We start from the raw sequence: 56,354 nt of genomic DNA, 5'->3' as shown, positions 1-56,354 counted from the left end.
ACATATACCGGTACATATTTTTTAAAAAGTAAATGTTATTCAGCTTAACTTTTCTTATAATTTGAAGACATGTTAATGTAGAGGCAAATGATAAAATGATCACATGTGTTACATTGTATGTTGTTTTTTAAGTATCAGTCATAACAAGTTTGATACCCGAAAACCAGAAAAAGCAGTGTTTTTACCCAAACTTCTTGGGTGTAACCATGTATTGTTTTTATATTCAATCTAAATTTTGTAAGGTATTTTTTATATATTTAGGGTATTTCATTTGTCCCTGTATTTATTGTATTTTAATATACAAAAATATCATATTATTGATTGTGGGATAATGAAAAAGCTGGATTGATAGATTTTTTTTAATTTAAATTGATTACCGGTAAAAAAATCAAATTTCCAAAAAGTCTTCAAATTATTCTTTTCACGTACCACACCCTTAATGTGTATTTATTTTGCAATCAGAATGATTTTAATAATTCATTATTATATCTTGTATACCTTTGCTGCCATACAGAGATTATGTAGTTCACTTGGAAATTATGAAGATTCAACATGAGATAAATTTCTGCTCTTTACTGAATCAAATTGAATGTGAAAAAAATAAATGCAAAGATACAGGAAACCCCCTCACCTTCTTTTCATTGTGGACAATGTTGACATTGGCAAATGTGTGGTACTCCCCTTTTATATTGAATTTTATGGAATGCTTGAGTAAAAACTTAAAATTTTAACAGAAGATCAATGTGACAAAAATTGAATAAGGTGACTGTGACTTCCAGATCGAACTCTTAGAGTCTGAGACAGTAGATAAAATATGACATAAAGAATATTTGGTAGCTTCCAAGTTATCATGGTATTTGATGTTCAAGATACACGTATCAAAGTCATTGACACTTTTCAAATAATCAAATATTACATGTATAATATTTAAGCAAAATGAAATTTTACCATAAACAGACATGAAACTAGTGCTAATTGTAACGGGGACCGTTACAGATGTTCCCCAAACGCTCCCCAACTCCCTTTTGGTGCCATATTCCCTGTAAGCTTCATTTAAGAAGACAAACTCTGCATTTGAGACTTTAACAACTTTTACCCAGAAGTGTACCAAGTTCAATCAAATTTTAGCATTGCACGCGTGCGCATGTGAATGCATGTGCGTAATGATCATATCATCTAGTCTACACAATCTATATATTTCAATATACTAAATATTAAAGTATTTAATGAAACAAGTATTAAAAATACGCTCATTCAAGTGTATTTTTGAATGTACTCATTTCACGTGCATGTACGGGCATACATGAGCATGGTGACCATACCTTATTGTAGAAGTTCATTACATCTATCTATGTTCTAAATCCCACCCCGTTTGGTTGAAAACCAAGGAAGTTATAGCTGTTTTAAGTTTCAGCCAATCAAATTGCAGTCCAAGTACACGCACGTGTATGCATGTGCATGGTGACCATACCTTCTTGTAGAAGTCTATTATATCTATCTATGTTCCAAATCCCATCCTGTTTGGTTGAAAACCAAGGGAGTTATAGCTATTTAAAGTTTGAGCCAATCAGATTGCAGCACACGTGCATGCACGTGTTTTTATGAAAATTGCTATATATCATGTAGAATATCCTAATGTATGGCTATGTTCAAAATTTCAAAGGATTTCGTCAAAAAACAAGAAAGATATTCAGACTTTAGTTTCAGCCAATCAGAGCGAAGCGCACGTGCATGCGCATGAGATCTTGCTATTTTGACCATGTCATATTGTCTGTGCTACTAATATATCCTAATGTTATGAGTTTCAAAGCATTTCATCAAAAATGTAAAAAGTTACGCTTACATTCATTATATTGATCATTTCTCGTGTTGCACGTGCGCGCTCTTGCAAGCACGTGCGCGCAAAATGACCTTTGTTCCACAAATCTACATAACATGTCTACTGGCCCTAAAAACATTTCACCTTAGTCGGATGTGTTAGTTTACGAGATCATTCGCGGACAAAAAAGTGCCCAGGAAGAAGAAAAATAATAATAACTAGATGAGATCTCGTTGCGAGCAACGAGTGGGTCTTCCGTCCAATTCTTGATGAGATGAGATAAGATTTTGATTGCAATTTTTATTCTAAAATAATCATTTACCACAATCTGTAAAAAGACATTGAACAATTGAGACTTTTAAAATTCGGTATTTTGCCCCTAACAGCCCCTAATTTTAGGAATCCGCCCTCTTTATTCATATCATCTTAGAAATCTTAAGACTTTGAACATTTTTTGTTCAACAACTGTTCAGAAATTCTTTTTCGTTTTTGAGCTATAAGCAAAAGATATAATTAGGGGCCAACCTTTCAACTCCTTAACGGGGACGTTAAGCAAAAAAAGAAAGGTTGCATATTGTTAAAAACATTATTTTGAACAACTTTTGTTCAATATTTCTTATCAAAAGATTTCTCCCTTTCGAGATATAAAGCATCAAAGATTTAGCATTCTGGCCCCTTGTGGCCCCTAATCATGTACCATACGACATAAAAACTACAATATATAGTTGTAGATGGTTGAGATAAAGATCTTTGCTTCAGTAATGTATTACAAAATATTAACTGATAAAAAGATATCGATTGAAGACTTTTGGCCCCTCTTGGCCCCTAATTCGAGTGCGCAGCCCTTTTTTCGGGATCTCATCTTAAAGATCTTAAGATTTTGAACATTTTGTGTTCAACAACTGTTTAGAAAATCTTATTCGTTTTTGAGCTATAAGCAAAAGATATAATTAGGGGCCAACCCTTCAACTCCTTAATGGGGCCGTTAAGCAAAAAATGAAAGGTTGCATATTGTTCAGAACATTATTTTGAACATCTTTTGTTCAATATTGCTTATCAAAATATTTCTCCATTTCGAGATGTAAAGCATCAAAGATTTAGCATTCTGGCCCCTTGTGGCCCCTAATTATGAACTATACGACATAAAAATCATAATATTTAGATGTAGATGGTTGAGATGAACATCTTTGCTTCAGTAATGTATAACAAAATATTAACTGATAAAGACTTATCGATTGAAGACTTGTGGCCCCTCTTGGCCCCTAATTTGAGTGCCCAGCCCCTTTTTCAGGATCTGATCTTAAAGCTCTTAAGATTTTGAACATTTTGTGTTCAACAACTGTTTAGAAATTCCTTTTCGTTTTTGAGCTATTAGCAAAAGAAATATTTAGGGGCCAACCCTTCAACTCCTTAATGGGGCCGTTAAGCAAAAAATGAAAGGTTGCATATTGTTCAGAACATTATTTTGAACATCTTTTGTTCAATATTGCTTATCAAAATATTTCTCCATTTCGAGATATAAAGCATCAAAGATTTAGCATTCTGGCCCCTTGTGGCCCCTAAATATGTACCATACGACATAAAATCATAATATTTAGATGTGGATGGTTGAGATAAACATTTTTGCTTCAGTAATGTATTACAAAATATTAACTGATAAAGACTTATCGATTGAAGACTTGTGGCCCCTCTTGGCCCCTAATTTGAGTGCCCAGCCCCTTTTTCAGGATCTCATCTTAAAGATCTTGAGATTTTGAACATTTTGTGTTCAACAACTGTTTAGAAATTCCTTTTCGTTTTTGAGCTATTAGCAAAAGAAATATTTAGGGGCCAACCCTTCAACTCCTTAATGGGGCTGTTTAGCAGAAAATGAAAGGTTGCATATTGCTCAGAACATTATTTTGAACATCTTTTGTTCAATATTGCTTATCAAAATATTTCTCTATTTCGAGATATAAAGCATCAAAGATTTAGCATTCTGGCCCCTTGTGGCCCCTAATTATGTACCATATGACATAAAAATTATTATGTAAAGTTGTAAATGATTGAGATTAACATTTTTGCTTCAGTAATGTATAACAAAATATTGACTTTAAAAGAGTTATTGAATAAAAACTGTTGGCCCCTTTCAGCCCTTAATTTGATGAGTCAGCACATTTTTCTTGATATCATATTAAAGATCTTGATATTTTGCACAAATGTTGTTCAGTATGTTTTTACAAAATATTCATATTTTAAATGATATGATACAAAATGTCTCAAAAAACCACTCATAAAACGTGTCCTAAATTTTGACCCCTACCGAGCTTCCATACTAGGCACTTCCGGAAAATATCCTAACCCAGGTGCAATATGGGAACATGTCCTCTATCATCACTAAAAATTTCAGCTTTCTAGCTTGAGCCGTTTTTGAGTTCCATCACAGACAAGGAGGTCCTCCAAATTTTGATCAAAGGGCGATAACTCCCGACCGGAAGTGAATTTCCAAAAAATAATTTGCCGGAATTAACTTCAGATGATAACGCATCTACCGTGAAAATTTGAAGCAAATCGAACGAGCCATCTCCGAGAAATCTTCTGCACAAATTTTGTAAGAAGAAAAAAGAATAAAAATAATAATAATAATAATAATAACTAGAGCAAAGCTCGTTGCAAAGCAACGAGTAGGTTTCCGTCCTGTTTGACCGGAAGAAGCTTTCATTTTAAATAGATATGTGAAATAACGCCCAAAAATGGTTTGAATCCTCTAAATCCATATTAAAAAATGCAAAAATAAGCCATTTTCTGCTACTTCCGGTTTGACCGGAAGTGACGACGACGGACGGAAAATTAATTTAAATGCTCCCAGAGACATATGTTACCAAAAAACCTGTCAAGAACGGCAAAAATACGCGTTTTCCGATTACTTCCGGTTTTGCCGGAAGTGACGACGTCGGACGTATTTTGACGACTCCAATAGATTAAGCTTGACATTTTGAACAACTTTGCTTTTTTGACGTATCACAAATTCTCAATACTTTTTGAGATAGAAAGGAAAAACTTTCGGTCCCTCCTGGCCCCTTTTTTAAAGGGCCAGCCCTTTTTTTGAGATGTCATTTGAAAGATCTTTAAATTCTACACCTTATTTGTTCTACATGCTTTAACAAAATATTTTCAGGTAAAAAGTTATTGTAGAAAAGGTGCTAAAAATTTTGAAATTCTTGATAGGACTATTTTCGGGCCATAGCGAGCGTCGGCGCTTCGTACTTCCGGTAGTTGTGATATACTTAGTGCACTTCTCCAAAGGTTGCTCTAGCATCACCGAAAATTTCATGCTTCTGTGTTAAGTGCTTTTTAAGAAAACTGCCGGACAAAGTGACCCTCTAAAAATCACTAAATCGCAGAAATCTCCGGACCGGAAGTGACGTCATCAAAATAAAAAAATATATGTCTAGATTTTTTGATGTTCTATCAGACCTGAAAGTTTCATGAAAATCGATCGAGCCGTTCTCGAGAAATCGCGCGCACAAAATCGGTAAGAAAAAAAAACAATAATAAAAATAGTGGAAAAGAAACCTAAGAAAAACAATAAGGTCTTCCGCTGAAGACGGAAGACCTTAATAAAGGTAAAAAAGAAACCGAAGAATAATAGAAGGGTCTTCCGCTGAAGACGGAAGACCCTAATAAGAAACAGAGTAAAAACAATATGTTCCCCAACTTTGTTTGGGGAACATAACTAAAGATTTATAGTACTTTGGTGATGCTGTGAAAATGTTTGATTGAAATATGAAGACTTTGTGTTTATACACATCAAGCTACAGTATGTTGATTTTAAGGAAGTATACTAATATGTACAGCTAAACTCAGTTATAATGAAGTCACTGGGACCTTTGAGATTACTTTGCTATATCCGTATTTCATTATGTCCTAAATTATAGGAATTTCATTAAATTTATATAGCTGGAGATCCAAGATGATTTTGCTCTATCCATGAATTCGCAAAATCATTGTTCGTACGAAACAAGATTGATTATAGTACTTTTAATATCACATGAATGAGGATCACCAATCATGACCATGTGTGTTATCTTTTATACCCTGCACAGAAATGCTTGGACAAATCCTTCCCAGTATCCAACCACAGTGTAGACTTGTATAAGGACAACTTTAACTTTATTATCTGTCAGTAAGACCTTCAGGAACTCCCCGTCAGGACTCAGTAGATGGATCTGTTTGTTGCTAGGGTCAGTTACAAGGATGTACTACATCAGTTGGATAAACATAGTATGTAAATGATATAGAAATATAAATTCACAGTTATTAAATCTTTGAATATTATACAATTATGGACTCCTTTGTGTGTTGAATATGGTTTGTTATTCGCCAGAAAAATATCAGAATTGACCGAGGTGAAGCAATTATACGTCATATTGATAAATTTGATGATATTTATGCACTTCATAAATTTTGCCATTTGTACTGAAAGATTTTAACAAGTCCTTCCCAGTACCCCACCCACAATGTAGACTTGTACAGGGACAGTGAGTATGGATAGTTCACTTCTTTCTCTGTCAGTAAGAACTTCAGGAACTCCCCATCAGGACTCAGCAGATGAATCTGTTTGTTATGAAAGTCAGTAACAAGAATGTTACAGTGAGAGTCACACACTACTTCAATTGGTTTAAACTCCTCTGTTGGGTTTTGTCCATGGTAGACAGACTTCATACGACCAGAGGGAGACATAATCACTAGTTCACCTGTAGAGAGACTTGTTCGGTTCACAACACAGATATCACTGTTTCTGTTCTGTGTGACTCTGACTGGCAATGTAAACAGTCTGGTGTGACCGTCCTCCTGGTACTCATACTCATGGATGACGTCACCTGTCACTGTGATGTGTCTCATCAGACATCTGATGTGTGACTTTAACTTGTAAAGATCTGATTCCTTGTCTCTCAAGGTGACCAGTAGTCCACCGTCCCCTGACTGACAGATTCCTATTGGTACCAGTGGATTTGTACTGATGACTATAGACAAAGTTCCTGATGGCATGAGACAGTGGATGGTGTTGCTGATGGACTTGTTACCACCATCAGCGAAATAAACATCACTGTTTTCAGTCACACACAGGTCATATAGACTGATACTAAGTTTCTGTTCTTTTGTTCCCTCCTTGTTAACTTTTTCTGTATATTCAGATTCAATATCTGCTATGTAACATTTTTCTTCATTAATTGCCTCCAGCACATCAATTGTTTTATCTTCATACTGAAATGAGTTTATTTGAGTTAAGCTAATATTATCTAAATCAATAATTTTTCCAATCATAGACTCAAGTAAATCATCTTTGATTTCACCTCTAGTGAACCTCATTGAATGTACACAGTTTGTCGTATGAATCTCCAATTCTAGATCTGTCAGCATTTTCCTCAGTTCTCTGTGGTTGTCAATCAAGCTGTAATCTGACATGGTGCTGTTGTTCTCCTCCATGAATTCTACTGTGTCAACAATTCTTCTCCTTTTCTTCTCTAATTCAGATTTCTCATGGTTCGGTTGATCATTCTTTTTAACTAAATCGCCTCTCAGTGTTTGTTCATGTTGTTTTCTGATTTCTGTCAGTTTGGCCATAATCTCATCACAATGCTTCTGAAGCTTTTTAATCTCAGAGTCACACTGTTCTTCATTTTTTGTGATCTGTTTGGACACCTTCTCCATCTTCTCATCAATCCCAGACAGATCTTCTTCCTTGATCTTCTTCAGAAATTTAAAGAGACCCCTCCTCATTTGAATGGCTGCGGTGGTTAGGGTTTTCCAGTTATGATCTCTATGATCTGATTTTGCACAATCGCCACAAATAAATTCATCACAGTCCTCACATATAACATCAATAGGTGAATCGTGGGTTTCACACATTACAATGTGCTCTTGAGGAGAGCCCAGTGGAGGTTTTTTTGTAGTTCTGGCAGCCATGTTTGTCAGGTGTTGCCTACCTGAATGACTTAGTTTTTACTCTGCATATTAGATAACCACAAAGATTGAATGTGTAGTTGGACTTTAAATTTATTCGATATGACACTAAGGTGTGCAATGAATTATATTTACATTCAGTGTAATTTTCCTAATGAAATCAATTAAAAATCCATGACATTCAAATTTCTATAACACACGCGAAACCTTGTCACCGCGCGTTAGAATGCACAGTAGGAACTATATGCATTTTCAATACTCTAGGAATACCAGAATGTAAAATGTTTTATTTCAATTTACTGAAAAACTATAACCCTTGAGGAGAGCCCAGTGGATGTTTTTTTGTAGTTCTGGCAGCCATGTTTGTCAGGTGTTGCCTACCTGAATGACCTAGTTTTTACTCTGCATATTAGATAACCACAAAGATTGACTGTGTAGTTGGACTTTAAATTTATTCGATATAACAGCAAGATGTGCAATGAATTATATTTACATTCAGTGTAATTAGGGCCCCGCAAGGATTTGCGGGTGCCCTATAGTAATCACTCTGTCTGTCCGTCTGTCTGTCATTCTTCCGTCCACAAATTATCTGTTTTTTTCTAATAACTTTTTTTATGGTTGTCCAATTAAGTTCAAATTAGGTATGGTCGTTTAGTAGGTGGAAAGACATATTTTGATGCTTAGTTTGGTTCTCTGTGTTTTCTGGTTTGGAGCTGGGTTGGTGGGGTAGATTGTTAAATATGCATAAGAATGAATGGGCAAAGAGAGATAACTGCTGAGAATGTTCCTATTTCAAACTATGAAAGCTTGTGCAAGAATCCCTTGGGATATATTAACCTTCCACTTGAAGAAAATCCTAAGCATTATCTTTATTTGTCACATTGAGATCAATCAGTGTACCACCTCTGTTTGAAGTTCAGGTCAATTTGGAATCAATGTGGATTTAAATATTGTTCATACTTTATTTTGGTAAAATACCACACACAAAGAGTTATGATTTTATTTGAATTCTAAAAACAAGATATATATACGAAGGGTGTTAGAAAAGTTCGCGGACAAGTTCTATTGTGAGCGCGCTATTTCCAAGAAACCGGTCAAATTTTTTAGATAAAATCTTAACCTATTTTCCAATAAATATACAAAAATTTGGTGCCCTCCAGTGCTTATTGAAAAATATACAGCTGTTTTATTTTGATAAATCTTGCTTCACGGAGCATGCTCCATTTTGGCACGTTTACATCACATAGACTCTTAATCAAAATTAAAAATTGCACAATTGTAGCGCAAAGAGATTTGTGATATTTTACCTGTCGCTAAAGTATTCATGAAACAACACTGGGAGAAATTTTGAATCACATTGGAGGTTATATGACTGTTTTATAGCCATTTATAAATGATCAACGCGTAAAAACACAGCCGAAAATTGGAACGTCATTGAGTGTCATGGAGCACTGCACAACGTAAAATTATGTATGCAGACAGGAAAATGTCTAATAAGAAATTAAAATGTGCAAGATGCTGCCGGGAATTTCCTACACATACAAAGGACAAAAGTTTTCAAATGGTTGTAGCTTTATAATAATGGAAGGTTTAACATTTTGAATGATGAACTTAATCGATACTTCAATACCCTCTTATCGCATGGATGTTGTGCCTGTATGGTTTTGCATAGTTTCCATACATAATCGATTAACTGTATTGACTATTTTTTCAAAATATCTCATTAGTATCTAAATCAGTACAAAAGACATTATAGTAGAAAAGTAACATGTCTTGATATAGATATTCAATTTTAGAGTAGAAAATAGATAAGAAAAATATGAAAAAAGATTTTGTGAACTGCGACGAAGCTTAATGGGTTGAAATCTGGCTGTTACGTCGACGTCAAGTGATTGCTGCGTGAATCCCATGACCTCATAGTAAAAATCGCTGTAAATGTTCAAGATTGTAGTAAATGGACCTGATTTTTTACATACAAATATATAGACAAATATAATGTAGGGATTTATTCGGACATTGGTCATACTTAACAGTACACAATAGATTTTCCGTAAATCAATGTGTCCGCGAACTTTTCTAACAACCCTCGTATATTAAGATATCCTTTATTATAATTATTAATTTTTTAATTATTTATTTAATTTTTTGCTTCCTTAATGCTGTGAATTTTAACAGGTAATCAGATAATAACCATATTCTGTCTATTGCTGAAAAAAAGTTCTTATTGTAAGTTTAAAAGAAAAGGATAAAAGAGCAGTACAATTAATCCCCTGGGATAAATTATCTTGCTTGCTGCAGAAAATTTAGAGGCTTATCTTTATCTGCCACATGGAAATTAATGAACACCTTTGTTTGCAACTGATGTTTGTTTTGAAGTTGAGGTCAACCCTGAGTGATATTTGCATTCACTGAAAGCTTGCATTTTTTAAAACACCTGCATACTAAATCTTTTTTAAATACCAGGGTACACATTTAATTGAGTTATTATAAGACATGAAATTTTTCCTGTTTTATGTAAATACAAGGTCACTACAGGTTTTTGGACATTCAGGAATTATCATGAAATTTAAAAAATACAGTTGTTGCTTTATTTCGTAAGCTGCACCCTTATATTTCTACCCCTTAGCGGGGCCCTTGCTGACTGGTCAGTTTTCTAGTTTTCCTAATGAAATCAATTAAAAATCCATGACATTCAATTGTCACTGCGCGTTAGAATACACAGTAGGAACTATAAGCATTTTCAATACTCTAGGAACACCAAAAGGTAAAATGTTTTATTTCAATTTACTGAAAAACTATAACCCTGAAAAATTAACGTAAAAAATAACGTAATGTGTGTTAAGAATAAATTTGTCTTTTTTTCCCTCTCTTACATCTATTAACCACTGCAGTTTTCAAGGGTGCTAAATTCACATTAAAGATTAACGAAATAAGCAATTATGAAAAAGGAAAATTAGAGAATGTAAATATAAGCATTGAATTCATATTTTTGGATGTCTTTGTTCCTATAACACACCTGGCGGTGCCTACAAATTATCATACCACGCTAACGCGCGGTATTCAATTTGTTGGCACGGCCAGGTGTGTTATAGGACCGAAGACATCCAAAAATATGAATTCAATGCTTATAAGTAAACACACAGAGAATACTGAACCATTAGCAAGAGATATGCATTGAAACTAGAAGTTTTTAGGTTTTGACAAGGATTGAGAATTTCATGTTTATTTTTGAAATAAAAATTCATGGAAGCCATTCCTAAATCAAATATGCTAAGTCTTAGTGGCACTATTAACCTTTTTTAAAAGGATTATAAATGTGAAATGATTGGTGAGACACCGATACTTGCCTTTTTTTCCTAATAGATTCATGCAAGGTACAAGTAAGTTGTTTATAATGTTTATGTGAAGCATATAAAGAACAAGAAATTTATTAGGGATGCTTACTGAGTGGTCAATTAAGTCTTTCAGTTAATTACAATTTTTATTTTTGCATAATAAATGTACATGCTACTATGTTAAATTTTAAAACAATTTCTCTGTGTAAATTAAGGAATGTTTCAGCTGAGGGAATTTAGATACATTTATGTGCAAGTCAAATAGGTAGTATAAAATGACATATTTTAATTTGATAATAATTTTGTACAGATCACAAAGTGTGGATCTAAACTACCAGAGGGGTGTGCTGAGATAATATGTAAGGGGATGTTTAAGGAGGTACAGGTCCAATCCTTATCACAGACAGACAGATGTACAGTGTACAACATCTACACAGTACTACTGGATAAGAAACTTGCTGGTAAGTAGTGATATTACTTGTATTTCATAGACAGTTTGACATACACTTCTCAATTTGCAAATTGTAAAATATATAATTATGGTTTTTATAGTATTACTAAGTAATACATTCAAATTTATGTGATATAAAACATTAGTTAATCATTTTAAAGTATTTCGTGCAAATATTCAATTATAACTTAAATTGCACATGTATTTTTTTTATATTAATATAATTTTAGAAGTAAAACGTCATTTGATAGGGTAAAAGATTTAATCCATTTTGTATAACATAACTTGCCTACGTTACATTGAGATACTAATAAATTATAACTATAAGGAATGAAGCTTATTTCAACTTATGTGATACGATGCAACGTAATTTGCACTTTATGCTGTTTTATAAACCGCTTTGCAGTTTATACAAGAATAGATATGGGTTACCCCATATCCAAAGATATTCAACTTTTAGATTTAATGTGTTTAACAGTGTTTTATGACTTTACTGTACTGTCTATTTATGGAACTGGTGTAAATTTCGTAAAATCCATAGCATTACGGTCACCCAGCCTCCTAACAAAAAGTACACATTGAAAAAACGTTTTGTTTTGCCAAGAAGTTACGATGGCAGACAGCAAAACTTTTTTTCTTAATTAGATCATATGAATACGAATTCTGATTAATAAAAATTATACAATCCCTGCTGAACTACATTTTGTTTTAACATTTTTTTAACATTTGCATCTGCAAGAAAGTGTGTTTAAAATGGGTAAGGAAAATCAGGGCAGGGCCGGGAAATTCTAAACTGTTTTTTTTTTTTTGTAAATCACTGAAATATACTAATGTATTCATCATGGAACTTACTTATATAATTCAAATTCTATATAAATTAATATGTTGAACTTCAACATGAACCCGGTTTTCAATTTAGAAATCTCCAATCCGGTTCGGGTTTTGCTACACATTTTACACTCCCTGCAGTTACACAGTTGACACACCAGCAGAATCGGGCCAGAGATTGAAAATTCCATCATTTAATAATGCACACACACACACAGAATGATTAATTTTTTTTCTTTAAGAGGAAATTGAATGATAATTAACGGACAATAAACATTGTTGATAGAGTATAATCAATTCATCGGTGAAAAGATGTGAATTGAAGAATGACCTAAATATTCTTTGTTATCAAACATGTTAAAAAAGAAGACTGAGGAGGGAGTGGGCATTTGATTATTGATATTTTTTATTGGCATTATGGGGGGAAAGTAATTTTCTAAAAATATTTTGACATTATTTTTGGTTTCTTTAATGTATGACATACACAACATATTTCTTATTATGAACAATAATGTTGTAGCAGTATCTGCTTATCATGATGGATATATTTTTGTCTGAACAATTTGTGTGACTCGACCCGGACTACATTTATATATCTTGAATAGATAATAAGCACTGATCAAATATATTAAAAACGTTAACTGCTGCAAGTTATGTTATACTGTATAACAAAAGTTAAAATAAGCTTCATTCCTTAAATAGAGATAATATACTTGTAATATTTATTATGTAATTATAAGCTATTGTTTTACAGAGCTACAGGGAATGGGAAATGATTTTGTGTTTGGGTTTATTCAGTCCATGGATACAGAAAAAGACCCTCGGAATCTTCTACTGGCCTTCCACTGTGCTCGGACAATCATTCTTAATTTCTCTCTAGGTAAATATGTTACAGATATCTACCTTAAATATTACCCAAATTGATGTCTGACCGTAAAGTAACATAATTACACTTCATTTTGTAAAAGGAAAAAGAAAAACAACAACATGCAAACTTATTTTTATTTTTAGACTCCAAGGTCAACATAAATTGTTACAATTTGAAGATGACCTTAAGATTACTAGAAAAATTTGAATATAGACATAATAGAGAAAAGAAGAAAAATGGCATCAATTTATGAACACTATGTTAATATAACATATTTCTGATATTGACTGCCAATTCAGATGTTAGTCCTGAGTATATAAGCACAAAAATATGTATATCCGTGTAATTTTTTGTGCAAAGCCATAAAGTAGCACATCATGTGTCTGCACTATGTATTGCATTTAGAAATGATTAATTAATGGTGTTCATGATATAGCTTGTGGTTACAGCCAGAGTCGCTAAAATATTAAGCCCACATTTTAAGTACATGCAGGTACAAAATGAATGGTTAAACATGTCATATCGGTGATGTAACATTGCATAATGTTTTTTCTCTAGTCTCTACCCAAATCCTGGTAACTATTTTGTCACACGTTTAATACTGATCTAGGTATGAGGACACTTTCACTGTATTGCTGTCAAACTCCCCCACATACAGATTGTTCTCTTCATCCATTCCCAGACCACAGGGACTGTTAAGTCCGTGATTCTGATTTATAAGAAGAGACAGGAAATGACCGTCCTGATCTAGGAGATGGACAGAGTTACCGTTTTCATCGCACACCAAAATGTGACTAAAGGCATCGGTACAGATTCCTCTAGGGCTGAATGAGGATTCAGACTGCTGACCTGTGTAGGAGAATCGATGTTTTCCTGATTTATCGACCACCACTACAGCCTCCTTTTCAATGTCTGATGTACAGATATCTCCATTGTTATTCTCAGTTAGGTAGGCTGGGAATTCGTAGAGGGTCTTTATCCAGTGTTTCTTCCGTATGTCCTGAAGTTTGACCCCGGCCTTGCTGTACCTCGTTACCCTGGCCTCTCTGTCTTTATCTTTACTCTTTCCCATCAAGATGTCCCCGTTAATGCGAGAGGAGTAAATCCCAAGGGGTTCCCAATCTTCAGTGGTGAACAATTCAGTGACCATCTTGTCTGGAGTCACTCTGTTGATGCACTTGTTCTTTCTGTCCGCAAACAACAGGTCCCCTTCCTTTGTCACTGTGTGACAACCGACTCTCATGATCCCACCAGTGATCTGAAGTTTGTGCAGCAGGTTCCCCTGAAGATCGGTCTGGACAAGGTATTCATCAAAACTGCTGACCCAAAACCTCTTGGAGGTCTCCAAGGAAATGTGGAAAAGAAAACTTATACGAGGGACCATGATCTCCTTAATCATAGAGACGGAGAAGGTCACCTGCTTATCAGGTCTCGGGTTTACTTTTCCTTTCTGCTGTTCTTTGCCATCTTCATGTAAGAACACATCAACTTCTTCACTTCTGCTTTCAACTCTAACATGTCTTCTTGCTTTTGTAACTTTTGGAAAGCTGATTTTACCAAGAAACTTCTTTATATCATCTTCAGTAAACTGACCTCCAGTAAATATGGGAAGAACGGGTTTAAATGTTTCTGGGATGGGGTCTATTTCTTCAGCTTTGTCTTCCCTTTGTTTTGAAATTAAATCTTCCAGGTTTTTCTTTGCCAGTTTTGATTGGTATTTTCTCAGAAGCTCTTGTAAATATGAAATATAGTTAGTAAAAGTCTTGTCTTGGGCAGTCAAATCATGCAGAATTCTTTCTTCTATGCTGTCTAATTCAGAAAAGTTCTCAGATAATACTCTGTCCACCAGACTTTTGAGGGCATTAGCTTCAGTTGTCATGGTCTCCCGAATCAAAGCAACCATTTTCTTTACTTTTGGAACATCCTCTTTGATTTCATTCAAAACCTCATGACAAGCTGGCAGGAAATGGTCTTGGATCCTTGACAACTCATTCTCGTACATTTCAAAATTTTTTATGGAAATTTCTTCAAGATCAATAAAATGGTGGCCTGAGTGTGCCTCAGTCATCGAACATTTGTAACAGAGAGCCACCTGGCATTCCTCACATAGCATGTCTAGATCTTTGGTTGGATGGTGGGGACATTTCTCCTCTCCGAGACTCTTTTGTCGGAGCTGGTACAGTATGAGGTCATGGGTTTTGGTGTCTTCATTTGTGTGGTGTTCTGTATGACATTTGTCACACAACCTTTTATTACATGAGTTGCAGTAGTACACACAGTTTTCTTCACAAATGTCACACATCAGCCAGTGCTGGGGAGTGCCCAAGACTTCCATGGTTGACCCTGTGTATTAAGTAATATTATATCATTCTATCATTGAAATCCAGACTGGTTCAAGAATAGGGCTATTACAGGGTAGTCAATTTTTTTAATGGAATGTATAGAAAGAAATCTAAGAAATCAATGTTCATTTTAAGTAAAGTAGGGTCACAATACAATTCTTCATTTTAGTATGTAAGCCTCACATGGAATAAATTTTAATATGTACTCAATAACATTGCAAAATAGAAATGATTATTCAATTCGTGAACCTAAAGGCTAGGATTGAGCCACAATAAAGAGTCAAATTTATATTATCAAGTTTCCTGTTTACGAAAAATAATTCATAAGAGTTTTCATTATCTTTTATGTGTATTCTTTCTTCATAAAGCAAATGCTAACTCAGGTGACCATTGAGGCCCATGGGCCTCTTGTTTTGGTTTGAGCAAAAAAAAAAAAAAAAAAAAAAATTCAGATAAATGTACAATATAAAAACATCTTCATTTAGTATGAACTAGATTCTCAGAGTGCCATAAATAAAGAGGCCATTTAAGGTGGAGTTGATTATTTCCTTGTAAGAGCATCTTTTTAAATTTTTCAAAGTGAGGGGTGCTGGTGGATGGGGATTCAATATTGCCCCTGATTAACAATAAACAAAGTTTTTTTTTCCATTGATAAAGTACAATGTAGCTTACAGAACTTACCTGTGTGTGCAAGGTTTAAGTGATCCTGTGCATATTATCAGTGTATAAATCTTGAAATCAGTCTTCCGTAAATTTTTACCAGTTTTACTTCCTTCTTTTTCGCTGACTTCTTATGTGAATAAAAATAGATTTAAATGTCTGTATCATCTAACACAGTGACTGTGTATTGTACAATAGATATAACAATAGGGGGCTGGTCAGGAAATTATTATATGCAGTGAAGGAAATGTTTCAATAGAAACATGCAACAACTGAACAGAATATTATTTTGTCTAAAGGGTACATGTATTTAAGTTCTAGACTAGTTGATTTTTGTGAATTTTCATTTCTATATCATGTTTTCGTATAATGGGCTCTTTATAAAATTTAATTTTTATGCCCCGCCATGAATATGGCTTGGGCATATAGTGTTTGTCATGTCTGTCCCTCCTAAAATTCTGTCCTTCCATCACACTTTGCATTAAGCTCAGTTCAAAGCTCAGTTTCAAAGAAACTATCCAAGATATTTTCATCAAACTTCATAGGTTGATAGATATTGATAGGGGCTATGCAAGAGCCTCATCATTTTTTTAACTTTGACCTTTCCTTTGACCTTGACCTCACTTTTCTTAAATGGGTGTTTAGCTCTGTTTAAAGATACCATTCAAGATAGTGTTATAAAACTTCATATGATGATACTTACTGATGAGAGCTATTCAACTGCACCAACATTTTTTTACCTTGACCTTTCCTTTGACTTTTGACCTCACTTTTCTTAAATGAGTGTTAAAGACGTACAACACACTGGGGGAGATAACCCTTGCGATTTCAATTGAACGTTTGACGTGACGTCAAGTTTAACGTAAAAAATAAAGCGTCAAAACGACGAGTAAAACGATCCCGATGTATATCAATCATGAAAGAAAATTGGGACATGGGGCTTGGCTGTGATTGTGCGTGCCATACTCAATCAATAAGTATTTTTTTTTAATTAACCCGATTAAACTCCATAAAAAGCAAGACATAAATTACCATCTCTTAATGTTTATTTCATTTCATTTCATATATATGTACAATAAATTGTATTTTTGATCAAAGCGCAGCATTTTTTTTATTCTGAAAATTTTATTTTACATTGCCGAAATTCCCATTATGTACAATTGGCTATATAACATTCCGATTAATGGTCTTCATTACAATTTGTGCATACACGATATAAATATTGTTTTTCTTCTTTAATAAAATAAAACAACAATAAATAAACAATAAACTTTCTACAATGTAAAATCGATGTTGTTCTCAGACCCTTACTGATCAAAGAGGAACAACTCTGAAAATGTAGGAGATGTTTATTTTCCTCCCTTTATTCACGGTTTTCCACAGAATCAGATACATTTACAGCAAGACCTGGTAAATCCGAGAATTGAATACTATAGACCTCATATACACAATGTAAGTATAGAATTGAAAAGAATTGTTCACTTGTACTGGAATTATCTGCATTTATGAATATCCTATTGCAGCAAATCGTAACTTTGACTTTCTGTCAACAATGTCGTTTCGTATTTCCTCGAATCAAAACGAAACGTAGCCTATAAGATTTTAAAAAATATCAATGTGGGATTTGATATAAATTGAAATAGATGAAGAGTTTAATGTTTGATATTTTGAAGTTAATGTGGATGAATACGGAATTTTCATTTTAACTTTAGAAGTGACGACATTGAAAGAAATGCATACAATATCATGAGGGGTGTATGTACATCTAATGCAAATGTCGGTGTATCCCCACGGCCACATACTGTCTCGTTTGAAATAATGACATGAAAGAAATTACAATTATTCCATTTATATCACAGAAGAGTTGAATGTACACCATTTTTATAATGAATAAAATTAAAGAAATAAAATTAAAAATCAACATATTCAAGTTCAACAAAACTTGAATTCGTATCCAGGTTTCATGTGATATGGAATGCATAATGCATACGTATATGGACTAAACACTAAAATCTTTCAGTAATTTTTTCCTGATACATATAAAAAGAGTCGTCATTATTTATTCTGCATTCATGAATTTAAAAACTAATGCATACCTCCGGAATTCTTGACGAAATACCAGTATATTTGCACTGTAAACGATGTTTCGTCAAAAGCTAATGGTCTGCGACGCAAAAAAGGAAGGGGTGGGGGGTGATAGGGGTATTCAAAAATTGCCTAAAAATCTACATTTAAATACACTTTACATATGAGAACTTTTAAATTTGTAAGTTAATATATTTTTGAAGCAAAAGCAATATTGCAATTTAATTTTTTTTAATGTGTATTTGTAGATTCATATTATACATATATCACATGGCTTCGAGGGTGACATACCAGAATATTTGCCCCGAGGTGACTGGAAAGCCCTGGAGTGTTATGTCAACCGATGCCGAAGGCAGAGGGTGACATAACACTCCAGGGCTTTCCTGTCACCGAGGGGCAAATATTCTGGTATAGCCGCCCGAGAAGCCATGTGGTATATGTTATATGACATTTTTAAAATTAAAAGTAAATTTAAAATCATTCAAAATCGTTAAAATGTACACAAATAATCCAAAAATGTCTGCTTGACGTTAAGAAATACGCTGTGTTGTTTACTTTTGCTTAGCAACCGACGTCATAAAATCTCGAACCCGAACTAAAATGCATAACGTAAAAACACGTGAACGTGATCGAAAGGATGACATAACTGTTTCCGTCGGGGATGACATAACTGTTTCCGTCGGGGATGACATAACTGTTTCCGGCGTGACATAACATTCCGGTGTGACTCAGCATTTTTCAGGGTTTATAGCGAAACTTATTACATTTGTGATATAATAAGAAAACTTATTCTAAAATGTTATATAACAAAGTGATCGACCCGGGCCGTCTGAAAGACGCACGGGAACGTGACTTATTGAGAAAGGGGGAGGGGGTAATTTTCCGCTGTTAAATCAAAACTGGTCGTACAAAAATTATACAAAAAATTATAAAGATTATTTATACTATCACCTACCTAAACAAAGTTTGTTACCAAAATTAAACGACAGGTTTTTTCACAAAAAAATTTGAATTTGAAAAATGCGCAATTTTCAAGGCTTAGAAAATTCATAGTTTTTCAGTTTAAGGTCTTTAAAAATTGTTTTGATGATATGTATATCAAAAAGATGACTATGTTTTTGTGTTTAATGGTTAAGGGAATAAGCCAATGAAATTTGACATTTATATCTAACCTGGTTTTATTGAAAATGTAGGTTTAAGTAGTTCATTGATTAAAAATTTTCTCTCCTTGTAAACAACTAAAGGGGGGTAACTTTCAGAAGTTCCTGTCCAAAAACCACTCAAACGATTTTGTCCAAAATATGCATACATGCAGTAGATATAGTCATGTACTAAATATACAAAAATAGCGAAAATTAAACGACAGGAAATTTTTGGGGTAAGTGTGTTGTACATACTTAAGCTCAGTTTTAAAGATACCATTCAAGATAGTGTTATCAAACTTCATAGGCAGATACATACTGATGAGAGCTATTCAACTGCATCAAAATATTTGACCATGACCTTTCCTTTGACCTTGACCTCACTTTTCTTAAATTAGTGTTAAACTTCATATGCTGATTCATACTGAAGTAAGCAATTCAACTGCATTACTCTTTAAGATATTCTAAAATTTTCATACTCAAATTTGAATTTTTATGTTTTTTAAATATGTTATTCCAAAGATAGACATTGCTACTGTGAAACTTAAAATGATTATTTAATTATCTTTGTCAAAAGAGCTAGGGGTCATTGGGGTTAGTTGTTAATGGTAATTAACCTGCAAATTCATCGTTAAAAAAGACTCTTAAAACATTGTAAAAAAGGAGATGTAACGATTCCTTGAAGTTTATTAATTAAATTTGATTTGGAAAGATCAAAGCTTGAACTACTCCACTTTTGATAAGATCTGTCCTGAACTGTGACTGTAAATATTGTTTTGCTTTCCCCCCTCCCCCCCCCCCCCCCCAAAAAAAAAAAAGAAGAAGAATCTCCCAAGATATCCAGATGACTAGTAATATTTCTTGTCCATTTTGTAGGACCTTTTGTGGAGGAAATGTTTGAAGTCACATCATGTTACTTTCCCATTGATTTTACTCCAGTAAGTACAGCCTATTTTAATCAGTTTATATTTTAGAAGTTTAAAACCAACTTTTTATAACAATAAACCAGAACTCCAGACAGAATCTGATCCTGGCATTATGTGGGTGTTTGATTCATTTATGTTTGTTTATGTTACAGCCCCCCAATGATGAGTATGGAATCTCCAGACAGGATCTGATCCTGGCCCTACGTGGATGTTTGACTGCCTGTACAGAGTTTGGACCTCTATGTGTTCCGTTACTTCTGGACAAACTACAATCAGACATAGAGAGTGCCGTACTAGACTCACTGTTAACACTGGTAAATCAAAAAGGGATACAATAAATGCCTTACATAAAAAATACTATCACCAAATACAGTATATCGCGTGTGACGATTTTCGTATTTACTTATCACTTACTGTAAACCAACTTTTATTCACGACTTTATTTCATGATTTATTGGTGTTGTATCAATTTCAACAATCTTAATCTCTTGGATGGTGCATCCTTTGGGTAATTCTGTTGTTTCTGTTGAGATGTTAAGGACCTCTCCAAAATGCTCTTTCCATCTCTCCAGTATTTTTCCATCCTCAATGATTAGTTCACCATTCTTGGACCTTATGCCACTTGTCTTGTTTCTTTTTTCCCCACAAATCTGTTTAGTCAGTTGGTAAACTTAGCTCAGACGGTTTGTATTTGCTGCATTCAGGTGTATTGATAACAAAATGAGAGTTTTATTGAACTGGATTGGTTTAAAATGTAGGTGGTAATGGAGAATTAGCCTTCGTAGTTCTTTAGCAGTATGTCTCAGATAATATCAATATGTGTTTATTCCAGTCAGTTGGTGCTATAGTTTATGGTGCTAAGTGTATCAAGGAATTCCAGGGACCTCTATACAGGTGTATTAAACAAGAGGTAAGTGATAAAATGATGAATACTCTATATTTAAACTCAGAATCATTTAACTTACATCATCTTTATAGTCTATACTTTGTGAATTAAAATACTGGCCAAACAAGCAGGGATCAATTATACCCATATAAGGACCAAATGATATACAACATATACCAGCCCATTTTCCATATGAAATCTGAAATTACATGTAGCACCACTTTGGTGAAACTGATTTTTGCAACAATAGATTTAATAGACCATTCTTGTATAAATTTAGAGTATAACATGTAAAGCAATGCATGTAGCATATTGATAAGTGATTTTTTTTAGGAAGAACTGGTTTAAAAAAGGTCTGGAAAAATGTTTTCATTTCCCTCCAACCTTATTCTTTCTTGCAGATAACTACCCCCAAAACTCCGGAAATTGAGAAAGCTGCTGAATCAGCTCTGACAGCATTATCCACAGCTCTCTCTCCTCAGGTAAAATCATACAATACATAACACACTGTGCATAGAGATTACTGCTGAATCAGGATTGATATCAACAATTCTCTCTCCTCAGGTAAAGGGATGCAAAGTAAAGTATACAAATGTATACAGAAAATCCTAGCATGCACTTCAGTATCTCAGTAGAGTGGCCAGATATAGAATTAGCTCATATGTGACAAAATCATTAAATTTAACTGATGATAATCTAGTGTTTACTTATTAATTGTAGGTGGGACTCTCAACAGAAAGCTCAGATGTTGATGACTTTATTAAAGAAGTCATGCAAGGTATTTTGTTTTAATTCTCAAAATAAGCGTCATAAAGTCCACTTATAATATTTTCTGAATTTTTCAGCCTTTTTTTTAACATCTTGATTTTTTAGCTCACCTCAACGAAGTTGGGGGAGCTTATGTCATACCCTCGGCGTCGGCGTCCCAGGTTAAGTTTTTTGGAGCAGTTTTCTTTTTAAGTACTTCTGTGTCCTATATTGATTAGACATGCATGGAAGATGCTTCTAGTGTGTTTCATTGTTCCAGTCAAAGTTTCAGATGCTGCAATTTCAGCAAAGGAATGACCAGGTTAATGTTTTTGGAGCAGGTTAACATTTTTGGTGCAGTTTGTGGTGAAGGTTTCATTTCCAAGTAACTATAAGCCCTATGTTGACCAAACTTGCATGGATGATACATCTAAGGATGCATACTACTGGGCTTGCTTCGGATGCTGAATCTGACCTACATTTTCCGCTTGAGTGAACAGGTTAAAGTTTTTGGTGCAGGTTTTATTTCCAAGTAACTATAAGCCCTATGTTGACCAAACTTGCATGGATGATACATCTAAGGATGCATACTATCAGGTTTGCTTCGGATGCTGAATCTGACCTACATTTTCCGGTTGAATGAACAAGTTAAAAGTTTTTGGTGCATGATTCATTTCCAAGTAACTATGACTTCTTTAATGTCCAAATTTGCATGGATGATACATCTAAGGATGCATACTAAGGGCTTGCTTCAGATGCTGAATCTGACCTACATTTTCCGGTTGAGTGAACAGGTTAAAGTTTTTGGTTCAGGTTTCATTTCCAAGTAACTATAAGGCCTAGAAAAAAAATATGTTTGTTTCCGCTTTCAGGCTGAAAAAATATAGGGTAGGTAGGTAGGCAATTTTTTTTTTTTGAAATTTTTTTTTGCTTGTTTAATCAAAACGTGTATAGAAATAACATTAATGACAAAAGAAATAGTGGTTTCAAGCATTTCTGTGACTTAAACTTATAAAAGAAAGGTGACCCAAACTTCTTTCGGTCTTGAAAAGCTTGCAAAGTTGGAGACTCTAATTCCCTGGGTGAAATCTTGCACTTCATGGGAACAAAAGCATTAAAAAAATGTTTAGGATCGGCACTATAAATTAGGGTCGGTCGGGAAAGCGGAAACACACATATTTTTTTTCTAGGCCTAAGCCCTATGTTGACCAAAATTGCATGGATGATACATCTAAGGATGCTTACTACCAGGCTTGCTTCGGATGCTGAGTCTGACCTACATTTTCGGGTTGAATGAACAGGTTAAAAGTTTTTGGTTCAGGTTTCATTTCCAAGTAACTATGACTTCTTTAATGACCAAACTTGCATGGATGATACATCTAAGGATGCATACTACAGGGCTTGCTTCGGATGCTGAATCTGACCTACATTTTGTGGATGAGTGAAAATATTAGTTTTTGATGCATGTTTCATTTCCAATTAACAATGAGCCCTATAATGAGCAAACTTGCATGGATGATACATCTTAGGAAGCACAGCTTCAGATGCTGAATTTGACGTACATTTTTCAGATATTTAAATAGACCAGGTAAAAGTTATGGGTACAGGTCAATTACCAAATAAAAACTTAAAGGCTTATATAACTTTGTATAAACCAAACCAAACTTGCACAAATGTTGCATCAGGAGATGATAACTCTCAAATTTGCTTCAGATGCTTAATTTTAATTACATTTTCATGAAGAACTAGTTAAAATTTTTATGTAGGTATATTTCAATGTACCAGATCAAACATGTCAAAAATGTACACTTTTTGTTGGTTAATTGCGTGACTTTGCCTTACTTAAAGACAACATTCGTTGAGGTGAGCTCTGTAATCTCTGATTACCTATGTTTTAAAACTATAACTCAGTTATTAACTGCAAAAAAGCATATTGCTTTTTAATAATTTATATATAATCATGCTATTAATTGAACTTGTTTCTAAATTGTTTTGATTATTAAAAAAAATCCAAATTTAGACTATATAACTGTAACATAATTATTTTGGTTTTTCAGACTGTAAGCGTCACTTTTCGGATGAGGACCTGCGACTGTTTAAACCTTCCTGTAAGGTGTTTCTTGCCATTGCTAAAGGTTCTGACCATGCGTGCTGTGTGGTTTTACAACAAATGGTACCCGTACTGGAAGATATGTACAACAAATTTACAGGGGTAAGAATCTAAACATCTTACTATTACATCACATATTCTGAGGTAAGATTCTAAGCATCCAACCTATTCATGCAGGATGGAGGAATATGCATCTTTTCATTTTTTAAAGATACTCAATAGTTTACTATAAAGTATATTTGAGATGTTCATATTTATGTATTTTATACAGTAATTGACAAGGTGTATTAAAGTATTTTTTAATTTATTTAATTTTGAAATTAAATATTTCACTATTAAACTCAATTTTATTTTTTCCCCTTTATACAGGTAAATCAGAGGAAACAAATAATAGAGATGCTAGTCAAGTTTTTACGTTCTTCAAAAAATTTTTTTGGAGGAAAAGGTATGTACAAGTACATGTACTTGTTCTGAAATTTCAACTGGTTTAGTCAACCTTCATTATTAGTGTCCTACTGGTGAAACCGGGGGGGGTGGGGGGGGGCTATAGTTTAGGTTTCCTCTGCATCCGTCCGTCCGTCCATCCGTCTAGCTGTCTGTCTGTCCCCGTCAGTTTGTCCCACTTGGTTTTCCGCACTTTTTTTCTAAACACTTGCAGATAATGAGCTGAAGTTTGGTATGTGAGTGTATCTTAATGAGTTACAGATCAAGTTCAAATATCGCTTCGCTTCATTGATTTTTGACAGAATTATGGCATTTTGAATATTTTTCATAATCGCTTAATTATAATAAGATCGGGTTCGAACTGCGCTAACTTCCAATTGTCGACAAAAATATGAAGCGAGGAAAAGACGGTGATCGGGTGGAGAAATGAGTTGAATTTTCGTCTTAATGTGGATTATTTTATTAGTTTCAAGGCATTTACAACTTGAAAATCTTTCAGTTTCACCTTGGACATGACTTTTGCATATTATAAAATGACATCCTGAAGAAAAAGGGGAACCCGGTAGGGGACATGTATTGCTTATGCAATACTCTCAGAATGCTTGTTTCTAAAGAAACAGAATTTATTTTTAAAAAGGACTGAGTTTTAAAATTTTTTAGAGAATTTAACATATGATGAACACCAATAACATATTTTCTTTTTATCTTACAGCCCACAAAGTTGTGTCAGAGTTGATATCTTCCTCCCTGAAAATTCTTTTGTCAGCGCCCTCTCAGTCCAATGTGACCTTGACCTCAACAGCTGTTCAAGGTCTGGGTGAACTCATGACCTTGCCTGATGTTCTAAAATCAGAGGATATGAAAACAGTGTGTGGGTGTATATTGGACCAGGTGTTGAATTCTAATGATAAAGGTGTAAGGTGAATACTGGTAACATGTTGTAGTAAAAAGATAGGACACCGGTGGAATTCTTGAAAGTATACTGGTATAGTACTCAAAAAAAAAAAAAACGAAGAAAAAAACAGCTTTAAAATACATGTATGTCAAAGTAGTAAATCCAATACTTTAACTTTTCAGAAGTGTTCAATATTTAGCATGAAGTTTATGATTGTGTCATGATAATTAACTATCATTAACATACTAGGCAAACAATTTCAATTTTTTAGGAATTCCTGTAAGGATCCTTGCAAGAACATGATGAAAGTTTGTTCTGAAATATCATCAGAAATTTTACCTAAGCTGTTGGATAAGATTGATCCAGGTCTTTTCCTTGAAATTATTTTAAATCAAACTGCATTTGTTTTAATCGATCATAAACATGTTTCACAACTACATATACTGACTTGCACAGATAAAATGCTCATTTTAATCAATACATTGTAACATAAAAGACGTGAAATATGTTTGTGACTAATTTTAACAAGTACCTGATGAGATCTCATAAGAGTTTTATTTTTACAGTTGAAGGTGAGGACATTCTTGGTTTTGTGGCAATATTTGCTGCAGACAAAGGTGTCATATCCAGTACAACACAAAAGCTTCTCTCAAAACTACAGCAAGAATCTCTAGGTGAATAATTGTTATATATAAAAGTATTGGGCACTATGTCAATACTGCAGCAATTCAAATTATGTGCATGTAATTTGAAAAAAAAAATGAAAAGCAAGATAAAGGAATTACACATATTTCATGAAAATTAAATAAAAAATTTAATTTGGGATGAAAAAGACATCACTATAAACTCTCTTTGTATTATTTTCAGCCATGTCCGAATCAGCCTCAGAGATGTGCCTATGGATTGTGTCGTGTTTAATTGACATTTCTGTGTATGTCAGAGGAAATTCAGACTGTGTGTCTATTTTGTCTACAGAGACTATTCCTAGTGTCTACAGATTGGTTGTATCTAACTCTGTGTCTGATAATTACAGTGAAGTATTGTCTAGTCCACAGATTTTACAGTCACTCGCTACCTTTATAAGAAATACTGTGATTTTATTAGACAATGGGTAAGTATAGTGAATTCAGTTTATGTCAAGTATTGTTTTGTTAATCAACAGACAAAATCTAAATTGAAGAAGTTTCAAAATATAGACTGGAAATTTGTTTTTTGATGTGTTCATACAATAATTATAAGTGATCATTCTTGCTTTTGCAGGTTGTACTCCAAACTATACAACTTTATAACGAATCTCTATTTTGATGCTGATAAAAGCGATCTAGGATTAAAGAAACCATTTTCACCTCTTGAGGTATGGCAATTTAGATAATTTCATGCTTTAAATGTCTCCATTTCTTTTAACCTATCCTGTTTGGATATGTCACATATTAAATACTTGCAGTTGACTAGACTTTGGAACTGTCCATGTGTTGGTCAAAATTTTGCTGTTTCACCTAAAGCAGGTGAAATTTCTGTACTACAAATGTAGGAGTGAAAAATTTTAATGTGGGATTTTAATCAATACTGTGAACATGATAAATAACAAAGTATGTAATTAACAGAGTTTATCAATTTCAAGTACTTTTTAGGTCACCTGAGTAAACTCAGCTGACCTATTGCTATCTGTTTTCGTCCGTCGTCTTTCGTTGTGCGTTAACATTTGAACATTTTTAGTTTCTCCTCTGAAACCACTGAACTAATTTCAACCAAATTTGGCATATAGCATCTATGGGTGACGGGAAACAAAAATTGTGAATTTCATGGTCCCTACCCCCCTGGGGCCTGGGGGGTGGGGCAAAAACCACTTAAATCAGTGCAATCTTTAAAAATCTTCTTTACTCCTGGACATCAAGCAGTCAAACTGTTTGTATGATTGTAATCAGCATTGAGTCCTCTACCAAAATTGTGAAATTCATGGCCCCAGGGTCAGGGGTTTTAGTGCTAGGGCGGGGATAAAAAGGTTATATAGTGAAAATGCATTATTTCTTTAAAATTTTTCTTTTCTGCTCCTGGGCATTAAATAAACTAACCAAGTGCATAGGTAAGTTGAAAATGACCGCCTTTTCCAAAATTTTGAAATTTATGGCCCCAGGGTCAGAGGTTCTAGTGCTAGGGCGGGGCTATATAGATTATATAGTGAAAATGCATAAATTCTTTGAAATTCTTCTTCTCTGTTTGTGGGCATTAAATAAACTAACCAAGTGCATAGTTATGTTGAATAAGACTGTCTCTTCTCAAATTGTGAATTTAATCCCCCCAGGATCAGGGGTTCTAGTGGTAGGGTGGGGCTATATAGATTATATAGTGAAATGTAAAAATTCTTTGAAATTCTTTTTCTCTGCTCATGGGCATTAAATAAACTAACCAAGTGCATAGCTATGTTGAATAAGACTGCCTCTTCCAAAATTGTGAATTTCATGACCCCAGGGACAGGGGTTCTAGTGTTAGGGTGGGGCTATATAGATTATTTAGTAAAAAATGAATTATTTCTTTGAAAATCTTCTTCTTTGCTCCTGAGTATTAAATAAACTAACCAAGTACATAGTTATGTTGAATAAGGCTACCTCTTCCAAAATTGTGAATTTCATGGCCCCTGGGTTGGGGGTTCTGGTGTTAGGGCAGGGCTTTATTGATTATACAGTGAAAATGTATAAATTCTTTAAAACTCTTCTTTTCTACACCTGAGTATTTAACCAATGAACTATGCACATAGTTATGAGGAGGAAGGATGCCTCTTTGAGATTTTTGAATTTCAGGGTCCCTGGGTTAGGGCTTCTTGTGTTAGGGCGAGGCTCTAATGTTTATATAGTGAAAATGCATGAATCCTTTGAAAATCTTTTCCTTTGTTGTTGGGTATAATGCCAAATGATCTTAGTATATATTTATAACAAAAAACCTGCTTCTTCCAAAAATGGTTAATTTCCTGGCCCCTGGGACAGAGGTACTTTGAGGGGGGGGGGGGGTACATAGTCTGAAATAATTTAATGCTTTGAAATCTGCACTTTGGTATTAATCAACAGCATTGTGAAATTAAATTTAAAAAATTTTCTAAAATTTTGAAAGATATGGCCCCAGGGTCAATGGTTCCTGTGGGATGGGGAGCTAAACTTTTGACCAACCTTACACAAGTAGCTCTGACCCAGGGGCCCTGAAATTCACTAAAAGTGGAAGTGCATTTTCTCTGTGTTACTCTGATCTACCTCTAGGTATTAAGTAACCAAAATAAGCATGCTGATTGCATAATTATGATAAGCAATGGTGCCTCTTTCAAAATTGTGAATTACATGGCCTCTAGTTTAAAACATGAATCACATTCAATTGTTGGAAAGTTGTCGCATAATACTCAGGTGACCTATAAGGCCCATGGGCCTCTTGTTTTTAAGAGTGGACCATTCTAATCTGTAACGCTGTTTTTGTTGCAGTCCACTTCTCCTTCAGAGCAGACATCACTTGTCACCCTGTTGACTCCTGTAATATGTTCATGTCCTAGACAAGTAAGTTTACAATGAATTAAAGAAGGCCCTACTCTCTATAAATTTACAACAAAATAAAATAGCATGCAATATAATTTTTTTATATGTTGAATTGTAGGTTATGGTAAATGTAGATATCTGTGACAATAATGCTGAAATCTTTATGCCTATTCATGCATATGTGTTTATACATCGGAAGATATGTATTAAATTCATGAAATGTAAAATAAAAGACTGAGTGGTCAATACAGGATTGCAATAATGTTCCTATAATTTATAATACAATATGGTATTGATATAATGTGACCGTAATTTCTTTCAGTATACTCTGCCTGATGTAAATAAGTATAGGGACAGACTCTGTGACTTGTCACTAAAAAGTAACCATGACTACACAAAATCCGAGGCAGCTAAATGTTTGTCTGGAATTTTAAACAAAGCATCAGATGGTAAATGTGTTTTTGAGGGTTTCTTCTTCAAAAAGATAATTTCTTGTAAGAATTTTTAAAAAAAATTCTGCCTATAATAATATAATAATTATCTTGCTCCTATTTTTCAAATGTTTAATCCTAATTATAAATGGAATCAAATTCTTTTCTCTTTAAAACAGATAAGGATCTGACAACATTCTTACAAAGTAGATGTGAATTTTATGATCAAACTTTGACCTTGAACTCTGACAGCAGAAAATCTTCCTGTCTACAGCAGTGTATCTGGGTCACTAAGGCTCTTGTCATGAGGGGACACGAAGAAGCCAACAAGTTTGTAAAAATTGTAAGTTGTTAGAAACCTAAAAAAACAAATTAAAGATAACAAAAAATAAATCTGTTGGTAGATTTATTCTGGTAAAGCTTTAATATTTTTTAATTCTTGACTCTTTCTTTACTACACTAGCTTCTGAGGTTGCTAGGCAGTGAGACACTAGGTGATCAGGCCGCCGAGGGATTTGGAATCATTCATACTGAGTATGAAGACGTCCTCAATCCCGCCATGCATGCTAACATCCGCTTCCTGTACAAACAGCGATTCTTTACCGAAAACTCCACCCACCTGACTGATGGCTTTCAGAATGCTTCATCTGGTAACTAATAATATTTATCTAGGATTGTATTTTTCAGCTATTGAGTAAGATTTTGCAAACAAAAGAGGTTTTCTTAACTTGCATTCTATGAACATGTTTTGCTTATATTTAACAATGATAGCTTAAACGTTAAGTTATTACCTTTTTCTAGAGACAAAGAAGAATTACCTGATAGCTCTCTCTCACTGTTTGAAATCTCTTCCAAAGTCTGTTCTTGTCAGAGAACTACCTCAGGTAAGGCTATTTATACAACATACAAGGTAGTAGACCACAAAAAAATGAAGAAAGCGTTATGCTTGCAAATTCAAATAATAGACTATGTTGGAGGTACTCAAAGGGGAACTGCATTTTAATCAACTACATGTATACTGTCTCAGATTTATCAAATTTTTATTGTCTAGTCATTCCCTATTTTAGTCAGTCCTTTATAACTTGTGCCTAATTAGTCAGATTTTTCATTGTCTAGTTATCCCCTAATTTGGTCTAGGGTATTGATTAGTCACGTTTTCATTGTCGAGTTATTCCCTATTTTTGCCCAGTACTTGAATAGTCATATTTTCATTGTCTAATTATTCCTGATGTTGACACAGGTCTTGAATAAACTCATTTTCATTGTCTTTTTCTTCCCCCTATTGTTCAGGTCTTTATAACTTGTGCCTAATTAGTCGGATTTTTCATTGTTTAGTTATTCCCTATGTTGGCCCAGTACTTGATTAGTCACATTTTCATTGTCTAGTTATTCCCTATGTTGGCCCAGTGCTTGATTAGTCATTTTCATTGTCTAGTTATTCCCTATATTCCTACAGTACTTAACTAGTCACATTTTCATTGTCTAGTTATTCCCTATGTTGGTCAGTCCTTTATAACTTGTGTCTAATTAGTCACATTTACATTGTCTAGTTATTCTCTATGTTGATCCAGTATTTAATTAGTCACATTTTCATTGTCTAGTTATTCCCTATGTTAGTCCAGTCCCTGCTGTGTGAGAATGTCCAGCTACAACAGTCCACTATGGAAACACTGTGTACAATGATCACTGATGCCCCAAACATCATTGTCAAACATGTGGATACAGTAATTCCCCAGCTTCTTAAATTGACATCATACAAACCATCAATGGTAGGTGAAGAAAACTGACAACTTATAAAACCATATTAACAAAGCTGTAAAAAATGCAAGCTTGTTTTAATCTTGACTCTCAGGTAGATTTTTGTAACGATGGGATACCAAAACACCGTTTAAAAAAAATCTTTCCATGGAACAAAGCCATGTTTAGTTCAGGTTAGGATGGGACCCCATTGAGTTTGATAATAGAGACAATATAGTGCATTAACAAGGCCAAAGTTATTCAGGTTAGTGTTGTGGTCCATCGTCCTATAATTTTCCAGGTTTTTAGTTTACTTTTAAAAATAATATAAATTCAAAATCAACAGATATATATATATATTTTTAACATTACAGAAAGTAAGAGGTGCGTCTTTGAGGTGTTTACATGAGTTGGTGTGTCTTCCCTCCCCTGTGATCTTGCCCTACAGACCCAGCGTGATAAAGATCCTGGAGGGAGTCCTGGACGACAAGAAGAGACTTGTGAGATTAGAAGCTGTAAAAGCCAGGAATGAATGGTGTGTATAGTCTTGTTATAACTCAGAGTGAGACTAGAGACTGTAAAGGCTAGGAGTGAATGGTGTGTAGTCTTGTTATAACTCAGAGTGAGACTAGAGGCTGTAAAGGCCAGGAATGAATGGTGTGTATAGTCTTGTTATAATTTATAGAAAATAGTGGACATTGATGAACTATAGATGAAGCAGTTAGTCAGATATGGAGTAAGTGTAAAACCAGGAAGTTTAGTTAGCCTGGTAGGGCTGAGGGTTTTAGAAAATTGAAAATCTTTCACATTTCATTAACCATTTCATGCTTTTGCAATCATACTTTTCCACTAGTCTCGAAATATTATGTCCTTAGCTAAACACCATTGCAATGATTTCGATTATTGATGTCAATTACATTTTATAATTTAATCTGATGACTTAATTCCTTTGTCGTTTTTGCTCTGAAAAATAACAAAACAATTTTACAAAGCATTTTCTTCTTTTTCAGGTGTTTGTTGGGACAACCTGGAAGCAGGACTTGATATGGGATTATAGAAATGATGTGTAAATAAATATATTAATAAAGATAGGAGAAATGTCTTAGTTATTATTATTCTTATGAAAACCAGAAAAAATAAATGGAAACTGATGTGTATACCAGACATGAAAAGTGCCTAGGAAAATCTAAGAAAGTGACATATTCACTCCTCCATGGCATATGATTCCACCTCTGATGATTTAGAGGTCCGTGTTTGCTCTGCCCCTTATATTGTTTTATGGGATTTTGTTTTTGAATACTGTTTGTTATCTCCATATGTTTCATTCAGCTAAAGGTACTTATTAAGGAAAAGGAGTCGTGACTTACATCTCATATCTCATATCATATCATGGTATTTTTTATGTTTGTAGTATCAAAGTTAGCTGCATGAAGGATATGGAGATAACGAAAAGTATTCAATATCAAAGTCCCTAAAACAAAACAAATCTGACTGGACGGTTCACTTCATTGTCTGTCAGTAAGAGCTTCAGGAACTCCCTGTCAGAACTCAGCAGATGGATCTGTTTGTTGTTTTTGTCAGTAACAAGGATGTTACAGAGGGAGTCACATACTACATCAGTTGCTTTATAAAGTCCTCTGTCAGATTTTGTCCATGATAGACTGATTTCAGATAGCGACAGAATGACTATTTGACCTGTAGTGAAACTTGTACGGTTCACAACACAGATATCACGGTTACTGTTCTGTGTGACTGTGCCTGGCAATGTAAACAGTCTGGAGTGACCGTCCTCCTGGTACTCATACTCATGGATAATATCACCTGTCACTGTGATGTGTCTCAACAGACGTCTGCTGTGTGAGTCTAAATTGAAAGAGATTCATTGTCTCTCAGAGTGACCAGTAGTCCTCAGTCCACTGACTTACAAATTCCTCCCGGTGCCAGTGGATCTGTACTAATGACCGAAGTGACAGATCCTAGCTGATGGTGACAGACAGCGGATGGACTTGTCACTATTATTCGTGAAATAACTGTCATCGTTATCAGTCATGCACTGTTAATCTTTCAGGAGAGTACGTACTAAATATCTTTTTCTTTTGTTCCTTGCTTGTTGATTTCATCTGTGTATTCTGATTCATTTTCTCTTATGAAACATTGATCCTCAATGAATCCTTTCAACAAATTTATAAAATCTTTTCCATATTGAAATGAGTATAATTGAGTCACACTGATGTCACATAAATCCAAAGTTTTTCCAATTGTAGACTGGAGGATGTCATTGTTAATTTCCCCTCTACTGAACCTGACTGAATGTTCACAGTTTATATTAACCTCCACTTTAGACAGCATCATTGTCAGTTCCATGTGGTTTTCAATGAAGCTGCATGTAATCTGACATCTAACTTTTGTTCTCCTCCTTCAATTCCAATGTGTCAAGAATTATTGCGTGGACCCTGCGGTCCACGCAGTAAATATATAAGCGAAGTTAAACCGGATGCCCTGGGCAAACGACAGGCTACGCATGCGCGCGAATGCTAGAGAGTTCGCACCTTAGGTAACTTGCCCGTAGAATAATTCGCCCTATTCGAATTAAAATATGCCATTCATTGGCAAATCGCGCTTTTTAATCTGCATATCGCATTTACATATTCATTGGCAGATCCGATTTCCTCTCTTTTACATATACTTTTATACTAAACATTGATTCTATGGTACAAACATTTTAAGAAGTTACAGTATATAGATAACTTGAATGGGAAACGTCACTCAACGAACAGAGATACATGTAGCTTTTAAAAGATAGAGCAAGTTTTCACCGGCATAAGTTTTGTGCATCAAAGCTCGCAAAATAATTTAATATTTCAGCAATCTAAATATTGTTTGATAAAGGTCTGTAGCAACGGCTTTTAATGTGTGTGTGTGTGTTGGGGGGGGGGGGGGGACTCCGACAAACAAAAACAAATCTGCGTACTACAGAACTATGCTACTCGTGAATCATCACATCTCCATTTTTCCCATGATAAATTTCTTCCGTATAAATCCAGAACAGGTGTCAAGTCCCAGCCAATATGAGTTACACGTGTCAAAATAAACCGATTTTTTAGGTAATAGTTAGATCATATTAAGTAAAATTTTAATGGTTAAGAAGGGGCGGAGGGAGCGAAGCGACCGAGCCACTTCTGAACCACTAAAATTTTACTTAATATGATCTAACTTACTTAGAACCTAATTGCGCTTTTTCATTGGCGCGGAGTTACTGCATAGACATAAAATCTTGACAATTAAGTGATCAGCTTAATAGAAAATTTAGCAGCTGCTGATTGGAGGAAAAAGAGGGTTATGTTCTAAAACATGTTAAAACTGACAAAACTAAAGGTCGCTAATCGGAGATAAAATTTCACAATTGTGCTTTGAGACTACAATCAGTTATAAGTGGCAGATAATTTTAGAATAAGTGAACAAACCTTACATGAATATTCCCTACACCTAGAAGTTTTTTTAATTGAATTTCAGTTAGAAAAAAACACGCATATGGTCCACGTATTGCAGTCCTTTTTTAAAGGACAGCAACTTGTTCTCTTATTCTTGTCTTACCCAGATCTCATATGGCTGAGTTGATCATTCGTTTTCTTCAGATTGTCTCTTAATAATTTTTTATGACGTTTTTTGATTTCTTTCAATTTGTCAGAATATTATTACAGTGTATAATGCTTCTGTAACTTTTTAATCTCGGAGTCGCGCAGTTCTTTATTTTCTGTGATCTGTTTTGACACATTCATTGTCAGAAATGAAAGTCAAACCCTCCTCCTTTCGTTTAATTAAGCTGCCGACTGGGTATATAGTTTTCCAATCATGATTGCTATGATTTGTTTTGGCACATTTGCCACAAATAAATTCAATACAATCTTCACACAATATATAAATAGGTAAGTCATGGATTTCACACTTTTTAAATTATGTGCACTACTGGAGAATCCCATGGCAATGAATATTCTTTTGAGTTACTTTCGGCCATGTTTGTCAGAAGGTCACGTACCAGTGACATTGTTTTAGTGTGCATGTTAGATAACCACAAACATTGTAAAGTCGCGCTTTAAATTTTTTAAATAGGACACCTACCAGTACAATGAAATGTGTACATACTGGTACATACTAATATATTAACGATTAAATATATGCTTTTGAACTAGAAATGGAATTTGATAACAACTACATGTATAAGGATCTCATAATTATTATACACATGTCTTAAGACGGGACGTATTATGTTATAGGCTTCATGTTCGTCCGTCTGTCCGTGTGTCTAGCTGTCCATTCGTGTCCGGCTCATAACCTCAATACTATTAGACCTAAGATTATCAAACTTTGTCAACTGATACATCTTGGGTAGACGGTGTGTCGCGCACAAAAAGTAGGTCACTCTGACCTTTATTTAAGAAGCTATGGCCAAATAAGGAAAAATCCTGTCCGGCTCATAACTAGATTACTTTTAGACCTATAGAGCTCTCGAACTTGGCAAATGTATATACATTTAAGAAAGAAGGTGTGTCGTGATCTATTTCAAGGTCACTGAGACATTTAATTTAAGTGGAATTTTTTGAAAAACGAAGTCTTTTAAATTTTAAATTTCATATTCCGAAAAATGTAAAGATATAGTTGTATCCTGATTAAAAAAAATCTTAAATCAAGTAAAATCTTATTTTTTCATCATATTATCTTTACAGTGTTATGGGTCAGAATAACCCTAAATGCCAGCAAAGATCAATCACACAGTTTAAACTTAACAATAATTTATTTACAGTAATATACAAATCATTAAGTACAAACTTAGCAAAAATCTAAAAATACATACTTCAGAGTGTCCGTTGCTGCACACAATGTCCCATGAAATTATATCCCAGTAATACGTACCTCAATGATGCTTGTATGACAATCGTATCTATGCATCAAATTGTCAGGGTATTTATACAGTAATATAAATCTAGAATATTCTAGAAGTTGTAAGTACATGATATTACTGGAAAGTTCTGGATATACAAAGTTCAAGAATGTTCTAGAAAATTACCGAACATGTTGACCACTCTGGAATGTTCAAGAAACTTAATGTTACTAATTATATACATAATGAAACAATACAAATACAACACACCTCACAACACCTCCCCCCTTAAAAAGTTTGAATGTCAATGAAAACTTATCCTGTCAAAACATATGTACATCAATACAAAATCCAATTTCTTCATGACACTCTGGACAAGGCATCTGCAATAACATTGTCTTTGCCTTTGATATGCTTAATTGTTATGTTGTATTCTTGTAACAACAAACTCCATCTAGTCAGTCTTTGATTCTTGTTTGACAATTTATGCAAAAATGTCAGGGGGTTGTGATCTGTATATACAAGAATTGGATGCAATGTAACATTCAGATAAACATCAAAATGCTGTAAGGCTAACAACAAAGCAAGGCATTCCTTTTCAATGGTGGAATACTTTTGTTGACATTTGTAAGTTTCTTTGAAAAATAAGAAACAACTCTATCTACCTTATCACTATGTTCTTGAAACAAAGCTGCCCCGATTCCAACATCACTAGCGTCAACAGTAAGCTTAAATTGCTTAGAAAAATCTGGAGTTGACAGAACTGGATTGCTCATAAGGACCGATTTGATTTTATGAAAGGATTTTTCACAGTCCTTTGTCCATTCAAAATTAACCCTCTTTTGTAAAAGATTTGTAAGTGGACTTACAACTGAGGAAAAATTTGGACAAAATTTTCTGTAAAACCCAGCCATGCCCAAAAACCTCATTAATTCTTTCTTGTTTGTAGGAATCGGGAACTTTGCAATAGCTTCCACTTTAGCCATAATGGGTGTAACATAACCTTGACCTACTTTATGACCTAAATACTCTACATAAGCATGACAAAATTCGCTCTTCTCAAGGTTCACAGTTAAGTTTGCTTTAGCTAAAATGTCAAATAAAGCACGCATGATTCGGAGATGTTCGTCCCATGTGTCGCTGTATATGATGACATCATCAATGTAGGCCTCGCATCCCTCAAGGTCTTGAAGAAGGGAGTGAATCATCCTTTGGAATGTAGCCGGTGCGTTTTTCATGCCAAAAGGCATTACTTTATACTGGTAAAGTCCATCTGGTGTTGCAAAAGCAGATATTTCTTTTGCTCTTTCTGTTAACGGTACTTGCCAGTAGCCTTTCAACAGGTCAAATTTACTGACAAATTTCGCGTTTCCAATTTTGTCAATACAGTCATCGATTCTAGGTATTGGATATGAATCAGTTTTGGTAACAGAATTCACCTTTCTAAAGTCTGTACATAATCGGTAGGAACCGTCCTGTTTTGGTACAAGAATACACGGTGAGCTCCAATTACTTTTACTAGGTTCAACAATGTCATTGTCCAACATGTACTGCACTTCCCTTCTTAGGTACTGCAATTTTATTGGATTGAGACGGTACGGATGTTGTTTGATAGGTAGAGCGTCGCCAACTATGACATCATGACAAGCTGCATTAGTTTTCTTTGGAACATCCGAGAAGATTTGACGATACTCATTCATCAAGTTTTTAACTTGTTCTTTTTGGTGAATGTTCAAATGTCCTAGTTTGGCATCAAAATTTGCCAAAATTTCTGAGTTTTTCAAGCGGACACTCTGATTACAATCTTTCTCATTCATCTCTACACTTGTATCACTCTCAATACAATTTTGAACAGTCTTAGCATTGGCTAAAGTGGAAACTGGTTTTACAGAATTTCGGTCACACCTTTCAAAATACTCTTTTAACATGTTAATGTGACAAACCCGTTTCTCTTTACGTCGACCTGGTGTCTTAACTACATAGTTTACATCACTGATCTTGCTTTCAATTTCATAAGGGCCATAAAATCTGGCCTGTAAAGGATGACCAGGAATAGGTAAAAATACAAGAACCTTATCACCTGGCTTAAACACCCTATTTCTGGCATCTTTGTCATACCACATTTTCATTTTCATCTGAGAACTCTTCAAATTTTCTTGTGCTAACTTACAAGCATTGTAAAGTTTTTCTTTGAAATCAGACACATAATCTAAAAGATTAAGATCACTAGTCTCAGTCAGCCACTTTTCCTTCAACAATTTCAAAGGACCTCTAACTGTATGACCGAACACCAATTCAAAAGGACTAAACCCAAGAGACTCCTGGACTGCCTCTCGTGCAGCAAATAGCACAAGATGAACCCCTTCATCCCAGTCTTTTTCATACTGGTAACAATAGGTCTTCAGCATCGTTTTTAAGGTCTGGTGAAAACGTTCTAGCGCCCCCTGGGACTCGGGATGATAAGCAGTTGATCTATACTGCCTAATACCCAACTCATGCATGACTTGCTGGAACAACCCCGACATAAAATTTGAGCCTTGATCCGACTGAATTGCCTTGGGTGCTCCTACAAAACTGAAGAACTTGGTTAGGGCCTTAACTATGCTCTTTGCCTTTATATTCCTAAGAGGTATGGCTTCGGGGAATCGAGTGGATGTACACATAATGGTAAGTAAATACTGGTTCCCAGATCTGGTCCTAGGCAAAGGTCCTACACAATCCACCAACACTCGACTAAACGGTTCTTCAAAAGCTGGAATTGGTTGGAGAGGGGCGGATGGTATCTTCTGATTCGGTTTACCAACCATCTGACAGACATGACACGACTTACAAAACTCAGAAACATCCTTCCTTAGCTTAGGCCAATAAAAATGACTCAAAATCCTATTATAAGTCTTATTGATACCTAAATGACCAGCCATAGGTGTATCGTGAGCTAAACTCATGACATCTCCACGATAAGCAGCTGGGACCACTATCTGGTGAACAACACGCCACACTTCATCTGGAGAGGCGTCAGGTGGTCGCCATTTTCGCATAAGGATGCCATCTTTCATATAGAAGCATTCTCCAACTTTAGTAGCCTCTTCTGGTGGAAGTGCCCTCTTACTTAGTTGAATGATATCTGGGTCTTTATGTTGTTCAGAAAGTAAACGTTCTCGGCTGAGGATGTCCTTGCCTTGGCTTTCTGGTAGATTTGACTCATCTTCATTACCACTACATTTTGATAAAGGTTCCTTCGTCACTGACTTCTTGTGTGGTTCCATGTCTATTTGAGTGCCATCAAGGTCAGATAAGAAAGTGTCATTCAAATCAATATCAACAGAGGAATTCGTCTCGTCAAAGGCCTGAGTATGGTCTGCCTCCATCTCTCGTCTTCTGGCCATCGCTCTAGTTACAGCACAGGCTGGATAAATGTCATCATCTTCATCATCGCACATGACATCTGGAGTGATTTTCTCACAAACTATAGGATCTGGTACAACTTTTCCACCAGCTAAATCGTTACCTAGCAACAAAGAAATGCCTGGAACGGGAAGAGTAGGTCGAACACCTACGATAACAGGTCCAGTAACTAAATCTGACTTCAAACTAATTCTATGCAAGGGTACATCAATGACGCCTAGCTCCACACACTGTAATAAAACTGACCCACCAGTAGAAGTCTGCTCAGACAAAGGAAGCACGCCCTCTAACAATAACGTCTGTGCAGCACCAGTATCTCTCAAAATCTGGACAGGTTTTATTTCGCTAGAGTCACCGAGTGAAACAAATCCCTGAGACATAAAGGGCTTATAATCCTTCATAGAATCAATAGAACTGGACTGTGAAACCTGGACATCAGGAGTGTCAGAACAAATCGAAACTAAGGCTTCTCTATCACCTCTAACTGCCGCACAAGCATGTGGTTGAGTTTTGTCAAAATCATTTTTTCTCTTAAGTTTAAAGCATTCACTGATCAGATGACCCTTTTTCTTACAATAACTACAAGTAGGAAGCGACCCTATTCTAGAAGATCCTTCAAAATGTCCTGGACCGGACTTAGAACCACCTTGTGATGGAGACTGGGAAATAGTGGAAGACTGAGACCCTGAACCACTCTTTTTATATGTGTCTGAATTGGTAGAATTACTGCTAGTCTGAGATCTTGATACAAAATTCTTTTTATGAGACAGAGCATAAGTATCAGATATGACTGCTGCCTCTTCAAGAGTTTTCACATTCTTATCTTCTAAATGTGTTTTCAAATCTTGAGAAACACATTCCTTAAACTCTTCTACCAGGATGACTTGGCGCAAATTAGCAAAAGTTTTATCAAGTTTCTTAGATCTAAACCAGTGATCAAATAAATCTTCTTTCTCTCGTGAAAATTCAACAAATGTTTGATTATCAAACTTCCTATACTTTCTAAACTTTTGTCTATATGCTTCGGGTACCAATTCGTATGCTTTTAATATTGCTGCTTTGACCTTCTCATAGTCTGAACTTTCAGCTACCCCTAGTGCAGAGTATACCTCAGCTGCTTTGCCAACCAGTACACTTTGTAACATTGTTGACCACACGTGTTGTGGCCATTTAAGATTTTCTGCGACTTTCTCGAATTGGGGAAAATATTTGTCTACAGATTTTTCTTGAAATTTCGGAACTAACCTAATATTTTTTGCTGCGTCAAATTCAGTTTTGACAACTGAAAGTCCTGGTTGATTTTGTAATTTTAATTTCTCTAATTCAAAGTTCAATTCACGCTCTCTTTCTCGCTCTTGTCTTTCTCTTTCTCGCTCTTCTCTTTCTCTTTCTAATTTGTCTAATTCAAATTTTCGTTCACGCTCTCGTTCTTCTCTCTCTCTTTCTCTGTCTTCTCTTTCAAATCGCATTTTCTCTAACTCTAATTGAAACTGATATTCTGTCATTTTATAAGAGCCTAACTCTGATTTAACTGTATATTCTGGAAGATCGTATTTTTCAAAAATGTTTTCGTCTACTAGTTTGTTTGCAACCTTAATTCTAATGTCTTGCTTTCTCTGTGAGGATTTAACTTCTAACCCAAAATGCATACCTAATGCGATCAAGTCATCCTTTTTTAACGAATCAAAAACCTGAACACTTGGTGAACTAAGAAAGTCTGTGACCGAAAACACCATGTTGATTTCTGCTGGCTTATAATCAAATTTAACGGTTCAATAAACAAAATTTTGACAATAAACTGCAAAAAGTGCAAGAAATTCTTTATCCCGGACGAGCCCCCAATTCTGTTATGGGTCAGAATAACCCTAAATGCCAGCAAAGATCAATCACACAGTTTAAACTTAACAATAATTTATTTACAGTAATATACAAATCATTAAGTACAAACTTAGCAAAAATCTAAAAATACATACTTCAGAGTGTCCGTTGCTGCACACAATGTCCCATGAAATTATATCCCAGTAATACGTACCTCAATGATGCTTGTATGACAATCGTATCTATGCATCAAATTGTCAGGGTATTTATACAGTAATATAAATCTAGAATATTCTAGAAGTTGTAAGTACATGATATTACTGGAAAGTTCTGGATATACAAAGTTCAAGAATGTTCTAGAAAATTACCGAACATGTTGACCACTCTGGAATGTTCAAGAAACTTAATGTTACTAATAATAGACACGATGAAACAATACAAATACAACACACCTCACAACAACAGGCCCATGGGCCACATCGCTCACCTGAGAAGCTTGAACATTCTGTCCTTTACCAGATTTCCCCCTTGTAAATGCATCCCCACCCTATCCCACTGATCATAATTTAGACATTTTGAAATCTACACTACCCCAGGATCCTTCTATATGCACATAATTTTCAGCTTTTCTGGCCCAGTGGTTCTTGAGAAGAAGATTTTCAAAGATTTTTCCTATATATTTCTATGTAAAATTTTGATTCCCCATTGTGGCCCCGCCCTTCCCCCGGGGGTCATGCTTTGAACAATTTAAAATTTACACTACCCCAGGATGCTTCCACAAAAGTTTCAGCTTTTCTGGCTCAGTGGTTCTTGAGAAGAAGATTTTTTAATGACCCCACCCTACTTTTTACTTTTCTTGATTATCTCCCCTTGTGAGGGAACTTGGCCCTTTATTTTTACAATATAAATTTCTCTTCACCCAAGGATGCTTTGTACCAGGTTTGGTTAAAATTGGCCAAGTGGTTCTTGAGAAGAAGTCGAAAATGTGAAAAGTTTACAGACAGACAGACAGACAGACGGACGACGGACAAAATGTGATCAGAAAAGCTCACTTGAGCCTTCGGCTCAGGTGAGCTAAAAAAAAAAGAATGATATGAGAGACATTCAATTTCTCCCATTGGAATAATTATCAAGCACTGGTCAAGAAGGATTTTGATAGCAGAAATTTGCATGTCAAATTAGAGAGGAATTAATGAGTTTATTGTCAGAAGCTAAGTGGTAGAGTATCCCTGAATCAAGGCAGCTGTTATCTACATGTATCTCTTAGGAGTTGGGCAAAAAGAAATCCGCCTCATAATTACTTGTGTTAATTTAAAGAATTCTTGATGGCTTGTCTAACATTCAAGATAAAGATCTTTCAATTGATGTAATGTAATTAAAACAAATTGATATTTCAAAATAGAGTGTATGATTAAAACTAAATTAATATTGTATAATTTAATTAAAACTGATTATACATGTGTACATTGCATATTCTTTTTTTGCAGAGTCTCAATGTTGAATTTTGATAGTCTAAAGAATACTTTTATTTTTGATGTTTTATTAAATAGATTGTAGCTTCTCTAGTCAATCATAAACTATGAAAAAAAAAAATAAAGCTGCAGATGGTATTTGTAAAGCTTTAGCACAACCAGTGTAGAATTGTATGTTGTATTATTTATTGGGCCGTTTATGGGCCCCATTCCCAATTAAAAAGGTACCTTTTTTCCCAATTGAATGTGTTAATTTTCCCAAAAGTTATTTCTCCCCAAACTAATTAAAATCAGATCTTTGATCCGCTCCAGTTTCATGGCTACTTGTACGATCAAACTGGAGCTGATAAAAAATCTAGCGATCAAACTGGAGTGGATCAAAGATTTTATTTTTATTAGATTGATTTCTAAATTTTAAGAAAATATAGCTGGATATCTAGTAATTTAATTTGGTTTTTTTTACATTCCTCTGTGTTGCAAAACTAAATTTAGTTGATTAAGAAAGATCAAAAATGTTTATGAAGAATAATTAATATAACGGTTATCCCCAAATTTCCCAGAATGTCAATATTTTCCCCAATTTTGACGGACGCGGACCTATTCCCAAAAAGTGGTGTGAGCTAGGATCTGTAGCATAATACAAGTAATTAATGTCTAATTAAATATAAAACCACAAGATACAGTTCTGCAGGTACATAGTACATTTTATTATTCTGTTTGCTTGAGTGTGTTCATATAGAGATTGTCTGCTTTCATTTTATACCATGTTCACCATGTTCACAACCCAATCGTTCTATTGTAAATTTTGTATGGTATTGACATCTCTGCTTTTGAAGTAAGTTCCCTTTTATTTTTTTTTAAATAAAGGATCCAGTAAAAAAAAAATATTTCCATCTCTATTTCACTTTTGTTGTGATCCCTTTATTAAGAAATATGGAGTTGATAATTAGTTATGTAGAAGTTTTCTGTTACTTATCAATAGGCAAGCAACATGTATTCTTAATTCTTAAAAAAATTAATTATTTGGTTGCCCTCTCTCAACCAACTGGCTAAAAACAACAGGACGTACTCAATTTTTTTTAACCTCCATTTATTAGTTCACCTGAGCCGAACGCTCAAGTGAGCTTTTCTGATCAACATTTGTCCGTTGTCTGTCGTTGTTGTCGTCGTCGTTGTCGTTGTGACCTTCTCACATTTTTATCCTCTTCTCAAGAACCACTGGGCCAATTTCAACCAAACTTGTGGACAAAGGGGATTCAAGTTTGTTCATATGAAGGGCCAAGCCCTCTTCCAAGGGGGAGAGAATTATAAATTATTGAAAAATCAATGGCATTTTTAAAAATTCTTCTCAAGAACCAATGGGCCATGAAAGATGGAACTCATGTGGAAACATCCTCAGGTAGTGTAGATTCAAATTTATTCAAATCATGACCGCCGTGGTAGGGTGGGGCCACAATGTACAAAGTACAACATAGGAATATATATAGGGAAAATCTTTAAAAATCCTTTACTCCAGAACCACTGAACCAGGAGAGATGAAACTCATGTGGAAGCATCTTCAGGTAGTGTAGATTCAAATTTGTTCAAATCATGACCCCCGGGGATAGGATGGGGTCAGAATGGGCGATCAAAGTTTTACATAGGAATGTGTAGGAAAAATCTTTAAAAATTTTCTTTTCAAGTACTTCAAAGCCATGATTAGTAATATTTATATGGAATCACCCTCATTTAGTGTAGTTTCTAGTTTGTTCAAATAATAACCTCCAGGGATAGGGTGGGGCCACAATGGAGGATCCAAGTTTTACATTAAAATGTATGAAAAAAATCTTCTTCTCAAGAATAGCAAAGCATTGATGAGTGATACAAGTATTTATATAGAAGCATTTTTGGGTAGTGTAGAATTAAATTTGTTCAAAACAATATCCTAAGGGTAGGCTGGGGCCACAATGGTGGATCACGGTTTTTAATTACATAGAAAAAAGGGAAAAATCACAAGAACAGAAAAGCTATGTCTAGTCATATTGACATTTAAGCATCCTCTTGTATTGAAGATTTAAATTTATTCAAATCATGACCCTTTGCGGTAGGGAGGGAAACAAGGGAAATCAAATTCAAATTAGTATGAAGTTATATATGAGAAGAAAATGTTTTGAAAAATCTTTTTATTAAGGACAGCAAAGTCATATGCTGTATGAATATAAAGGCATTCTCGAGTAGATTAAAAATTCAAGCCCCCCCCCCCTTCTTCAGTAAACGTTTAAGTTCTGATCTGATTTGTGCTTTTTCCAAATCGATTGCTCAGGTGAGCGATGTGGACCCTGGACCTCCTGATTAGAAAGTTTTTTATGCATTCCAAATAAAAAAATTAAAGTTGACTTGAAGGATTTTCGTTTAAAAAACCAAAAGATTATTTTTGAAACTTTTTCTAGAATACCATATTTTCCATGTTTGAGGTGCAACTATTTCGTCACTAACAAATAAAAAACGTGTTTAACTGAACTAACAATTTGATGACAATGGCATGTACAAATTTGTTAATATTTATCAATTTGAATTGTTCTGTGGAACTGATTTTTTTTTATGCGCCCGGATCGGAAGATCCGAGGCGTATATTGTTTTTGTCCTGTCTGTCTGTCTGTCTGTCTGTTTGTCTGTTTGTCTGTTTGTCTGCAAACTTTAACCTTCTCTATAACTTTTGAACCATGAATGGTTGAGACTTCATATTTGGTATGCATACTCCACTAATGAAGCTCTTTTAAATGACACCAAGGTCAATGACCTTGTGACCTTGACTGTGACCTATATGCTAAAAATTGTTTTCTTTTCTGCAAACTTTAACCTTCACTATAACTTTTGAACCATAAAAGATAGAGACTTCATATTTGGTATGCATACTCCACTAATTAAGCTCTTTCAAATGACCTCAAGATCAATGACCTTGTGACCTTGACTGTCTCCTATATGCTGAAAATAGATTTTTTGAACATTCACCATAACTTTTGAACAATGAAAGATACAGACTTCATATTTGGTATGCATACTCAACTAATAAAGTTCTTTCAAATGACACCAAGATCAATGACCTTGTGACCTTGACTATGACCTATATGCTAAAATAGTTTTTTCCAACTTTGTTGCCGCCGGGCGCATAGTGTTTCACAAACACATCTTGTTCTTTTTTCTCTCATACATCCAGGGAATTATGGGTATTAATTTGACAATTTTGCATGCTTCTGGATCCTCTCCTCAAAAATTAAGAGACAATGTCACATTTGGCAGAGGAACTTGTACGTATGCAGTTAAATTCAGAATTACATGTACAGTACATGTTTATATCATTTTTCTTGTTGAGCTCTTCTTTAGGAAGAATTTAGAAAGTGCTAATTAACATTTTTATGTAATTAGAAGGCTTGCAATAAAAGTCCATCTCCCTGCTGGAAGTTATTGAAATATAGGGTGGGTACTTTCTGATATTTAATGGTAGATTTTATATATTATACTTCTCCTTAATTTTAGCTTTAAAGTTCCCTAAAATAAAATTGATACATACTTGTACCTGTATAATTCTATTTGGTCATTTTTTGTATCTACTATAAAAGCAAAAAACTTCGTTGGAGATTAAAATTTGTTTATTTTGTTGTAAACAATAATCAGCCAAATTAAATCCCACATGAAATTCATTGTCATATTACTTTATATTGAATAGGATTAATTTAGAAACAATGAAACATAATGTCCATGAAACCATTTTGGATAACAAACTAACAAAATTTTATCCCCATAAAAATTTGTGCTTTTACAGTATTATAGTTAACAAATCTGTTTCTTTCCTAGGGATTACTTGAGCAATGAGGATCACCAGATAAGGAGGCATGTCATCAGACTCTTGTGTGATGTTATCGCCGTCATCCCAAACACACTGCTGTCCCCAATGGAAGGTGACCAATTTTTTTGTCTTTTTATTGTGTATTATGAATTATTGTTAAAAAACTTTTAAATTTTACACGTTTTTTGGAATATGTTTTTATTCAAAACATCTGAATGATACAGAATATTAGTATTAGTATAAATAGACTTCACATCGGTTGTAAAGTTATCCATGATATTAATCCTGTAAAACTGATTAAAAGAAACAAAGATCATGATACGTATTTTCAAAAGTTACATCACAATGCTCAGAATTTTCTTAATTTGTTATTTTCAGTTACGTCGTTGGTGACGTATTTGTGTGAGAGACTTCAGGATCATCACTCCATACAGCCCCAGGCATTGAGAGGACTACTGACATTGGTAAGTATAACAGCGAATAACATATTATTCATTTCAGGAACAAAGTAAGTATAAATGTATAACAGACAACACATTATTTATTTCAGAAACAAGGTTTTTAGCTCACCTCCAAGAGGGTGGAGGAGCTTGGATGTATGTACTATCATCAGAGTTGGCATCATTTGATACAAAAATCTTTCAAGGAAGGGTTCAACAAAAGCAATTCATGAAATTGATTTATGTTTACACATAATAGAATGCCTTTATTGTCAAGACAGAAACATTTATTTTTGGAGCCAAGAACCATAAAAATATCTAATCAATTACCCAGAAACAACTAGTATTTGTGCAGATATCAAAAGAACTCTTAGTCAATGAGAAATTTCTTGTTTAAAAATATTTGATGTCATATAAGCTAAATTTTGTTATGGCATGTTCCCAGTATATGAAATAATGTTTGGCAGTGCACATTAGTAATGTTCTTAACTTAAATTTTTAAAGCGTTCATATTCAAAGAAGATAATTACATGTAATTTATAAAAAGCAATTCTACAGGGTGTAAAACAAAATAATTTAAAATACAAGTTTGTGAATTTAAACTATAAAATGAATTTGAAGTAAACACTTAAAATTTGAACAGAATATCAATATGACATAAAAAAAAATATATCCATAATTATTCAAACCTTAAACTAATTATTTAATCAAACAACTGTGTACATTTATATCATATGAATGAGAATCACAATCCATGTATATTATATTTTACACTCTGTATTGAAACACTGAGACAAGACCTTCCCCGTATCCCACCCACAGTATAGACTTGTATAAAGACACTGAGAATGGACTGTTCACTTCATTGTCTGTCAGTAAGAATTTCAGGAACTCCCCGTCAGGACTCAGCAGGTGGATCTGTCTGTTGTAATAGTCAGTAACAAGGATGTTATACAGGAAGTCACACACTACATCAGTTGGATTAAAGTTCTTTGTCAGGTTCTGTCCACGGTAGACAGACTTCATACGACCAGAGGGAGACAGAATCACTAGTTCACCTGTAGTGTCACCTGTAATGTTTGCAACACAGATATCACTGTTACTGTTCTGTGTGATTCTCTGTGGCCATTTAAACAGTCTGGTGTGACCGTCCTCCTTGTACTCATACTCATGGATGACATCACCTGTCATTGTGATGTGTCTCACCAGACGTCTGCTGCGTGAGTCTAATTTGTGAAGACCTGATTCCCCATCCATCAAAGTGACCAGCAGTCCACCGTCCACTGACTGACAGATTCCTATAGATACCAGTTGAACTGTACAGATGACTGTAGAGACAGATCCTGATGGTGACAGACAGTTGATGGATTTCTTTACACAATCAGTAAAATAAACATCACTGTTATCAGTCACACACATGTCATTAGGACTGATACTAAATTTCTGTTCTTTTGCTCCTTCTTTGTTAATTTTTCCTGTATATTCTGATTCAATTTCTGATATGTAACATTTTTCTTCACTGAATGCCTCCAGCAAGAAAATTATTTTATCTCCAGTCTGAAATGAGTTTATTTGAGTTAAGCCAATTTCATCTAAATCCATAGTTTTTCCTAACGTCAGCTCAAGTAAATCATCTTTGATTTCACCTTTATTGAACCTCATTGAATGTTCACAGTTCCTCACATCAACATCCAATTCAGACAACATTTTTGTCAGTTCTCTGTGGTTGTCGATCAAGCTGTAATCTGACATGGTGCTGTTGTTATCCTCCATGAATTCTACTGTGTCAACTATTCCTCTCTTCTTCTTTTCTAACTCAGATTTCACATGGTTCAGTTGCTCATTTTTTTTAACTAGATTGTCTCTCAATGTTTTCTTATGGAACTTTTTGATTTCTGTCAACCTTGCCATTATCTCATCAACATGCTTCTGTAGTTTTTTTATCTCGTAGTCACAAAGTGCTATATTTTCTGCGATCTGTTTTGTCACCTTCTCATTCTTCTCTTCAATCCCAGAAAGATCCTCTTCCTTGATCGTTCTTAGAAATTTAAGCAGATTTCTTCTCCTTTGGGTAGCTGCCGTGGATAGAGTTTTCCAGTTATGATCTCTATGATTCGTTTTTGCACAATCACCACAAATAAATTCCTCACATTCCTCACATATAACATCAATAGGTAAATCATGAGATTCACACATTACAATGTGCTCTTGAGGAGAGCCCAGTGGATATTTTTTGGAGACACTGACAGCCATGTTTGTTTGGTGTTGCCTACCTTAATGACCTAGTTTTTACTCTGCATATTACCGGTAGATAACTAAGGACTTGTGTACTTGGACTTTAAATTTATTCAATACGACACCAAGATGTTCAGCAATGAAATGTAAACACACAGGTGAATACTGAAAGATTAACAAAATATATGCATTGAAACTAGAAGCTTATAGGTTTTGATAAAGATTGAGAATTTCATGTATGATTTCTTCTTTTATAAATAATAAAAAGAAATCATGAAGGCCATTCCTGCCAAGTCCTAGTGGTCACCATTTATCTTTTTTAAAAGTTTTATGTTATATGATTGGTGAGACACAGAAACTTTTTTTTATTGTCTTTTATTCCTAATTCATGCAAGGTAGATGTACATGTATATGTGAAGCATATAGAGAACATTATATTTATTAGAGCTGCTTACTGAAGTTAATTACAACTGTGATTTTCATTTATAGATGTACATGCTAGTAAGTTAAAAACATTTCTCTGTGTAAATGATTAAATTAAGAAATGTTTCAGATATGAGAATTTGTAATTTAACATTTATGTGCAAGTTAGATGGTATAAAAGGACATTTAATTATGGCATGATGATTTTGTACGGATAACAGGGAGTGGATCTAAGCTACCAGAGGAGTGTACAGAGACGATATGTAAGGGGGTGTTTTAAGAAGTACCGGTCCAGTCCTTATCACAGACGGACAGATGTACGGTGTACAAGATCTACACAGCACTACTGGAAAAAAAACTTAAAGGTCAGTTATACATGAAATATGTATTTCATTGACAATTTTACTTGTTTATTAAACAATACATGTAACTGAAGTTAACATTTAATGAAATTCTATACATGAGATGTAAAAACCTTTTATAGTCTCAATGAACGTATAAAATGCAAACAGTCAAACACAACTATAATGATAGTTTTAATGTACAAAAATTAATTTGTATGCATAATATTGCATGTTAACAGTTTTACCATTGTTTTGCCAGTTATGCTAAATTTGAAGCCAAGCTTACTGTTTTACAGAACTATAGTCTATGGGGAATGATTTAGTGTTTGGGTTTATTCAGTCCATGGATACAGACAAAAACCCTCGGAATCTGCTCTAGGCTTTCCACTGCGCTCGGACAATCATTCTCAATTTCTCTCTAGGTAAATATGTAACTTGCATCTACTTTACATGTAATAAGTTAAGATATTGAATATCTGTGTAAAGTGTAAGGAAAGATTTTCCTCATATATTTAACCGTAATGTGATATAATTATTACCATTATTGCTGAGATCAAAGTAATGCTGCGGACATCATTCTCCAATAAATCACGAACGTCATCAAAAAATTATCAGATCAGAAACACATGTTCCAACTTTTCATCTAACCTCTAAAGATATTTTGTAAAAAAAAAATGCAAGTGTAAAATAATTATCTGATAGTTATTACCGACATTTATGATAATAATGTCTTTTGTGTAACAATGATTTTATTAATGTATAATGCAGATACTAATATTTGTACAGTGTGTATCTTGTAAGGGCATTGCTTTCATAATATCCAACATATAGCTGATTCTCCAGATCTACACACAGTCCACAGGGTCTGACCAAACCGGATTGACCTATGTTCAACAGAGAAAGGAACAAACCGTCCTTGTCCAACAGGTGGATTGAATAACTCTTCGGATCACAAATCAGAATGTGGCCGAGGGTGCTAGTACATATTCCACACGGAGAGAACTCTGAATTTGGTTGCTGACCTGTGTAGGAGAATCGATATTTTCCTGCTTTATTTACAACCACCACTGCCTCCTTTCTCCTGTCCGATACACAGATATCTCCATTAATATTCTCTGTTAGGTAATCTGGAAATTTATAAAGCATTCCTGTCCAGCATCTATTCCTATTCTTTATATCCTGAATTTTCTTTCCTGTTTTGCTGTACCTTGTCACTTTAGCATCGTTTGTTTCAGTATCATCTTTAATCATTCCCATTAGTATGTCTTCATTTCTGTATGAGGAGTAAATGCTGAGCGCAGTCCAGTCCTCTGTCTTGACGAATTTTATAATCTTGTCATCTGATATTTTATAGATGACATTGTTTTCCTTTCCTATAAATAGGAGATTCCCGTGCATTAATGTCATTGTATGGCAAGCTCTTCCTGTTCCACTAATTTTCATGCTCCTCAGTCGATTTCCCCGTTTATCAGTTTGCACAAGATTCCCGCCAAACTCGCTGACCCACAATCTGTCTGCCTGATCTTTTGAGACGTGAAGAATACTTTTCAGACCTTGCACAGTGATTCCCTCTGCCTCAGTGACAAAGTTAGACATTTTCCACCGTTTACAAGGCCTCGAGTTTACCATATCTTTTTGGTTTTGTTTAATAAACTGAAGATGGGGTAGAGACTTTAGACTAAACAATTTCCGAACATTTCTTTCCTCTGTTGAGACATTGGGGAAAATTTTACTCAAAGCTTTTAGAACCTCTGCTTTGTTTAAGTTCCCCGCGATCACTGTTGGATAGGCAGGCTTTGACGTCTTTGGGATAGAGTTTATCCCTTCTGCCTCGTTTCGCACAAGATATTCCGGGTCTTTATTTACAAGTTTGAATTGATACTTCTTGGCAAGTCCGTTGAGATAAGAAATGTAATCAGTCATTGTCTTAGTTTGTGTGTACAGGTCTTTAAGAGTTTCCCTCTCTATCTTCTCTAACTGGGCCATTTTCTCGGAGAATGCTGTTTCAATCTCACGTTTCACAGCCTCGGTTTCTAATTTTAGTTTTCTTCTTGTCTCGCCTATCATCTTTTTTACTTTAGTGACGTCATCCTGAATGTCATCCAGAACGTCATTGGATGCTGGCAGGAAATATTCGTAGATTTTACACAAATCAATTTTGAATGCTTCAAAATGTTTAGAATATATTTCTTCAAGATCTTCAAACGTATGCCCGTGATGATCTGGGGCTATAGCGCAGTTTGAACATAGTGGGATCTGGCATTCTTTGCAATGCATATCTAAATCCTTAGTTCGATGACGTGGACATTTCTTCAAAGGGATCGCCAAGATTCTAGGGTTGTATCTACTAATATCATGGGCTTTGGTGTACGGATTTATTTTGTGGTTGTCACGACACTTTTCGCACAGTCTCACATAACACGAATTGCAATGGTATAGACAGTTTTCGTCACACATTTCACACTCAATATAATGCTGAGGAGTACTTGGTACCGCCATTCTGACTCTGTATAATAAATGGTATAAAATAATGCAGATAAATATTTTATTAGGTATACATTACAAATTAAGAATTTTTGAAAGATAGTATGGTACTTAGCTAAATCAAGCGTAACTTCTTTACTTGTGTCATTTTAAGGACTGCATATAAAGTTAGGTCACCTGAGTATCATGTAACAACTGAACTTCAGTTGAATTCGGTACATGTTTTAAACCAGATGTAACCAAAGGGGCCCCGTCCTACATGTAACCCGAGAACCCCTGATCTAGGGGCCATGCAATTCACAATTATGAAAGAGGCAGTCCCTTCCTTATCACAATTATGTACCCGGTACATAGTACCCAGGAGCAGAGGAGACGATTTTAGGATATAATGCATGAAACCGGGTGGAAATAGACAACAACACAATCCATCTGGTTTATTGTGATATTGTAATTTTTCCCATTATAGATGATAAAGATGATATAGATGACCCTGTAATATGTATTAAAATTATAAATACAAGAACAATAACTCTGCATGCAAATTTTCACAAGCAAAGCAGTTTCGATATAAAATAAAACCAAAATTTCAAATATTAACTATTATCCTTTCATACAATACTTGTCATAAACTCATTATAAATAAGCTTAGAATATTCATAGTTTCTGATGAACACAAACTCAAGAAATTTAAGATAACAGATAACTTCATGCAAAACTCTCGAATTACATGAATTGAACAAATAAAGAAAAATGAGTTTAAATACTTTCAAAAACACTTTTTAAATCATCAATATTAAAAAAAATAATGCTGAATTCATTTTTATACTAACACACAATCAACCTTACCTCCCATGAGGTGTAAAGGTCAGGTGAAAACAAAATCAGCTGTCTAGCTGACTGAATAATGTAAAAAGAAATGATATGGTGTTCAATGTGTTCAATGTTATTTAGAATAATAAATACTTTAGGAATTTGTTTACTTCAAAACTTTATGACTAAAATGCACTCATTCTCTCCATTCTAATTTTAGCAAATTATTTAGAAATAAAATAAACTATATTTACATAACTTATTTACAGCTTTCATACAAATCTCACAAAAGACATTCACTGCATGACCCTCATACTGCCTAACATTCAAACATTTACACAAAGTACATAAAGTAAGGAAAATAAAGAAATTGTGAAAACCTAAATTAAACACTAACCTGGTAATGGAATAAACTAAGCCCAGAAATATCTTCAAACCAAGAATATCAAATTCAGCACAAACAAAACTTCTAAAATGTCTCATAACACTTATACACCCATCTGAATGCTTGGGCATGACAAACAAGAAGACAATGAGATTTAATGTCCCCTCGCTTTCACGAAAGCGGGGGACAATAAAAATTCCCTCCTTAAATCACATGACCAATCCGGAATGACCACTTACTGAACACATCTATAAATAGCTACAAATCTACAGGTTAACCCAAAAGAAAGATAACTAAATACTTTACCTGTAAGACTTCATAAATAATAAAATAACAAAACACATACTTTGATTCATAGTTTGCATAAATTGTAGTGTTTTCCTCCACCCTTAGAGAAGAGGTTGAAAATGTTCAAATGCTAACGGATGACCGACGAACAACTGTTACTTAATGCTAAAGTTTTGAAATTTTAGAAATTCAAAACTATCTATATAACAAAGTTCTGAATTTCTTAAATTGCAAAACTTAAATGTAGCACATGCAACGACAGTCGAAAACAGATAGCAATAGGTCACCCGTAGCTCTGTAGTTTTTTCAATAGTCAACTTTCACCATTCATGCAGTATTGTTATACCTTTTATAATTTGTTCTTATACAAATCCATACGAAAAGAAGTCGAACATTTATAATGATTTACTGAGCGGGTATTTCAAAATCGACTTTTGACAGCTGAGTGGGATGTTGGACCTGTGGATGAGATGTTGAACCGCTTGTAAACGTCACACAATGGGCGGAGCTTAATCTCATTTGCATTCAGTGTTGTTTAACAGTGATGGACCTGAAGTTTACATAACGGAAGACAGTACAAGATACATGTATGTCAAAAAATATTAAAACAAGTTGCTGTCCTTTAAAAAAGGACTGCAATACGTGGACCATATTTATGTTTTTTCTAACTGAAATTCAATTAAGAAAATTTCTAGGTGTAGGGAATATTCATGCAAGTTTTTTTTCACTTTTTCTACAATGATCTGCCTACTTATAACTGATTGTAGCCTCAAAGCAAAATTGTGAAATTTTATCTCCGATTAGCGATCTTTATTTTAATCAGTTTAAAAAATAGGGTTATTTTGATACGAGTAACTCATATTGGTTTGGACTTGACACCTGTTCTGGATTTATACGGAAGAAATTTATCACGGGAAAAATAGAGATCTGATGGATCACGTGTAGCACAGCTCTGTAGTACGCAGATTTTTTTTTTGTCGGAGCCCCCTCCCCCCCCCCCCCACACACATATACACACACATTAAAAGCCGTTGCTACAGACCTTTATCAAACGACAATTAGATTGCTGAAGCATTAAATTATTTTGCGAGCCTTGATGCACATATTAAAACTAATGCCGGTGAAAACTCGCTCTATCTTTTTTAAAGCGATCTCTATTCACTGAGTGACGTTTTTCATTCAAGTTGTACATGTAAGTTACATGTATCTGTATACTGTAACTTCTTAAAATGCTTGTACCATAGAGTCAATGTTTAGTTTGTATATAAAAGTATAATAAGTAAAAGAGGGAAATTCGGACCCGCCAATTAATATGTAAATGCGATATACAGATTTAAAAGCGCGATTTGCCAAAGAATGGCATATTTTAATTCGAATAGGGCGAATTATTCTACGGGCAAGTTATCTAAGGTGCGAACTCTCTAGCATTCTCGCGCATGCATAGCCTGTCGTTTGCCCAGGGCATCCGGTTTAACCTCGCCTATATAATTACTGCGTGGACCTCAGGGTCCACGCAGTAAAAGGTATTACAAACATTTATCGACTGTTTTCTCAAGCAAAATGTGTTTTGTCGACCCTCGAAGTAAACTGTCTGCCCAGGCCGTTACAGTTTGTTTCTTGGGTCCGACAAAACGCACGTTGCTCTCAAAATTAGTCAATATATGTATAATAGACGTTGCGCACAGTGTTGGTTTCAGTTTCGGTTACGTCAAAATGACGTACTTTTACGTGAAGTTCTAGAAAATTATGTTGGCGTTACTTTTTTCCAATCTTTTTTATGAGAGGAAAATAAAAAAAAACAAGTCAAATATCGCCAATTATGAAATGCATTCAATGAAAACACATGTAATTAAATTCTTTGCCCTTTTGCATGCATATTGCGGGAGGAAAATATAAGCATGATTTGCCCCATTTAATAAAAAGCCTGGCAGAAATAACAAAACTTGTTCGACATCGCATTTTTTAAAAAATACATGCTTTTTATTTAATTTATTTTATACTGCCCAGCAGGCTACTGACAAATAGTTAATCCCGCTAGGTCTTGATCCCACCTCTGGGGTTTTCAGGGGTCCGATGTTTGATTGGCTCTCAATTTGTATTTTTTACTGTTTGGATTTTAATCATAATTATTGTTCATTATCTTCATATTTCATCTCAAAATACACTTGGCAAGTTTTTTTTAGCAAGTTGGCAAAAAGCATCGTGGATAATTTAGAGGAGATGTCTAAACTATATACCCCCGGTAAATGATAAACGGCCAAGCGCCATCATCCCCTCTCAAGGGGACAGTATTGAGAAAAAGCCTTATTGGGGAGGGGGGGGAGCTATTTCTCAAATCAGAAGCGAACAAATATTATATTTAACATAATATAACAAAA

The 56,354-nt window shown here is 34.6% G+C and overlaps 6 protein-coding genes across 6 annotated transcripts; 1 reads left to right on the top strand and 5 right to left on the bottom strand.

The window, feature by feature from the left end:
* Positions 1–6,256: 6,256 nt before the first annotated feature.
* LOC134238111 (uncharacterized) lies at positions 6,257–7,768 on the bottom strand. Its single transcript, XM_062720234.1, has one exon. The coding sequence runs from the start codon at positions 7,766–7,768 to the stop codon at positions 6,257–6,259; it is 1,512 nt and encodes a 503-aa protein (XP_062576218.1).
* Positions 7,769–11,415: 3,647 nt separating this feature from the next.
* Positions 11,416–32,262, top strand: LOC134238113 (MMS19 nucleotide excision repair protein homolog). Its single transcript, XM_062720236.1, has 22 exons — positions 11,416–11,561; positions 13,134–13,259; positions 20,353–20,414; positions 20,555–20,716; positions 21,235–21,312; positions 21,690–21,770; positions 22,009–22,066; positions 24,093–24,247; positions 24,515–24,590; positions 25,302–25,509; positions 25,756–25,850; positions 26,051–26,158; positions 26,352–26,595; positions 26,745–26,838; positions 28,949–29,020; positions 29,322–29,448; positions 29,610–29,773; positions 29,894–30,080; positions 30,232–30,314; positions 31,032–31,199; positions 31,542–31,702; positions 32,178–32,262. Exons 1-22 carry the CDS (start codon positions 11,468–11,470, stop codon positions 32,209–32,211), a joined length of 2,637 nt encoding a protein of 878 aa, XP_062576220.1. The 5' UTR covers positions 11,416–11,467; the 3' UTR covers positions 32,212–32,262.
* On the bottom strand, positions 13,810–16,394 carry LOC134238112 (uncharacterized). The gene is made up of 2 exons (XM_062720235.1): positions 16,271–16,394; positions 13,810–15,590 (listed from the first exon to the last, which is right to left on the bottom strand). The coding sequence occupies exon 2, from the start codon at positions 15,580–15,582 to the stop codon at positions 13,843–13,845; it is 1,740 nt and encodes a 579-aa protein (XP_062576219.1). The 5' UTR covers positions 15,583–15,590; positions 16,271–16,394; the 3' UTR covers positions 13,810–13,842.
* Positions 32,263–32,638: 376 nt separating the features above from the next.
* Positions 32,639–33,531, bottom strand: LOC134238110 (uncharacterized). The gene is made up of 2 exons (XM_062720233.1): positions 33,396–33,531; positions 32,639–33,030 (listed from the first exon to the last, which is right to left on the bottom strand). Exons 1-2 carry the CDS (start codon positions 33,529–33,531, stop codon positions 32,639–32,641), a joined length of 528 nt encoding a protein of 175 aa, XP_062576217.1.
* A 14,244-nt stretch (positions 33,532–47,775) lies between these two features.
* Positions 47,776–49,260, bottom strand: LOC134238109 (uncharacterized). The gene has a single exon (XM_062720232.1). The coding sequence runs from the start codon at positions 49,258–49,260 to the stop codon at positions 47,776–47,778; it is 1,485 nt and encodes a 494-aa protein (XP_062576216.1).
* Positions 49,261–50,780: 1,520 nt separating this feature from the next.
* Positions 50,781–52,508, bottom strand: LOC134238114 (uncharacterized). Its single transcript, XM_062720237.1, has one exon. The coding sequence runs from the start codon at positions 52,506–52,508 to the stop codon at positions 50,781–50,783; it is 1,728 nt and encodes a 575-aa protein (XP_062576221.1).
* Positions 52,509–56,354: the final 3,846 nt, after the last annotated feature.

The sequence above is a fragment of the Saccostrea cucullata genome, unplaced genomic scaffold (assembly GCF_032062105.1).
Source record: "Saccostrea cucullata isolate Sc308-1 unplaced genomic scaffold, CSIRO_AGI_Scuc_v1 ctg3247, whole genome shotgun sequence".
Lineage (NCBI taxonomy): Eukaryota > Metazoa > Mollusca > Bivalvia > Ostreida > Ostreidae > Saccostrea > Saccostrea cuccullata.
This window is presented reverse-complemented; position numbering and strand designations above follow the sequence as displayed.

Bases quoted from the DNA above. Each gene is read 5' to 3' on its own strand.
- LOC134238113 (XM_062720236.1), top strand. From the start codon at position 11,468: ATGTTTAAGGAGGTACAGGTCCAATCCTTATCACAGACAGACAGATGT. The intron at 24,591-25,301 runs GTATGTACAAGT...TTTATCTTACAG, and splicing joins AAATTTTTTTGGAGGAAAAG to CCCACAAAGTTGTGTCAGAG. The intron at 26,839-28,948 runs GTATGGCAATTT...TTTTTGTTGCAG, and splicing joins AACCATTTTCACCTCTTGAG to TCCACTTCTCCTTCAGAGCA.
- LOC134238114 (XM_062720237.1), bottom strand. From the start codon at position 52,508: ATGGCGGTACCAAGTACTCCTCAGCATTATATTGAGTGTGAAATGTGT.
- LOC134238110 (XM_062720233.1), bottom strand. From the start codon at position 33,531: ATGGAACTGACAATGATGCTGTCTAAAGTGGAGGTTAATATAAACTGT. The intron at 33,031-33,395 runs GTGTGACTCAAT...CTTTCAATTTAG, and splicing joins TTTGGATTTATGTGACATCA to ACTCACACAGCAGACGTCTG.
- LOC134238111 (XM_062720234.1), bottom strand. From the start codon at position 7,768: ATGGCTGCCAGAACTACAAAAAAACCTCCACTGGGCTCTCCTCAAGAG.
- LOC134238109 (XM_062720232.1), bottom strand. From the start codon at position 49,260: ATGGCTGTCAGTGTCTCCAAAAAATATCCACTGGGCTCTCCTCAAGAG.
- LOC134238112 (XM_062720235.1), bottom strand. From the start codon at position 15,582: ATGGAAGTCTTGGGCACTCCCCAGCACTGGCTGATGTGTGACATTTGT.